The following is a 68,838-nucleotide window of genomic DNA, read 5'->3' as shown; positions in this document are numbered from 1 at the left end:
ATTTTTTAAAGTTTACAGTATGATTGAATGATGGTGTGAAAGTTTCGTAAGAAATATTATCGTTTAATTAGTTAATTTGATAAAAAGGACTAAATCGTGTAAAGTGTAAAAGTAAAGTTCTATTAGCTAAAAGTATTTAATAGCTAAAGAATCTTAAATTGGAGGTCTTTATGTTGTAATTAGACCATGATTAGTGCAAGTGGACAAGTATGGACAAGTATGAAGTTATTTTCGTGTTTTATAACTAAGGTTAATTTTGTAAATTAGTAAATTATGATAATTAAAAAAAAATAAAAGAAGCCATCATCTTTTCTTCTTTATTTTTGGAACCAAAAATTAGGGCTAAAAGAATCCATTTCTTTTCCCTTAATTCGGCTATGCTATCTTTGCCAATTAAGGTATGATTTTTGTCTCGTTTTTAATGATTTTTATGTTTTTGAGATCGTTGCAACTAGGTCTAGCTAGCCCAGGGACTATTTTGTAAAACTATTAAAGATTTTGAATGTTGCCATTGATGAATAAACATTATTTTTTAAGTTTCTTGATAGATTATGAATGCTTGTTGATAGATATACAAGTTTTGTTAAGTGATTTTTAGTGAAAATGCAAATTAGGATTAAATTGTGAAATGTGGAAACTTTATGGTTAAAATGTGAAATAAATAAAAAATATGGGCTTTTAGGGACCTAATTGTAATTTGGATAGCATGGGTTGGTATTGAATTTCATGAATTTATGATTGTATGAAATAAGGACTAAATTGTAAAAGTTGTGAAATTCTAGGGCAAATGTGTAAAAATGCCTTAAAGTGAATTTTTGGTCTACATTGATTAGTAAGATAATTAAATAAGCTGATTTTGATTACATATAGATCAAGAAAAGTGAAACTCGGATCTAGATCGGGAGGAAAAATAAAGTTCTTGACTAATCGATTAGTTTAGCCGTTTTTGCATCCGAAGGAAGTTCGTATGTAATAAGCATTGTTATAATTATGCTTTAAATGTTTTGATATTGCATAAATTGTGTATACGAGACTACAGTCGTGTTCGACGACAATTCGACTAATTATGTGCACTTAGTGTGCGAAATCAAGATAGCTTCAGCTATATATATTTGCACTTAGTGCGCGAGATCGAGATAGCTTCAGCTATATATATGTATATTGGCACTTAGTGTGCGAGATTGATACAGCTTTAGCTATTTATTTGGCACTAAGTGTGCGAGTTTCCCGAGTATCTAAAAATATTCCGATTGGTTTAAGAGATATGTGAAAGATGTGAATGAATATCAGTTAAATATAGGAAGGTACAGGTATGTACAGGAATCGAGTAATACACTGAAAAGATGAAAATTATGAAAATTACATCTAATTTGGTGGATGCAAATGTGGTATGTTGATGATTCATTATGAGATATGTTATGTTATGTTTTTTTGGCTTAATTTGAGTTTATATGATAAGTTGATATAAATGCTATATGAACTTACTAAGTTATAAAGCTTACTTTGTTTATTTTTCCATGTTTTATAGTGAATTCAAAGCTAGCTCAGATTCGGGGATCGTCGGAGACTCCATCATACTATCCAACTATCAATTTGGTACTTTTGAGCTTGTGTTTTGGTTATATGGCATGTAAAGGATTATGGTCATTTTGGTTATGAGTTGATAATGATTTTGGCCATTTGAAATGGCTTGTAATTGTATATGTTTTGGTTTGTTTATATAGTCAAGAATAATGGCTTATTTTGGGTTATTTTGGTATGCTACAATCATGTATATATATAAGTGTATGTGGCTTGTGTGATGTTTTGAATGGTTGAAATGTTTAAGAGTATAGAACAAATGATGCATATTAGTTAATAGTGATTTTGATGATTTGAGAAGATAAAGATTGATATGGACTTAGATGACATAATATGATATTTATGTTTTGTATTGATTGATATGGAAATGATATGGCCTATCTTGTGACTTGAGTGTATTGAAGATGATGGTATAAATGTACATGATTTAGGCTTGAAATGGATGGTTTAAGTGTCTATTTTTATGCCATAAATTGTGCAATTTGGTTTGGTATAGGTTTGTGCAAGTTGGGTGGCAACATGGCTTGGTAAATAGCCTATTTTTGTCCACACGGGCAGAGACACGAGCGTGTGTCTCAGCCGTGTGTGACACACGGTTATGTTACACGATCGTATGTCCCCTAGTGTTGAAATAAAAATCAAGTCAGCATGCTCCACACGGCCTCACACAGGGGCATGTGACTTAGTCGTGTGACATAAGCCAATATACCCTACAGGTTTGGCACGGCCTAGCACACAGGCGTGTATGGCCATTTTTAGGGCACACGAGATAGCCACACAAGTGTGTGTATTGGCCGTGTGACCCAAGTCAGAGAGTTATACGGGGTCAAACAAGGGTTGGGATATGACCATGTGCTCCTATTTCAAATATCCACACAGCTTGTGACACGAGGTGTCATACGGCTAGGCCACACGGGCGTGTGTCTCTTGTTTTGAGAAAAATTTTCTAAGTGTTTTAAGAATTTTCGAAGTTATCAGTTTATCCCGAACCACTCCTAATGTATGTTCTGGTAATGCCCTGTAACCCTATTCCGGTGTTGAATACGGGTGAGGGGTATTACAATAAAGTTTTGTAATCGATATTGAATGATATTGTATGTGAATTGAAAATAAGATAGTGATTTGAAACATAAAAAAATGAGATATGTTGTGATTAAATGAGATACATGAGTTATGTACTCATGAATTGAATATTGAATGGATAATGTCATTGTATAAACAAATGTGGTTTGATATGTGAAAAGCTATTTATATAGCAAGTGTGTGAATTGGGAAATTTGTTAAACAAATGAAATATGACAGCATGTGTAAATTGAATATAGTATGAAATAATATGCTATTATGTATGAATTCAAAAGGTTGGCATATGGTAGTTGTGATCTTAGACATTAATATGTGTTTAAAATTTAATTGTGCATTTTGTATTCTCTTGTCTTTAAATGTTCGGATTATAGAAATATCATTGAGTTTTATTCAGCGTACGGTTTTGTTTTTCCCGTGCACAGGTTAGATACTTCTCTTTTGATCGCTGATTCAGCATCCAACAACGATCCCGATATCAAATGTGGTGATGCTTATCTTTTTGTGTTAGCATGTACCTAGGATGTCTAGTCGATAGTTATTTTGCGGATGAATTGTAAATGAAGTTATAAGTGTAATGCTGGTTGGAGTATATAAATGTATGTTTGTGATTGAAGCCATAATTTGGCATGTTGTTTTGAACCAATGCTTGTTATGTGCATGTGAAAATAAGTTGATATTTTAGGTAGATATGAGCTAGGCCAAATTGATGGATTTTGGCATGTTTAAAATTTTGATTTGAATGATGCATTGATGATATGTTTTGATGATATAAATGTAGTACCAATGAGGGTACATTGGTTAGGCACCTAGGATGATTGTTTTGACATGTTGTGTGTGTATTTGATCATGTTTTAAATAAATTAAACGAATGGTTTTTAAGTTGCTTAATGCCCAAGCGAGTAGGAAATGATAAACTTGTGGTTTAAGGCACATTTTAGGTCCAAACGGCTAGACACACGGCTAGACACGGGCATGTGGCTTAGCCGTGTGACCCAAGTTAGTGAGTTACATGGCACAGACACAGGCTGGGACACAACCGTGTGTCCCTACTTCCAATGCCCACACGGCCAAGTGACCCCTACAGTTGAATTTTTCTAACTTTTTCCTAAATTTTTCAAATGTTTCTGGTTGAATCCCAAATCATTTCTAAAGTGATTTTAAGCCCCGAAGGCTTGAATAAGGGACGTTATGCACGTTAATGATGAATTATATTAAGATTTTTGGAAATGTTTTGAAATCAATGATTTAGATTATGTTTACTTGGTAATGCTCCGAATCCCTATTCCGGCGATGGATACAGGTTAGGGGTGTTACACGTGTGAAGCTTGAAAACAACTCTTTTTGTCTAATTTTGGTTCGTTTTTTACTCCTTTCGCTTTCAAATGCTCTCCTAAGTATAGAAACATAAATTTAAAAGACTAGAAGCATCAAATTCACTAATTTGCATAATTAATCGTCCAAAAATGCATTAAGAATGAGATTAAAATATGTTACTTTTATAGCTTATCAAATATATCCATACTTAAACGTTTTCTTGTCCTCAAGCAAAATCCTCAACTCATATTAAAATTAATCATTCTCAACTTATAATTCTTATCAATAATGTTTTGAAATAATTCGCAAATAATCAGACATTGACAATTCAACTAAAAGAGTACTAAAGATTCAAACAATCCAAGTCGAAGATTTTTAAAGCACGAAACCATAGGTATTTCCCCTTATTAAGTAATTACCTTTAATTCAAAATCGACAAGAATTGACATCCTCACTAAAGATTCACTCAAATCACTTAAAGTGTTTAAGGTTCAAGAATAAGCACTTAATAGTTAAACAAGAAAAGTCATTACCATAGGCTTGTGTGAAAATCAAATCTCCACAATTATAAAATGATATGATACACAAATCAAAAGGTCTTTAAGAGGTTATAATGCGGCTTAGGTTAAGGGTATGGAGAAAGGCAAGAAAATTTGGTTATAATCGAAATTGAATTGATAAATTACCAAATTAGAAAAAATAAACAAGTGCTGAATTAAAAACAATTACATCAATCAAAAACTATTCAAGAATAAAAATGAGCTTCTTCTCAAAATATAAATTTAACTATTCAAGCTCAATCAACATAGAACTAAATAATAATCAATATTTTTTTTGATTTTTTAATTTTCTTTCTCACTTTTTTTTTAGAATAGTCAGAAATAATTCAGCAAATCAAACAGAAGAGCATAGTTAAGCAACTAACCAAATTAAATCTCGACAAAAAAGGAGTCAATAAAACGGGAAATATTCTCAATGAACAAAAAATGAGTTATGGGTTAACGTTAATGGGTAAATTAAGAAATGGCGTGTTAGGCTCAACGGGGTTCACTAAGGGTTAATTACGAAGGTAGGCTTTTTATGGGATAAGTGGGTTAAAACCTAAGTGCCTTATCATCTAAGTATATCAAATCAAATGTGTGGTCTTGACATGTATAAACGAAGCAAGTTCTAGAATAACAAATCACATTGACACACTCATAACCAATAATAAAATGAGCAAGAAAAATGTATGCTCTAAATGCTCAAAATATCACAAAAAATCATGGTTTTTTATGTCAATCTTGCAAATCTTAAACTTCAAGGTAATACTTCAATTTAGGGAAACAACCTAAAATTTTTAATTTCTGGAAAAATAATTTATCATGCTTGATTCTCTCATATTTTAAAGTTTAAATCGATCAATGCACAAATAGCTACAAATTAATCCAAAACACATTAACAAAAATCCCAAATCGATGAAAATCCATTTAATGAAAATATGAGAAAATTACTTAAATACAAGACATAATTCAGGGATTTTCTAATAATTATATAAATAACCTCCCCACACTTAAGATGTACATTGTCCTCAATGTACAAACAGATATAATCACAGTATAAGCAAAATATCATGAGAGAGGGAGAAAACTGAAACTGCCCTGAATATTGGATGAAATCGCTAGAATGGTGAAAAGCGGAATTGTAGGCAATTGAAAGTGAAGTGCATGATTCTGTGCAAACTAAGAAGAAAATAAACGCAAATAATGAAGAAGATTAAAAGGTTACAACTCAATTAGAAATAACCATAAAAATAAAAATATAGTTCAAAAGATAATTAATAAAATAAGTCAAAGAAAATAAAAAAAGCAACTAAAAACAAAAATAAAGATAAAAAGAAAAAGAAAACAAAAAATAAAAAGAAAAGAAATAAACTTAATGATACTAATAAAATTAAAGGTAATTGTAAGAATAATAGTAAAAAATACTAAAAATAATAGAAATAACATAAATATTAATTTTAAAATCTAATTATAAGATTAATAAAAATAATAAAAAAATAGATTACTAAAATAAAAATAAATAATATAACAAATAATAAAGAAAGAAAATAAAGAAAATGGTAAAAGGGGAAGACTGGCGGAAGACGGTGGTCGAAGTTATGATGTGCGTGATAAGTTTTATATTTATGATTGATCGTACTTGAAAACTAACTATTATCACGATAAAGGCAAGCGCACCTATCGAACAGTAGTATAGCTTATAGCAAGATCGAAATGTCGAACCCAAAGGAACTAAAAGTACTAGTATTAACTTTCTTTTTATTATCTAGCCTAAGAATTTAAGGGTGTTTTTAAACTAAACTAATTCACTAAACTAAGAATGCACAGGAAGTAAATTGGGGAAATACTTTTGGGAAAACTGATTGATTTAGACAATACCCAAAGAAGAATCCACCTAGACTTCACTTGTTATTTGACTCTGAACTAGACGATTTATTCACTTGACTCGATCCGTAGAAATCCGTAATTTATATTATTATCTCTCTCTCGAGACTAACAACGTCTAACCCTAGGTTGATTAATTGAAATATCTTTCTAATTAAAACCCCAAGTGTTGCATTAACTCGATTTATGGATTCCCTTATTAGGTTTGACCCTAATCTAGCAGATTTATGTCGCTCTATGTCTAGGGGTGCAATCAACTCTGCTTAATTGTGCTAGATCTACTCTTAGACAGGGACTTTTTCTCCTCTGAATAAGCACGTCAATACTTGAATCAATATCCTGGAATATTAAAGCAAGAATTAAGAACACATAATTAAGAACAAATCAAGTATTTATAATATAATTCAGAAAATAGTAACAAGATCCGTCTTAGGTTTCATCCCCCTTAGGTATTTAGGGGATTTAGTTTATATGTGTAAACGAAAACATCTTAGAAGAATAATAATAACAAAACATAAAGAAACCCAAAAACCCCTGAAGGAAATTGAAGGAAGATCTTCAGTCTTGAAGGGAGATCTTCAGTCTTGAAGGAGAATCCAGCTTCTGAGATGGATCAATCGGCTTTCTTCGAGTAATTCTTTACCTCCCACTCTATTTATTTTCTCTAGGTGCCTCATCGGGTGTTTATATAGGCTTTAGAATGCTTCAAAACCCTTAAAAATGGCCTTTTTCGAGTAGAACTAGACTTGGGCTCGACAGGGACAAGGCCATGTGCCACGCCCGTGTGGGGTGGCTTAGGCCGTGTTAAAGTTTGCTAAGTAGACAAGGGCGTGTGGTCTCCCCATGTATGGAAGTCCAGGCCGTGTTGATTTCCCACATTGACCCATTTTCTCCGTTTTTGGCCCGTTTCTCGCTCTTTTTGCTCTCCTATGCTCACCTAAGTATAAAACATGAAATTAAAGGATTAGGAGCATCAAATTCCACAAATCTAATGATAATTCGTCAAAAAATATGCTAAGCATGGGATAAAAATATAGGCCCGAAATATGGGTTTGGGCAAAATAACGAGGCCCGTTTAAAAAATGGGCCGAGCTCGGGTAAAACTTTTTTAGCCCGGGCCTGGCCCGAATTATATACTAAATATATATATTTTTTATTTTTAATCATATTTACATTTTATTTTCAATTTTAATATAATCACTTTTTATTATATTTTCAATTTATGTATTGTTTTAAGAATTGTTTTAGTATCACTTTTTATTTGTTTCTTGTTTTAATATTTGTTTTAAATGTATTTGATTTATTATATTTTAAAATTTTTTTATTTAATGAAATAAGCTAAAAAAAATTTAATATGGGTCGGGCCAGGCTTGGGCTTAACAATTTTATTCCGAGCGGGGCTTGGACAAATTTTTAGGTCCATATTTCAGGTCGAGCCGGGCTCGAGCCTAGAAAACGGGTCTAAAATTTTGTCTGGGTCCAGCCCAAACCTGGCCCAACTCGGCCCATGCCCACCTCTAGTTACAACGAGGGATTGCGCATAGGAGGCGATGTCATGCGTGGGTGGGGGCGGGGTTCGTCGACTATAGGGAGAAATGAGAGGAGTTGGGTGATCGGAGGAAAGGGGTTGGCTTGTTTGGGAAAGAAGAAAAAGACAAATTGAAGAAGAAATTTTAAGGTTTGGGCCACACGGCCATGTGGGGTGTTTTCAGCCCATGTGTAATTAAAAATTAAGCTCAGTCTTCACATAGCCTCGGACATGCTAGTGTGTCTAGGCCGTGTGGTACACACGACCGTGTGCCAAGTCGTGTGTGTTTTTCTTTACTTCTCCCACGCCCATGTAAGATTCCATACACTCGTGTGGCTTGGTCGTGTGTAATCTCCTTCACTTCTCCCAAGCCCATGTGAGATCCCACACGCCCGTGTGGCTCATCCGTGTATGATCCCCTTTGCTTCTCCTATGCCCGTGTGGAATCGCACACGACCGTGTGGCTTGGCCGTGTAGGGTTTCTTTCGCTTCTCCCAGGCCCATGTGAGATCCCACTCACTCATGTGGCTTTTCCTTGTCTCTCACAGGATTGTGTCTCCAACCCGTGTAACACTTTGACTTGGAATAAAATTGAAAAAAATTAGCTTTAGGATTCACACAGCCTAAGACACGCTCGTGTGTCCAGGCTGTGTGGTCATTTTAAGCTATGTACTTGTCGAATTTTTGAAAATTTAAGTCCCAGTATCCACACGACTAAGGAAACGCCCATGTGTCCAAGTCGTATAGGTCACATAGCCATACCGTCAGGTCGTGTAACTTATTACCGAACCCCTTATTGTGCACACGTCCTGGGACACACCGTGTGCCCAGGCTGTATGGGTCAAAAACACATTTTTTTTTAAATTTTGAAAAATAATTATTTTTGAAAATAACATGAAATAAAATTAAGAGAATTAGCAGTGTTAACACTCGAGTTGCCTCTCGAGAAGCGTTTATTTAAAGTCTAAGCTCAACTTATCTTACGCATGCACGGTCACGGTGGTTCGCGGAGCTGAGGCTCCTTTTTTTTGCTATCAATTATTCTACCAAGATAAGGTTTAAGTTGAGTATTTTTTACCTTAAATGTGTCAAATTCAGAATGAGTTACCTTGACTGTACCGTATGGGAAGATGTTTAGTACCGTAAAAGGGTTTGAACCGTTTGTATCAAGCTCTGAAATGGCAATTCGTGGATCCGTTTTGTCTAACAGTACCTTGTCTCCAACCTTAAATTGGTTCAACACGTTCATATGCTCATTATGGCGTCGCTCTAGCTCTTTATCGTGTTCTTTCAGTTTCTCCTTGACATGTGTTCGCCATTCATCTAGTTTATCGATTTGTAACATTCGTTCATCATAAATTGTTATGTTTTTGTTGCATCGACTGAAACGTGACTCCATTACTTTTTTTCGAAGGGTTTCCTGCAAAGAAGGTTGAGCCACATGATTGCTCACATTAACAAAACTTGTAAAATGATCTCGATCACTAGAGTTCTAACAGAATCACGAGCTTAGAGAGTAATCATTTTGTCACCTACATGAAGTACTAATTCACCTGTACCAACATCAATAATAGTTCTAATAGTTACTAAAAAAGGCTGACCTAAACGTCACTATCCTCATCTATATCTAAAACAACAAAATCAACTAGGAATATGAATTTATCAATTTTTACAAGTACATCTTTAATAATACCCCTAGAAAATCTATCTATCTGCTAATTGAATACTTATCCTAGTTTGTTTGGGTTTCCCAAGACCTAATAGTTTAAACATTTTATAGGCATGACTTTAATACTAACCCCTAAATCAGACAAAGCATTATCAATATTTAAACTACCAATTAAATAAGGAATAGTAGAACTCCCTAGATCTTTCAGTTTGTTAGGTAGTTTATTTTGCAGTATGGCCGAGCAAACTGCATTTAGCTCCATAGCTGACGAATCATCTAACTTCCTTTTGTTTGTTAAAAGCTACTTTAAAAATTTGACGTAATTATGCATCTGCGAAAAATTTTTAACAAACAGTAAGTTAATATGTAATTTTTTCAGAAGTTTAAGAAATTTACCAAATTGTTCATTCATGTGGTCTCTCTTTGTCATGTTAGGATATGTAACTCGAGGTTTATATTCTTTGGTAATCGGCTTTTTCTCTTTCTGGCTTACCTCAACTTTATCATTATTTACCATAATTTCTTGCATCGGTTCTTGCTCAAATTTGACTAACCCTTCTTCATCTCGACCAATAATTGCATGAAACTGGTCCTGTGGGTTAGTTTCGGTATTTCTAGGCAAAATACCTTGTGGTTGTTCTGAAATTAACTTAGAAATCTGAGCTATTTGGTTCTCGAGTCCTTGAATCGATACTTGTTGATTTTTCAGTGCTGCCTCAGTGTTCTGAAAATGCATTTCTGACACGGAGATAAACTTCATCAACATCTCCTCAAAGTTCAGCTTTATCTCTTGTTGGTAGAGTTGTTGTTGGAAGCCTGGAGAGGGTTGTGCTCTTTGATTTCCTTGACCACCCCAAGAGAAATTGAGATGCTTCCTCCAACCTGCATTATTCTGGTTACTATAAGGGTTATTTTGAGCTAGAATTATTACCCATATAATTGATTTGTCCGTTCTCTGTGCTAGGAGCGAAGGGTAAACATTCTGGGTTAGGCATTCCTTTTCCATTCGTATCGCATTGCATCACCAAATATACCTACGAAGAAACATATAAACCATCAATTTTATTATTTAATTGTTCTACCTGATTTGATAATATGGTGACTGCATCTAAGTTTAAAACACTAGTTGTTTTCACCGGTTTCGTCCTCATGACTTGCCACTGATAATTATTCAATGCCATCTCCTCAATAAATTCATAAGCCGTTTTGGGTGTTTTATTATTCAGAGTACCACTGGATGCTATATCGATCAATTGTCTAGTTGAGAGATTCAAACCATTGTAGAAGGTTTGAATCTGTAGCCATAGAAGTAACCCATGGTGAGCGTACCTTCTCAATAAATCCTTGTACCTCTTTCATGCATCATATAAAGTCTTTAAATCGATCTGTACAAAGGAAGATATGTCGTTCCTCAACTTGGTTATCTTAGCCGGTGGGAAGTATTTTAGCAGAAACTTTTCGGTAATTTGAGCCCATGTGGTGGTGGAACCTCGTAGTAAAGAGTTTAACCACTACTTATCTTTGTTCCTTAACGAGAAGGGAAATAACCATAAGCGAATGGCGTCGTCGGTGATGCCATTAATCTTGAAAGTATCGCAGATTTCTAGGAAATTAGCCAAATGAGTATTTGAATCTTTGTCTTGCAAATTATCAAACTGAACAAACTATTGTATCATCTAAATAGTGTTTGGCTTCAGTTCAAAATTATTTGCAACAATGGTGGGTCTCATTATACTCGATTTAGCACCAATTAGAGTGGGCTTGGCATAACCGTACATAGTACAAGGAACAGGATCTGGATCTGCAACAACTGTAAGAGGTAGCTGATTATTTTGATTATCACCCATCTCTTCAGTAATAATAATGTCCTCTTGTTCGTCTACTATATTTTGTCGACTTTGCCTTCCTTCTCTACAGTTTCTATGAGCAGTACTTTCAATTTCACTGTCAAATAACAATGGTCCCGACGGGTGTCTTCTTGTCATAAACTAAAATAAAAAAATAAAATAAAATAAATTAGAATGTAAAAATTAAACTAAAAAAATAAGATGCAAAAAAAATAAATGGCTAAATTAATAAAAATCAAATGTTCCTAATATTTTAGTCCCCGGCAACGGTGCCAAAAACTTGATGGTTACAAAATTAACTATAAATACAACAAAGGCAAACGCACGTATCGAACAATAGTATAGCTATAGTGAGTAAGGAATATTGTATCCATGAGGACTAAAAGTACTAGTAATTACCGTCTTTTTATTATCTACGCGATAAATTAAGGTGATATGTTTTAATTTAAAATTACTAAACTAATTTATCTAAGAATGCAATAGAGAATGAATCGAAGAAATAATTGAATATTAACCAACGAGATAGACAATACTCAGGAAAGAATTGACCTAAACTTTACCTTTTATTATGAATATGAATTAAACGATTTATTCACTTGTCTCTTGATCCGTAGAAATCCTTAAATTATATTAATATCTCTTTTGAGAGTAAGAACAACTGACTCTAGGTTGATTAATTGAAATCTCTTTCTAATTAAAGCCCCTATCGTCACACTAACTCGATCTATGGATTCCCTTATCAGATTTGACTCTAATCCGGTAGATTTATGTCGTCCTATTTCTAGGATTGCATGCAACTACACTCAATTATGCTAGATCTATTCTTAAACATGAATTAATATCCCGGAAATATTAAAAACAAGGAATAATTAAACATACATAATTGAGAATAAGAATCAAGTATTTATCGCTTAAAAACAAAAATTAGATAAAAGGATTTTAGGTATCTAGGGAATTTAGTTCATAATCCTGAATAGAAACATCTCAAAGTCAGAATAACCACAAGACATAAAGAAACTCAATAAAACTTCAAAAGAAATTAAAAGGAGATCTTCAATCTTGATGGAAATCCGCTTCCGAGTTGATTCTGATGGTGTTCTTCAAGTGTTTTCTTCGATCTTCTCTGATTGCTCCATTATGGCTTCTTCTAATAGATATTTGTAGACTTTAGAATGCTTAGAAACCCTAAAAATGGGTTTTTCCATGTATTTGGGAAGTAAGGTGCGAAATCAACACGAGCTAGCACATAGGCGTGTGCCCAGCCCGTGTGCATCCTGAAAACAACTTTTTTTATCCGACTTTAGTTTGTTTTTTGCTCACAAATGTTCTCCTAAGTATAGAAACAATATATTTAAAGGTTCAGGAGCATCAAATTCACTAATTTGCATAATTAATCATCCAAAAATACATTAAGAATGAGATTAAAATATGTTACTTTTATAGCTTATCAATCACCTGCACATCATATTTGAGTAGGCATTTAATGTCTAAACTAACATGTATAGATATTAAAACTTTATGATTTAATATACTTTTTAAAAAAATGATAGTGTTTAGTTGTTGGTTAGTTGTATAGTAAGTTGCCGCTAATAATACAGCTAAAACTAGAAAAGAAAAACAACGGATACACAAGTTACACAATTTAGAACCATTTCCTACGCCTGTAGAGGTCTCACCGAGAGAATAATTTACTATAATTCAACAAGACAAGGCATAATTTAAGCTCAAGTTATTCACCATGTTGCAATCCACAATACTAATACTTTGTGATAATTTAAAATAAAATCTATCTACTAGAATATCTTTTCAATATAAAAGTGTTGAAAGTAATAGGCAGATAAGAGTTACTTATCACTTAATGAAGAATACATTAAGGTGTTGCTTGATAAACTGAAAAATTAAATGCTGAAAAATAAGTGTTGAAAAATTAAGTATTGAAAACTTAAATACTGAATTGAAGTTATAAAATTTGTTTGATATATTATTTAAAATTAATTACGGAAAATAATTAGATTGTTTGATAAATATATATTTTAAATTATAAAAAAAAAGTATACATTTGATAACATTAAAATTTAAATGTAAAGTTTTTATATAATGATAAGTAGCTCTTATCTACGTATTATTTTCCACATTTTTTGTAAAAAAATCTATCAAGTTGTTTTAATTTTAAATTACAAATATTAAATTTCAATAGATTTAATTTTTTCAAGCCTAAGTTAATTTATTTTATTTATTTTGAAGACTTTTAACTATTTTACACTACTGACATACTTTTTCATTCTCTTCTTTGTTAATTTTTTCTTAAACATGAAATTCAAATTAGAAAACCAAAATTTTATGATTAATTTAAGAGATGAGATAACAAATCAATTATATGATCATTTGAAGGTGTTACTTTATTTTAAGATATTGAACTCGAATTTTATATTCTTCTTAATTTAATATTTATCTTTTAGTTTTTTAATATTTATATTTATTAAGAATATAATTTATTCCAATTTTTTATTATGTACAAAATGTTATTTAAGAATAGAACTTTGTTTAAAATAACATTAAATGTTTAAAATATAAGGATACAAATGTAAAATAAAAGCTTTCATAATTTAAAATTTAAATATATAAAACAATCTAAGTATATTCAATGTACATACCAAACAAATTTCATAATTCAAATTCAACATTTAACTTTTCAACACTTAATTTATCGTTACTTAATTTTCAATTTATTAAACAACACCTAAATCTTTTCCTGAAAAACTTAATCACAAATTGATAAAAATAGTTTGTTTACAATACAATTTGCACCCAAGTAAGTTGTTCTTATGAACAGTTTTTTTTAAAACAATCTTATTATAAGTTTTAATTATATCAACTTTTTTTTTATAAAATGTCTAGAACTACTTATAGCCCCTCCCTAACCCATAAATAGGAGGATAATGCGTTTCAGCGCACTAAAATCAACATCCTCCTACATTAATAACAATACTTATGCCAATTAAGTTAAAATTCAATTGACTTCTTGTGAACAGTTTAATACTTTAAAATTCAATTGACTTCTTGCGAATAGTTTAATACTCTCTTCAACTCGTATATAAAATTATAAACAATCCTTGAGTATATAATTTTTGTAAATTTATTAAGACAACTAAATCAAATTAAAATTCTGTCCAATCAGACCCAATAACATAAAATAAAAAGAAATATCCTCCAAATAAATCCCTTTCAACAGCAAATCTCTTAAAAAAAATCTTTATTTGACTGAAAATCTCCACTAATTATTATGACATGAAAGCTGCCCTCCTTCATTTGCCTTCTTCAGTTCAAAGTCCACCAAACCCTGCTTCATCATCATTCAAAATCCACTTTGTTTGTAGTCTTCTTTTACAAGTTGAATAGTTAATTTTTCGCATTTCATAGGTCCATTAAAAGATAGATGCTAGTCTTAAAGCTATTTTTTTCACTCAATACCTAGAATTACTTATATAGTTTTTTCCCAACCCTTAAATAAGAGAATAATGCATTTCAACTCACTCAAACTAATATCCTCCTATACTAATAATAATACTGATACTAATCTAGCTAAAACTCAATCCTCAGCTTTAACCTTATTTTCATTTCATGTCATGAAATTTTGTGTAACTCTTTCCAGAGATAAAAGCATTGAAATTGGCGTGATTGCCGCTAGCTTGCATGCGTGCCTTGTTTAAATGCCGCCTTTGGTGTCATGTGTTTAACTTTCTTATGGTGTTTGCTAATTTAGGTGTTTGATTTGGATATTCAAAAGACACCAAGTGCATGAACTTGAAGAATAATCTCTTTGGCAACTGTTATAGTTTATAGAAACCAACATATTTGAATTCAACTTAATGGTCAATACCCTTTAAACCCTACTTGAAAGTTCACTTAGGTCGCATATGTAGAATGTTGTTAGACTTGTGAATTTTAAAGTCCGTTAAATTAGATTTGATCATAAAGAGTTAAAAATCCAAAACCAAATTATCTTAAACCAAATTAATTTGAACTTGAAACTAATCAAAATTCAAAATGATTTGAACAAGTAATCTTAAATGACACGAATATGAACTGATCAGAATCTGAAAGATCCGAACACATAGTGACCTGAACCAAAATGAATTGAAATGAAAATTAACCCAAATTGAGATGATCTAAAAATTGAAAAACCCATTTTGATCCATTACACCTAGTATGTTCTTATATTATTAGGGTCGTGTCAATGAAAATTGATCCAAATCAAGATGTTGGGTGTTGTACCTGAACCGGTGGCTCACTTTTCCTTGAAGTTAATATCTTCAAAGTTTTTATGGTTCTGCAAATGAAATTTTTTTTGATCTTATTTGAATTTTATTTAAACAATCTCATTATAGGTTATGATCATATTTATTTTTTTACACAATGCCTAGGCTACCACATAGCCCCGCCCCAACTCATAAATAGGAGGATAATGCGCTTCAATGCATTCGAACTTATGTCCTCCTACACTGACAACAATGCTCATGCCAATTGAGTTAAGACTCAATCAGCGACTTTATTTGATACTTTTTATTTGATACTTTTTAATGATATAAAGACTAATATAATTAATTTAATAGTAAAAAATCTAATTTAATCCGATCTCTATAATAGAAATACCTGCCATTTATCCAAATTAATCTTGTAATAGGTCCATTTTGCCCGGGATTACACAAAAACCAAAAAAACAAAAAAAAATCAAAATAAAAAAACCAAAATTAAATTCCAAAAACAGTCTTCATACAAATTGTAACATTTTTACAAATAAACCCAGCCCAATTACTAAATAAACCCTTAACCCAAATCACCAACCCAATACCCGAATAAATTAATACCCCAATATGCCCAATCCCAAAACTAGCCCGAATGGCCCAAAATTTCTGTTTCAGAAATAGAAACCCTAGCCAAACAGTGCCGCAGCTCCCACGAATGTCCCATCGCGCCGCAAGCAACCACCAGGGCCTTCACAACAGCCTCCAACCAGCCGATTTCAAAGCAGGCTCATAGGGCCCAAACAGTGAAGCTTCTGGAAGCCTTCGCGCCATTCCCCATGAGCAGTTTCTCCACGCACAGCTGTACCTGCAACAAATGTCACGGGGCTAGACCTTTCGTCTAGCAATCCGTGCAACCTTAGGCGATTTTCTCGTCCAAACTAGCCCAAGTCAACCTTTACTCGAATGAGGATTCCTTAAGAACTCCTCCAAGGCACCAATTCATACAGCGGAAGCAAACTTATGCCAAAAGAAGCTTATAACGAACAACAGAAAGGGACACTCGTAAAGTGTTTGAGTAAATGCTCTCTATTCTCTTATTCACAAAGAATTAATGAAACAATGAATGGAGTGAGTACAAATGAGGGGGAGGCTCTCTATTTATACTTAAGCTCCCCCAAAATCGACGGTCAAGATACAATTACATCGACGGACGAGATTAACCAATCCCACGATTTAAGGGATTTACAAGATATTGCCATATCAAATCCTATCTAATCTTTACAAGATATGATTCCCTCTATCTTTAAAGATTAGTTACCATAGTTGCCTAAGTTGCCATATCTTATTATCGGGCCAACCAGCTTCAATCGACAAAGCTCCAACAGTTCCTTGAATCGGGCCAGCTCACGTGGGCTAAATGATCCCCATCTAAGTAATAGATCTCCAACGGATGCATTTGGTTCAATGGTCACGGGCTTTGAACTCTAGCCCGTGACACAAACCCACAAGCCACAGCAACAGAGAAATAACAGAAAAGAAAAATCGTTCTGTAATTATTATTATTATTATTATTTTATTTCATTTGGCTATAAAAGGCAGCATGTAATCTGTAAAAGGGGATTGAATATGAAATCAAAAAAAGGATTCAAAAAGTTAGAAGGTGATTTTATTCTTCGATTTTTTATTTCTTTTATTTTTGGCTATTTCTTTTATTTTAGTTTGTTTTTGATGTGCCGAACCTATTTTCTTCATCAAAGTTGAAGTTTAAAGGGGATTTCGGGAATAAAAGGGTGAGGCCTTGAAATTTGGCACTAATCTGTGCAAATCGGACCTCCACTCACCGTTATTCACCGATTACAATGGCGCTTTAGTGGTTGGACAGAGAGTTCCTTTCCTTTCATCCAAAAAAAAAAGAAAAAAAGGATAAGAGGGAGACTCACCTAATTGATTGGTAGGACGTCGGGGTTCTCCTTCTTTAAAACCAAATCCAATCGGGATCGAGGCTCTCTTTTTGATTCATTGCGGTGGTAAGTGCACCTAGCTTGGCCAAACAGAGGATCAAAAGGGGGAAAATTAGGGATTTACTTCGGTTGTTTCAAGAAAATGGCAGATTGCCATTTAATTTCTTTCAGTTCTAAGGATTAAATAAAACAGTATCGTGTAGAGAAGGCTAGATCCGCGAGCAAGCCCAATCCATAGGCTGGATCAGCGCCTTGGCGCTTCAAATGGTAAATTTGCGCTTCTGGTCCTTCGTTTTTGCGCAAACTTTTAATTGATCCTTATTTACATTTTATTTTGTTTCGATTTTTCCCCTAGAATTTGCGTGTCTTTGCAATTAGGTACGTGCCTAAAAGCCATGCTTTGGGATCTGGATTATTTTCAGTTTTGATCCCTGAATATTCACGCGTATTGCACTTTAGTCATTATTTCAATTTCAATAGTTTTTTTATTTATTAATTATCCCTTTAGTTTGATTTTATTTCAAATAAGTTGTTTTTCATTTCAATTTGTATAATTCATTATTTTTATTCATTTAGCATTCATCTCTTAATTTTTTTATACATTTTAATTACTTTATAAAGTTATTATTTTAAGATCACCTTTTAAATATCATATTATTTTTAAATTTTGTATAATATTTAATTTAAATTATCCATATATTAATATATATATATAATTTATATTAAAATTAGTTTTATTCTATAAACATTATTAATTCTCTGTTATTTTATGTATATAGTTTCTTTTAAATCTATTTATATAGTTTATTAAATTTATTATGTACATAGTTTATTCTTTAAAAACGTATTTTATCATATTTTTGTTATTTAAATTTCTTTCGTGGGCTATTATCCGATTATATATTATTTATATTTTTATTATTATGTGTATATTATCAATTTTAAATAGGCATGTTTTGTTTTTAAGATATTTTGTACATTATTTACTTAAGGCTTCTTCTTTCATAATAGCTATTTGAATAATCTTTCATATATTATTAGTTTTTTTTACATGTAAATTATTTCAAATTCTAGCATGTGTTATTTATTCATCAACTCATCAATTCATATATTATGTATATTATGTGTTCATCAATTCGTCATTATTTTAAAATTGTTTTATATCACATTGGCTTCTAATTTCTATTTTGTTTTGTACATTTGGTATTGATTGTTTTATATTATGCCATATACATTATTGTTGCATATTATTTATTCTTTTTTTTGTATTGTTATATCAATTGTTCTCCATCCATACTTGAAAATTTGGTTACATTTTTCTTAGATTAGTTATATTTAATTATTTGTTTTGTTAGTTGGTTAAATAAGGTTATATTATCTTCATTCACCAAGTATTGTATTGTATTGTATTGTATTATCCCATGTTTATTATTCTTCTTTTGTACAAATGTTGCTTTGTAATTTCCAACTTTTTAAAATTAATTTTATTTCGAGTCAAATTAATGCGTTTTGAGATGGTTTTACAATTATTCATTTAAAAATACTTTAAAACGAAAGTAATGTTTGATGTTTGGAAATTCGGGGAATCGTGCCCTATCGTGCTGGGTTTCGATTTTCCATTTGCTCAAAATAATCAAATATTTCTTTAGAATTTCACTCATGTTTTCTAAAACTCTAAAATAAGGCAATGTTCAATGTTTGGAAATTCGAAGAATCGTGCCCTACTGTGCTGGGTTTCGATTTTTCGTTGGACTAAATAATTGGGCATTCTTTTGTAATTTTCAACATATGTGCTTTGGGAAGTCAAAAATTAATCGTGTTTTCGAAGGTATAAATGATCGTGTCGTATCGTGCTGGATGTGATGCTGTATTCCTTTGAAATGAGAGAATTTTGACGACCAACTTGAGCCACTCAAATGTTTTAAAAGGAACCATATTTCAAAATCTTTTTAAATCTTAGACATAAGGACAATACTTAATCAATTTGGTACCAATTTTGGGCGTAGTGAGTGTGCTAATTCTTCCTCATACGTAACCGGCTTCCGAACCCTTTTTTTTAAATTTGCGTAGGCCAAAATTGATTTAAATGGAATAATGTAACACCCTGAATTTGGGCCGAGAAGTTTTGGGCCTTGAGCATGGGAGCGGTTGAAGGCAGCTTTTAATATTTTGTTGTGCATGTAAATTTTGTTAATGAAGGCTTATTTTAGTGGTTAAGTGTCTTGAGAAGTGTTGGAGAAGTCTTGGGTTCAAACACGGACTCTAGTAAAAATTTAAGGTAGATCAAACCACAGGTGTAGTAGGTAGGCCTTAAGAATATTGTTGGAGAAATTGTGACACAAAAAAGGAGTGTGGTGTAGTGGCAAGGTGACGCCACTTAGGGGACAAGGAAGTGACGCCATAGAGGAAGCAAGGGGTCCAAGGTTCAAGTCTTGGCTCTTGCAATATATTTTGGTTTTTCTTTTCAATAAATCTAGAAGCAAGTAGGTGCGCTTTAAAGTTTAATGTGTTGGATTTATGACACAAATGAGTTGGTGGCCTAGTGGTGATGGCGTGAGTTGGCATATAAGAGGACTTTGGTTCGAATCCCTTGGCATGCGAAGGTTGATTATTTTGCTATGTTGGGATGGCAAGAGTTGGTGTTGAATTTAAACTCTGATGATGGAGGGATCCCACATCGGTAAGCTAACATAGGAGTGGATGCGAAGCTGGCTTTAAATAGAGAGAACTATGAGGAGAGCAAAGGTACCTTTCTTGGCTGATCCCTTTCGCGTTATGGCGAGCTCGTTTGGGTTGGGCATCGGCTAGAAGTGCTTGGAGCGCGGATTAACTCCAGTCTCCTATCAGGTGTGTATTTATCACTACTCTTGTTGTTGGATTGCTACTTGGTCTGCGATAATGAAAGGGGCCATATGGGCCCAATGGGCCTCTGGGCCCAATTGGATAAGTTGTTTGATTGTGTAGTAAATATTGGACTAGGCTAGGTGAATCGAATATCGTGGCTAGGTTTGGGCTAAAAGGGCCACACGAAAGTGTGGGTCTATTTCAATGAGAATAGGCTTTAGGCCCATTCGTATTGTTATCCATGTTTAGAATACTTTAGTTTACCAATTCTGAAATGCCTCGACTTGTAAAATTACCAAAGTACTCCGATTCTGTAATTCTTGTTTTACCCTCAATTTACGTAATTACCAAAATACCCTTGGTTTATAAAATCACCAAAATACCCCTAGTTTGTAAAATTACTAAAATACCCTTTGTTTATAAAATTACCAAAATACCCATGGTTTGAAAAATTACTAAAATACCCCTGTAGGGTAAAATTATCGAAATACCCTTGTAGGGTAAAATTACCATTTTGCCCCTAGGGTGTTAAATAACTATTTTGCCCTTGTGGGCAAGTGTGACTTGGTGTGTGATATAGACAACTTTGGAGGAGCAGCGAGGCTTGGAGTATCGACTTGGATAAGCTTGAATCGTATTATTGGACCCCGTGAAGGTAAGCAACTTATGGTCAATAAGGGTTCTTTGGTAGAATAAGGTAGGGTGGATTTTGAGTTTGTTAAGCATAACTTGTATGCTAAAAATGGTGATGAATAATTGTAGGACATCGTAAGGGATCTCAGAGCGATCGTCATGAAACAGTGTGTCACAACACCCTTCTTTAGTTCAATTCAAAAAGTTTAAATGCCAAATTCAAGCATTTCATAGGCTTGTGAGTATGCGAATGCTCTCAAGACATAGAGTAATTATTAGATCTAGCACCGCAAAGTGGTAAGTAAGTTTGTGTGACGATCAACGTACTCAGGAAAAGGGCCTCGATGGGCCAAAAGCGGGCCCAATGGGCTTACTACCAATATGGGCAAGAGGTGGGCAAAGTAGCCTGTCGGTTAGATGGGAGAATCAAATTGCATAAAACCGATAAAATTACTGAATTAGCTTGTGTAGTAGCTTAGATCACGAAATTACCCCTAAAGAGCAAAATTACTGAAATTACCCTAAAGAGCAAAATTACCGAATTACCCTAAATAGTAAAATTACCAATATACCCCTAGGGTTTAAATTGGTGAACGCATGATTGATTACTACATGTATTTTGCATGATATGCATTTATTAATATCATTGCATGGGATTGGGGTATTAATGGAGGAAGTCTGAAAGTGGTTCAACCACGTCTTGGAGGTTTTGCCTCAATCGATGAAATTTGAGTGCGTTGTTGCAACAATGGTGTGTAGAAATTTGGGTGGGTTGAGATATTCCCACATGGTGTGTAGGGTTGGTACAGGCGGTGTAGCGGTTGGTGGGTTGAGTAGTCTCCCGGATGGGCTTGCATTCATTATTCTTGTTGTTACTCATGTTATTGAACGGGCCTATGGGCCACACTGTTATGTTAAAAGGGCTAAGGCCTTGCTATCAGATTCGAAAAGGGCTTGACCTCATCGTGTAATTGTTATCTGAATAGGGCTTAGGCCCAATAGGCTCGAGCTGATTTGGGCTTTGGATGGGTTTCAGATACACCGAGTTTTCCCAAACTCACCCCTTCCTCTTCCATCCTTGCGGTGAGCCCTAGAATTGGTGGACTTGGAGTCAAGGGATTCAGAGTGGCCATGAAGATTGATTGACGATTTTAAATAAGTTTAGCCTTTAATTTGGATTATTTTATTTTTATTATGCTTAAAGTTGTAATAAGGCCGCTATTTTTAATTAATTTTATTTTGGGGATTATTAAACGGCTAGCACTAGGGTTCGTTTTATAAAATCTACTTGTTTTTAAAAGATCACGATGACGCGCAAAGTTTTCATAAAGTAAATGTTTTCCCAAGAAAATAAATAATTTAAGCAAACGTTTTGCAACCTTAATCATTTTCTTAAGATGGTCATAATCAAACGGTTTTCTCAAAATTATACAAGATGTTAGAGTGTGGCAATGGCGGTGTGCATGTCTAGGATTGGATCCGAAGAGAGCTTGGTACTTAAGCAGTCCGACGGACTCACCTCCTCTTTTTCCTAGTTTCCTACCTGGTGCACAGCTTCCATTCACTTTAACCTTCTTTTAAAAGTATCTTTTACAACACCAACTCAGCTTTTCCAAACTAAGTGTTTTGAACGCACCAATGTGGCGCATCAGATCCGGTCATAACATCCAGGCCGGGTTTGGAGTGTTACAAATAAAATGTTTTATTAGGTGATTCAATCACACTTAAACAAAAGGATTGGTACCTACTCCACACTTTGTTTTAAAAGTCGATCCCCGGTTTTTTCAAAATCAAAAAATGGTTTTGACAAATCTCACCTATAATCAACTCAAACCGCGCAATTGAAATGTGAAGGTCCTGCATTTCACATGAAGCATTAATAATTTGTCGCAATTTGGTTGATAAACTTGGTGCAAAATCAAGGAATTATCAAATGTGTTGTCTTAATTGTTTTTGGCCACCACCAACATTGCACGATGAAGTAAACAAAAAGTCCAACACATTCACTTACATTTGTCTCTCCTTGTGTAAATTACAACCATTTGTGTCCAAGGAATCCAACACCTTTTATCACTAACTTTAACTGCCAATACCTAACGAAAGCCACATTTTGACAAACCCCAAAACCCATAATTTTTCACTGGGATTTCCCCCGGAAAAAAGCTATAGTAGTTTCTTCATTTTGGCTTTGGATAAAGCAATATGTAGTTTTTAATTTTGATAACATTTTTCAATTTAATCTTTCTTCTTCTTTTTTTCACGTTAGTCATGTAGCTTAGCAGCTTTTCCTAGTTTTTTTTTTCAACTTAGTCCCTCTTTTTCAACTTGTCATATCATTATATGGATTAAAATTGAAAAAAATTGTCAAATTCAAGGGTTAATATAAACCAAAAAAAAAATTAAGAACTAAGTTGAGAAATTTTGTCAAGTTGAAAAAGTAAGCATTGTCTTATCCCTTTGTATTCTAATGGCAAGCACATAATTAAAGTAATTGTTAGAATACAGGGTAATTCAAAAGAACTTATCCAACATTATTTAGATAAATCTCTTGGATAAGTTATTCTTTATAAGTACAGATAGAAAGGAAGAGTTTGCATGCACGAAAATTGGGGCTTTGTACAAATCAATAGATTTCCCTTGCCGCCATTGTTAATCACTAGAAGAGCTTTGTACTTACAGACAGAGATAATCGGGTAGACAGTTACCTCCCCACGACATGATAAAATTATCTTTTTAATCCCTTTAAAATTTATACAATTACAGATTGATATAATTCTAAATTTATATGTTAACCCCAAAAATATACATTCATTTTTTACTCATATTTTATTTAATAATTTAAAGCTCAATAAATCTTAACTAAATTAAATCACTTTTAATTTAGACTAATCTATCATAATAGTAAATAATCACATGTAATTACCTTATTATATATGTGATGTACAACATAACTTTCAAAACACACCAAAATAATCTTACAACCTTCACCTTTAACTGAGTATTGCTTTTGCTTTTGTTCTTCGTATTTAATGCCTTGGCTTGTGATGTAACCATAGAATAGCTTCTCATTCAAATGTGAACCCAATAAGGACATCTTATCATCCAACTCCCCCCCCCCTTTTTTGTGGGATTTAATCTTTCCACAGATTGATATTTGTAATTCAGAAATTATGTGTATATACATATACATGTTAGCGTTACTTGCAATATATATTTTATTGGTTACTAAACATAAGAATTGTTCCTTTTTGGACAAATTATCTTTGGTTCACGCTACAAACACCATCATTTCTTTGCCCCTTCCCATAAGTCATATACACTCAAAGGTAGTACTTGTGTCTCACATGTGATTTTTTTTAATAAACCCATTAGAAAAGATGCTGAATTTGACTGAAATTTGCCCTTCTTTTTTTTTGCCTTTTGAATTCACTTATATATTCCCCATATGGTCCCATGAAATCCATTAACCCTAGATCAAGCAAAGGCACATGTTGGGTGGGTCGATCAACACGAGAAATGGGAAACCTGTGAGCAGTACATAGTAACTTATATCTTGCTGTCGTGTCTAACCTAGCTAGAGAGTCTCATAGCCCTTGGGATTTGCTTTCTTGGCGGCTGGTTTCAAGTGGAATTTGATTAGGGTTAATATAACTTTTAGCCCCTAAACTTCTTTTATTTTTTTTTTAGTATTCTCCATGTCAGTTTTATAGTTCATGTTCTACTCTTCTTAACAATATTGTCTCTAAGGTTCAAACCTACACTTTCCCTTAGAAATTTAACTTTATAACTGAGTCTATTTTAGTCTCCAAACTTGAATTGCATCAAATTTTAATAACGTGACACTCTAAGATTGTGCCATATCATCACCTACTTCAAGGATCAAATTGGACCAAATTTTGACAATGGTAGCACTTAAGAGTTTCATGTCATCAAACTTTTATATCTGTCAAGTTCAAAGATCAAAATAGACCTAATTGCCAAGTTAGTCACCAAAGTGGACCTAATGGCCAAGTTTACAGACTATAAAGTTATATTACCCTTTTGATTACTATGTAAAAATTCTGCTTGTTTCCCGGGAATATATTTAAGATACCAAAGAAAACTGATAATCCCATAGGGTCAAGCATGTATTTTCAATTAACCTCCTATTACCCTTTTGATTACTATGTAAAAATTCTGCTTGTTTCCCGGGAATATATTTAAGATACCAAAGAAAACTGATAATCCCATATGGTCAAGCATGTATTTTCAATTAACCTTCCCCAAAAAAAAAAAAAAAGAAGGGTTTTTGGACTACAAATGAAAATTTTAGATGATTTGAAGTCAAATGTACAAATTAAAGACGGATTAATTTACTTGTTACCCTACTAATGCTTCCTCATAAAATCATGGAAATGAAGGCAAAAAGCATATACGTATCGTTTCCTGCATGTTAGGTTAAATTACAAAGCAAACCCTTAGCTCATCCTTTTTTATGTTTCAACCCCCCCTTAATGATTGGTTTTACATATATAACACCACCCTTGAAATTGATTGGAAATTTGACTTTTGGACATGATTTGAGTAAAAAATTCCTTTGACACCTGACTTTTCTAAACCATGTAACCATATCTGAAAATAAGTAAACTATTATTGTTAAAAACAAAAATGAGGCAACTATAGCCATTTGATCAAGTCAATTTAGAAATTAGAAAATTATGCTGACGAGATGAAATCTGTTAAATTGGTTATCGAATACGTTACTTTTCTTTGGAAATCTATTTTCCTCCTTTAATGTTGAAAACCGATTGAATTGGCTAAAAGGTAAACTCACATTTCTAAATATAAATTCTATGTGACATGATCAACGGTTAATTAATGCTTTTTTCTCCCTTTTTATTTCAACCATTGAGTTAAAAAGATTTCACTGCACTCTAAAAATTACAAATTGATTAATCTTACTTTGCTTGAGTTTCACCAAAGGGGCTAATTAACAACAAGTGTCTTAGAAATTGTCAATTGATAAGACCCCATGTAATTTCTAGGTGAAGAAGATCAAATCTTTTTAATCTTTTTTTCAAACTCTTGGTGCTGTAAACCAAAAATCATGTATTTTTCTTCATAATGAGAAATTTCCTGGTTTAAAATGGGTCGAAATGCACTAAGTAGTGGGTCTAAATGGTGGGTTCTAGTGGGGGACTTTTGTGAAACTTTGAAAAGGTCGGCACAACAATTAGTTCCCATATTTTTTTCTTAGGGATAAAGTATCATTTAGTCCTTGAACCTGATAGTTTATATCATCTTAGTCTCTAAACTTTTTTTTAGTCCACAATAATCCCGAAACTTTGTAGTTCTTTTTCTAACTTGATCCTTGAATTTGGATTTTCTTAAGGTAGCACTTGAAAACTAGGATTTCAGAATTTGGATTTTAAAAATAATATAAATTGAGTAGTAAACCATTTAAAAATATAACATTTATGATAATTTCTCAAATCCATTATTTGTTAGATGCCAATTTAGTAATAAATTTAAAATTCTTAAAATATTTTTGGATTTAAAAATTTGTGTTTTATATTTTTAATATATATTATATTGAATCTCATCTAATTTGTCTATGATATATGCATTTCATTATTACCATTTATGTAATAAATGAAATCTAAATCAAATTGTCAAATCCATGTCATCTAGATGCCAAACAAGAACTTTAATCACTTCTCCAAGTAAATATTAATATAATATAATATAATTTTTTGTATTATATACAGGGTGAAGCCGAACAATTTTTAGGGTTAGATGAAATTTTAATTTTTATAGGGTATATCTTTTTAATTTTTAAAAATTAAATCAAATTTTTATAATTTTAAGGGATAAAAGTGTAATTTTACTTTTATTAATTTAAAATTTTAAAAATTAAGGGCCTAAATAGCAAATTTATATTTTAGAGGGGTCGGGCACTTGCCAGCCCACCTAGATTTGCCTCTAATTATATATATATTTTAAAATTTTCAAGTAGTAATATGACACAATCTCAAAATATCATATCATCACACATTAACGGAGTCTAAGTTTATGTATCAAATTACAAAATTTATCAAATTTCGAGACTAGTGTGAACAAAAAGAATTGGAGACCAAATTAAAGAAAACACCAAATTCTAGGACTAAATCTTGTTTCTTAATATTCTTAGGCATTGCTAATTTGCTAGATCACGCCTACTCATTACGCAATGGACTTGACAAGTTAAGCTTTCCAATTTGGTGATCCAATTAAACCAAGGGCCTTAATTTAGGGTGCATTTTTTCTTGGATCTCTCAATTAGCTAAGAACTTGATTAAGATAAAGAATATAATGGACCAACTTTCATTAAGATAAGTTGCTTATTATCTACCATTTAGGTAGTTTTTTTGGTGAAATGAAATTTTATGTGATTCATTCATACAAGTTAGTGCTGAGGAGCATACTATGAATATTATATTCCAAAGTATGATTGATTTTAAAGATATTCATATATGGTTGATGGAGTATTAGCTCGATTGACATGTATATTGTTGTTAATATAGGAAGACATGAGTTCAAGTGTGTTGAAGCGCATTATCCTCCTATTCATGGGTTGGGGAGGGACTATGGGTAGTTCTAGGCATTCTATTAAAAATAGCAGATATAATCAGAATATGTAATAATATTATTCAAATAAAGAAGAAGCCATATGTGCCTTGTCAAAATAAGATTATTTTTTTTGTGTGTGTGCGTGCGTTGTCAATTGAAATTTCTCATACATAAGAAAACTTTAAGTTTGATACAAATGAACAAAAACTAGAGCTTTAAAATAAGACAAAACTTCTAACAAAAATATTCACTTAGTAGTCATGTGATTAAAAAATGAAGTTGTAAAAATCTAAATTTAGCAAAATAATTTTAATTGTGTTAATAGTTGGATTTGAATATCGAAAGTAGATAGACTAAATTCCTAAAAAAAAAGTACAAAGACTAAATTCTAAATTTGTGAAGAGTACAAAACTTATAGCATATTTTAACCTTATATCTCGATCAAAAGGAGAATTTATAAAATTTCGATCTAAACATATTTTAATAGATCATGTTTTTAACACATATAAAACCTTTTAATTTTACAAGTAGAATTCTAGTAATTAATAGTACTTAGTTGCTTACTTTCGAAATTCACAGTTTAAATTACTTCAATTTTTTTTGAAAGGGATCAACTTGCTTAATATCAAAATTGAGAGGGACTTGAAAGGTGTTTTTATCATTCTTCCCTCTACAAGGCTTAGTAGGAGGGCAACGTCCACGCCAAAAGCCCAAGTGGTATTTCAAAATAACCCGGTTAAAGAGACGGCCAACTCGACGTCAATGGAGCCCATTGGTTCTAATGTGGAAAGCAAGGAAGCCCACCTTAACTAGGTGAATTTGCATGAATTTAACATAATTTTGGGTGAACATACCTGAGAGGTCCCTATATTATAGGTATCTAATCAAATTAATCCTTCTGCTATTAAATGGATCAATTTAGTCCCTCTACTATTAAAAGGAATCAAACAAGGCTAAATTGGAATATAGTTAACGTTTATTGCATAAAAAACGTCATTTAATATTTCACAAAGTTAATATTTTTAAAGTTTTTATGGTTCTATAAATGAAATTTTGTGTTTGGAATTGAACTGCAATTGAAAAAAATAATTTTCAAGGTATTTTTATGTAGTAAATTTAAACTCATTTACAATTTGGACTTATTTAATCCTTTTTATAGTACATAAACTAAATTGATCCATTTAATAATAAAAGAATTAATTTGATTCAGTCCCCTAATACAAAAACCTCTCATATCCTTTAACTCATAATTTTGTCATATATTTTAAAAATGACACAAAAATTTTTAGTTTTTCATTTGTATTTCAAATTTAAACAAAATGTTTCATTTTAAGACCATAAAAAATTTAAAAATTTAAACAATAAATGATTTTTTAAATTATAAATGTTAATTATGTTAAAATTCGATCATAGTTTATTATTTTTAATAATATATGGACTAAATTAATCTATTTAATAATATATGAGTTAATTTGATTTTATTCTTATAATAAAAGACCTACCCGGTACTTTTATCTTTAATTTTACTATAACATTAGTTAGTTCAAGTAGTTAGCATTTCTACTAACTAATGATATTATGTATAGGAACCAAATTATGTCAAATTATTGGGTAAAAATGCCAGAGAGGCCCCTATATTGTGTGTCAAATTGCATTTTGCCTCCTTTACTAAAAAATGGGCAAATTAATCCTTGTACATTAGATCAAAGAGCAATTTGGTCATTTCTAGTTAAAAATTGATTCAATACTACTATTAAAAAGTAAAAATTGGCATGATTAAAAAAATAACAAAATAATAACACGTGACGTGTCACATGTACCTCATGTTGATGTACATGAATAAATTTTTAACAATCGGAATTGATGAAATTTTTAAAAGAATAACCAATTTACTCTTTGATCTAACTTAGAGGGACTACTTTATTCAATTTTTAGCAGAAGGGACAAAATGTAATTCGACTCTAGTGCAACAACTAAAGTATAAATAGTAAATCTTAAATTTACTCGTTATAGAGGGATCATGTTTTAAAATCCCCCAACAATTTTCTGCTTGGATAGGGAAGCTAGGGGGCTTTAGTGTATGACACTCAATCTCCAATGTCTTCACCGCGATTGCAATCACATCCATTTTTCAATCCATCTAAAACCAACCCTAACCTAATCTTCTCAAAATCCCCATTTTTTCTTCCTTATTTCTCAACCCTAATCCGTAATTATAATCCGAAACCCAATGCCTTGTCGTCGTCTCTCCAAGAATTCCCCCCAAATGCCCTTCGCCGTAAAACCAATCCACAATGTACAGTAGGGTTCAGCCTAGGCGTGGATTTGGGTTCATCACGTACCGGTCTTGCCCTTAGCAAAGGTTTCTCCGTTCGTCCACTCACGGTACTAATAACATCATTCAATTTGGTTTTCAGTTTACTACCTGTTCGATGTTTTCCCTGTTTCTGTATCTTTATAGGTTTTGAAATTGAGAGGACAAAAACTTGAGCTACAACTGCTTGACATGGCTGAAAGAGAGGTTAAAAAATTTACTTTCTCTCTTTTAATTCGAAGCTTTTTAAATGCAAATTTTCGTTGTAATGGTAGAGTTATATATATTGTAGGAGGTTGATGAATTTATAATTGGAATCCCTAAATCTTGGGATGGAAAGGAGACCCCTCAATCGAACAAAGTTCGTAGTATTGCCGGACGGCTAGCGGTTCGAGCTGCCGAGAGGTAATTTTTTTTATGTTTCTCGCTTGAAGTCCAAACTGTTTGTGTATTTGCTTCAACCATTTGGGTTGGTCTTAATTTGCATAAAAAATCACTTTTTTTTTTTTTTTTGTGTGTGTGTCTCAATTGCTTTACTCAAACTCAGGGGTTGGAGAGTGTATCTACAAGATGAACATGGGACATCATCAGAAGCTGCTTACAGGATGATTAACTTGTACAAATAAGTTTCCCCAATTTGATATTTCCTGTCCAAATCACGACTCTGACGGCTGTGTCTCCAAAATTGTCCCTTTTGGATACACATAGATCCTTTGCATGCCAAAGAATGCACTCCACTATACTAATTGAGTGTTGGTCATATTGCAGAGTGCACTCATTTGTGTGTAAGGCCACGCGCATCTGTTTGTGCCTCACAAGGTGGACTAGTGTGCTAGGTCGGGTCCTTATATTGAAGATTTGTGATTATGAGAAGAGGACAATTGCAGATTGTGCCTCATGACCCGGCCTAGCATGTCGAAATTGTCCTTTTTGGATATACATAGATCCTTTGCATGCAAAAGAATGCTCTCCACTATACTAATTGATTGACTGTTGTATTGCTCATTTGTGTGTAAGGCCACGAGTTCAAATCTGTGAAGACGCACCTGTTGGTGCCTTGCAACATGGCCTAGCATGTTAGGTTTGTTGATGCCTACGACTTGTTATGAAAAGAGGACAATTGCAAAGGCATAACGTTCTGGGTCATGATATTTCTGTATCTTTGAAATTTTTTCTTCTTGATGTCTGAACTGGAGCATAATTCTTTCACTTGTCTTTCAGGGGTCTCAACAAGTCTGCACGCCAAAAAACCTCCGATGCATATGCTGCTGTGGTCTGTAGCATTTTTCTCTTTTTTATGATTGAAAAACGATAATAGTATACTTCTTCAATGGTGATTCATGGTTGTAGTGAACTTTTGGTTTAATTTGTAAAGAAGACCATGGATTTCAATTTTGATGTCGTTCATTTTCTTCTTATACCTCTTATTATTATTATTATTATTATTATTATTATTTTTTTTTTTTTTTGTTCTTACTGCAGATATTACTAGAGAGATACTTTGCCATTTCCGGTGAGGACATTGAGATTGTTTTGCCGAAACAGATTGATTTGCAAGAAAAACTTAGAAAGGGTACACCACTGGACATCGATTTTTCACCTGAAGAATTTGTTGATTGATAATACCTTGTAAGGATAACCAAATCCTTGTGTTTTATGTAGAGTTTAGGGAATATGAATTTGAGAGTGCATATGAAGTAGTGCTTAACAATTGCAACTCCTAGTCTACCTAAGTGATTTTGCTGCAAAATTTTCCATTAAACCAAACTGGAAAGAACCAAGAACAGAAAATGTTAAAATCTTGCACTTGGGGTGACATATGAACAATTAGGATCCCAGATTTCCTTTTAGTTCTCTTATATTTATGAAAAATAATACCATTTAACTCAAAGAGTTGAATATGTAGGTGTTGACTACAAATTTAAGAGGCTTATGATAGGATAAAGAGGAAAGGGTATATTATTAATGCTAAATGCTCAAATTAGTGCTTTGCTGAACCATTTAGAGGTTTGCTCCAAATAAGGGTCAAATTTGTAATAAAAATTAGGGGAATATGATGCGATTAGAATAGAACGCACATGTAATAGTTGAATAAAATCTTATTTGAAAAAAAAATAATTTAAAACTCAAAATATGACATTTGAAAAGTCTCTATTTGAGCATTTTTGAAAAATTTTAGTCCTTAATTGATCATTTTGAAAGATTTAGCTTTCATTTGAACACTATTGTGAAGGATTGACCTTTATATAATCATTTTGAAAGATTTGCCTTTTATATATGATCAATCCCTAGAAGATTAAGTCTAAGTCCCAATTTAAGCATTTAGTCTTAATGTAACCTTCAAGCAAGTTGCAAAGTATCATGGAAGCTAAGTTACATTTTGTCCCTATTACTCAAGCAATAGGCAAATTAGTTTTAATAGGTTATATCAAAAAGTAATCTAATCATTTTATTAAAAATTTCATTCATTTTTAATATTAAAAATTGATCATTGTACATCAGTATGAGGTATATATAGCATGCTATGTGTCATTGTTCGATTATTTTATTGACCAAACCAGTTTTTATCAATACAAATAATGAAATTTTAATAGAAAAATAAATTACTTTTCGATCAAACATACAAAAACTAATTAAAATCTATTTTAAAATTGAGAGAATAAAATACTTGAATTGTTGTTTTGTTAAAAGTAGTATAAACTTTTCTTGGCCAATTGTTACAAGTAGAATAAAAGTACTTCCATTCGGAGGAGATTCCCCTCAAAATCATAATCTTCCCCTCTTCAAATCTCTCTTTATTTTGCTTACACTAGACTAACAACCGTTCATTTTTATCTGTGTCACAGCCCCAACCAGAGCAAAACACCTGGCACCACCGGTTATAACTCGGTCAAGTTCTGAGTTTGGTCCCTCTACTATATTCAAATTTTGTATTTAACCTCTATGTTTTAATTTAGTTTTTCTGGGTAAGGCAAATTTTATTGAATAAGCAATTTAGAACCAACTTAGACTTTAATTTGGTATAATTTTCTCAATCTATTTTTGTAATTTCTTTAGTTAATCTAAATAGTTAATATTGTTAATTAATGTGTAACTAGCATTTTTTTTGGGGGAATATACAATTGTAAAATTTTGAGGTGGCCAAAGCTAAAAACGTTGTGTTAGAAAGGTTTGAACTGAATTATTAATTTCTTTAAGGGACCAAAAATGTAATTTTCTATTAAACAAAGAACTAAAAAGGCTCAATTTAAATGGTTTGATTTTTGGGTGGAGCTAAAAAATAATTTTTTAATTTAACCAAGGGACCAATGTCATTGCCCCTCCGTTCGGCCTCTATTGTTACTTACTCCGATTAAAATGCTGGCGTGAATTTTATTCTTCAAAAAAACCATTCTAACTCATCACACTACATTATTTGGACTAACTAATGATATTATAAAAATAAATGATGAAATTATGCGAAATTCAAATATAAGCCAAAGGGACCAAAATCATGATTTTATCATATAATTCCCTCCACTTTAATAATTTCAAAACCAATAAAGTACCATGGAGGCCTTTTATACTAAGAATCAAATTGCATTTTGTTCTTTCTATTAAAAAAATTGGGCAAATTAGTCAATGTACGTTAGATTAAAGAGCAAACTGATCATTCTATTAAAATTTTCATCCATTTTTAATGTTAGCATGTGGTACTCGTGGAACGCCACATGTAACTGTTTAGTTATTCTATCAATCACATTAGTTTTTAATAGTAGAAATGGACGAAACTTTCAACAAAAAGGACCAATCTATTATTTGATCTAACGTACACAAATTAATCTATCTATTTTTTTTTAATAAAGGGGATAAAATGCAAACCCACCAATATGTAAATTTAGTCAATTCCTTGAGTTATTTGTCTACATTTACACTATAAGCATTAAAAGTTAATTTAATTGAGCATTACTATTGGTTCTAATGTTCCTCTCTATGACTACAATAACCGAATATGCTTAGAATTTCTCATACACAAAGCATATGCTATTTCATATTCTAATTACATTTTTTTCTAATAAAACCCATTTTTCATTTAACTTACCACTCAAAAAAAAAAAAAAATTGAAGTTTGGGAAGAGATTAAAGCAACAAATTGAGGAAACGTTCCCTACATGGCGAGATCAGTTTTTGTGTTACAAAGAGTTGAAGAAGCTCATTAAATTGATTTCTTCGGCTCTGCCCATGGCGGCAGAGCCGACCAAGTACGGGAAAGCAAAGGCGGAATTCGTGTATATGTTGAACAACGAGATCAACAAGTTTAATGTGTTTTTCATGGAACAAGAAGAGGATTTCATCATCGGCCACAAGGTAAAGCGTCTGTGATTCCGTATCTTGGTTAAATAGTATAAATTGTATTTTGGTCCCTTTTAAAAATGAAGAGTTCAATTTTAATCTTTTTAGTTTTAAAGTTAAGAATTATTCATTCAATTTAGACCATTTTAGAATGGATTTTTTTTAACGTTGCCTCTTCCTAAATTTTTTTAATTTCATTTTGGCCTCAATACAATTTTTTTTTTTTTACTTTGCCCCTTATATATATAATATGTATGTACATATATCATTGATGTAATTACAAGGCACGAATTGCGTGTATATTATCAACAAAGTAGATTACTTATGCAAATTGTATTAAATAATTTTAATTGAAAAGCTGTCCTTAACTTATTTTCTAAACATAATTAATTTTGAAATTTCGTATTGAATTATGTATGCATTTTGTGTCAAATTTCCACAATATTGATACTAAATTAAATGACCCAAAATTTAATAATAAGTAGTCAAAAGCTTGAATTTTAAAACGTGCTTTAATAATAAGTTTTAAAAAAAAATTATATTTTCATCACTCAACTTAAAAAGTTACAAAATAGTCCCTAAATTATTCGAAAATTTTTATTTAAATCATTGGGCTGTTAAGTATTTTTTAAAAAAACTTTGGCTAGCAAGCTTCAAGTGACGATTTGATGATCGGTACGGTGGATCAGTATCCATCAATGAATAGAAAAATATACCTTAAATCGAAGCCGACCTGACTGAGATCGAAGAAGAAAGTTGTTTGGATTTTGATTTGCAGATTCGTGACATTCAATGTTGTTTCATGAAAAAAATTGAATTGTAGAAGAGAAGGGGCAGGAGAACTTTTGATTGGTGCATATGATACAAACAGAGAAGACCATGTAGTAACGATTTTAACAGCCTAGTGACTTAAATAAAAATTTTTGAATAACTCAGTAATCATTTTATAACTTTTTGAAGTTGAGTGACCAAAATATAAATATACTAAATTTCAAAATGGCACATCAAACACAAGTACTTATGTAGAGAGTTTTCTTTTGAATACAAAGTAAGAATATCTATTAATATTTACTACCATTTTAATGCAAAATATGGATTCAGGAACTGCAACAGAGGATTAAGACAGTGATGGATAAATGGAGCTCCAATGGAAGTAGGACTGAGTACAATGATGAAATGGCCGAAATTAGAAATGACATTGTCGATTTTCATGGCGAAATGGTCCTCTTAGAGAATTACAGCAACATCAATTTCACAGGTACTTTTACTTTCAATACTAAAACAATTAGATGTGTCTATTTAGGCATGAAATACAAAACTCAATATGAATTTAAATCTGATTGTAATCCGAAATCAAATGAACTTAAATTCAAATTGATCTAAGCTTAAAAAAGTATGATTTAGAAATGATGCAAAATAACTCAAATAAATAAATTTGGAATGATCAAAATATGAGATGATCATAAAACTTGTTACGACTCAGCCCAAAAAACTCCAAAAAACTCAGTCCTCAAACTTTTGGGTGAATGTAAAGGAGTGGGAAGGCCTTCTACACCCAAAATGAATCTAGCTTTTTCTTTTACCTTCATCATGCTCAAACCTAAAAGACAAAACTATTGGAATTATCCAAATTTCAAATTAACCCAAATTCAAAATGTTTCTCACCCTAAAATGAATTGAATATAAATTTGACTCAAATCGAAATTATTAATATTTTTATAACTAGACTAGTGATCGAATCACTCATACCATTGGTTTTCAGTCTAATCGATTGGTCCAATTTGATTAAATAAATTTTAAAAAAAATTTAAAAATAAAAAAATATCGATTCAAATGATTTTTCAGCTCGATTCAACTGGTTCATACTAGTTTGCAAGTTAACTAGTGTAACCTCTTTCTCTGGAACAATGTATTTGCTGGTTCCCAATCCCATCGGTCCGATATCCAATTCAAACCACCTTGGACAGGGGTGAAGGGAGGAGGGAGGCAAGGGCATTGCCTTCCCTAAAATGAGAAATTATTGTTTTAGATCCTCAAAATTTATAAAATCTTAAGTTAATATGATAAAATTATAGCATGTCCCCCAAAATACTAGCATTTCGATTTAATCCTTTTGTAAACCAAAAAATATAATCAATATATGTGTAAAAATTACATTTTAACTCCTACAAAAACATATACTTTAATCTAGGCATCTCCTAAAAGAAATTTTGACTTCGCTCCTACTTTAGAACTCGAATTGACTCAACCCTAAACCAGTTAAACCAAAGCCCAATTTGCAGGTGTAATCACAATTAATATTTCTTAAATAATTAAGCATTTCCATTTGATTAACAATGGTTGGGAATTTGTAGGGTTGGCAAAGATATTGAAGAAATATGACAAGCGAACAGGTGGGTTATTACGGTTGCCCTTCATCCAAAAAGTGCTGAAGCAACCATTTTTCACGACCGATCTCGTTTCAAAGCTGGTTAAAGAATGCGAAAACATCATTGATGAAGTATTATTCCCCATTGAAGAAGATAAAGAAGAAACAAAGGAACAAAAAGGAGCAATAATGGTAGCAACAGAGCCAGTGAAAGGGATATTTAGAAACACAGTTGTAGCCCTATTAACCATGGAAGAAATAAGAAGAGTGAGCTCTACTAAAGACCATTTCTCTTTGCCTCCTCTTAACTTGCCCCACAGTCATCTCATTCACTCCTTCCAACTCAACTCACCAATCCCCATTCTTTGAGAAATTATGGATTTTGGGTTTTATTCGTAAATTGGTCCCTATATTATACCCTAATTTTTAGATTAGTCCTCATAGTTTTCTTGTTAGAAAGTGGTCATAAACTATTAATTGCATTTTACCCTCTCTACTAAAAAAATGGACAAATTAATCCATGTATGTTAGCTCAAAGAGTAAATTGGTCATTTTATTAAAATTTTTATTAATTTCTACTGTTAAAAGTTGGTCCTTGTACATCAGCATAAGGTACACGTGGCACGCCACGTCTATCTGTTTGGTTATTTTGTCAACTGCGCCAATTTTTAATTATACAAATAGATAAATTTTTTAACAAAAAAATCAATTTACTTTTTGATCTAATGATAGGGACCAAATTGCACTTTTTAAATAAAGGGAGCAAATGCAATATGGTCTATATGATATTATTACCCAATTTTGTCTCATTTTATCTAAAAAGTTTATGAAATCTTTTAAGAATGTGACGTGTAATGATTGACTGATATTTTGTTTTAGATAAATTAAGACAAAATTGATAGTTTATAGTCCACTTTTGACAAAAGAAAAAAACTAATAGAAAATTGAGATATAATTTAAGGGCCAATTTTTAGATAATACATTTTATTTTTACAAAAGAGATTGTAATATGAAAAAAAAAAAGAGTTAAAATTGATTTACATTAGGTTCAAAGATTGATGTTTGTGTTTGTAATTCATTTCGCTTGCCCATTTAATGTTTTGTAATATAATTACTTATACTAAAAGTATATTAAATTTTAATGTGATATTTTTTTATTATATGTGGCTCTTTTTGATACAATGTTTTACACATAGTCCTCCCTTACCTATAAATAGGAAGATAATGTGCTTTAGTACACTTAAACCCACGCCATTTTGTATTGATAACAATGCCCATACTAATCGAATTAATACTAAATCGTCAATTTTAATGTGATTTCTTTAATGTAATAGAATGCAAAAAAAAAAAAACATAAATATATCGATATGCTTATGATAATTAATCAAGGTTTTCTTCCATCAATTTTCTCTCTTTTAGGTTAATTGCCATAAACGTCCTCAACTATAGTTCGAATTTTAAATTAGTGTTTAAACTTTAAAACCTTCAAGTTTTCAACTTATTGGTATTATATTGATTAGGTTATTTTAACAGCGTAACTTTAGTTTAAATGTTAAATGATAGTTTAGATATAAAGTAGAGTATATTTAAAATGCATTATTTAAATTTTAAACACTATCTATATATTGCATGAACAATTTAGATTTAACGTATTTAATTTAAATTATTCATGCAATGTGTACCACACGTTTAAATTTTGATTCATATATATTAAAAAATCTTTTAAATTTAACCTCGTTTTTGTTTCAAGCTAGTGCTTAATTTATTCTACTATTAGTTTTATACATTTAGCTCATGTTTTCGGATTTGATCATTCTTGGTCCTTATACTTTTCAAATTTTAAAATTTTCGTCTTAACTTGAATGACAATCATTAAATTGATTAATTGATTTTTTTGTGAGTAATAAACTGAATAATAGTAAATAATTAAAATATATTATATTATTTTACACTCACTTCGTGAATGAAAAACTTTATATAAAAATATATTTATTTTATGTAGTGATTTTAATTGTTTTATTTAAAATGTTAAAATAAAAATACCATTATTGTTATAAAATAAAGAAAGATGGAGAGAATAAAGAATAAAGAAAATATAAAACAACAGAGAATGAAATTTATTGATCAAAAGGAATGATTACAATGTTTCATCAGAGTCTCTATTTATAGGGATAAGAAGTATAAAAGAAATAGAGATCTACTTCTAATAACTATTAGAATTTAAAGTATATCAAAACTTTATCTTTATCATGATGGACATCCACTTAATAAGATATTCATAACACTCTCCCTTGGATGTCCATTGGTTGCTAATGTGCCTCTTTAAAACCTTATTAGGAAAAACTCTATGGGATAAAAAACCTAATGAAGGAAAAAGAGTACACAATCTTCTATTATAAGCTGCCTCGTTAAAAACCTTTTCCAGGAAAACCGAATGGGACAAAACCTTGATTAAAGGAAAATAGTACAACTTGTTTTTAGACTCCCCCTGAGTGCAACGTTACATTACATCTTTGAGTCGACGCATTCCAATATTGTGTAGTAGTCTTTCAAATGTTGAAGTTGGCAATGTATTAGTAAAAGGATCTGCTAAATTCTCACTAGAACGAATTTGTTGAACATTTATATCACCTATTTTCTCAAGATCATGGGTAAAGAATAATTTTGGTGAAATATGTTTCATTTTGTCACATTTGATATAGCCACCCTTCAATTAAGCTATACATGCTGCATTATCTTCGTATAAGATAGTTGATATCTTTTCCTGTAAAGGCAAACTACATATCTTCTAGATATGTTGGGTTAATAACATTAGCCAAAAACACTCTTGACTTGCCTCATGCATTGCAATTATTTCTGCATGATTTGAAGAAGCAGCAGCTAATGTTTGCTTTGTTGAATGCCATGACATGGCAGTATCCCCACATGTAAATAAATATCCTGTTTGAGATCGACCTTTATGTGGATCTGTAAGTATCCAGCATAAGCATAGCCAATTAATAGGGATTTTGAATCATTTGAATAAAATAACCCCATATTAATAGTCCCTCTAAGATATCTAAATACATGTTTAATTCCATTCAAATGTCTACGTTTTGGAGAAGAACTGAATCTTGCTAACAATTTTACAGCGAAAGCTATATCAGGTATTGTGTTGTTTGCAAGACATATCAATGCCCCTATGGCACTTAAATATGGTACTTCAAGACCAAGAAACTCTTCACCATCCTTGTAAAGACAAAATTGATCTTTATTCACATTTAACAATCATCCAATCATCGGAGTACTTAATGGGTGTGCTTTATCCATGTAAAATTTCTTTAATATCTTTTCTGTATAAGCTAATTGATGAACATGAATTTCATCTTTTAAATGCTAGATTTGTAAGCCAAGACAAAACTTTGTTTTTCCAAGATCGTTTATCTCAAATTCTTTCTTTAAACAATTTACTGTATTTTAGAGCTCTTCAGGAGTTCCAATAATATTTAGATCATCAACATAAACACCAATTATCACAAAATTTGATCCCAACCTTTTTATAAAGACACATGGACAAATTGGATCGTTTTTGTAACCTTCTTTTAACAAGTATTCACTAAGACGATTGTACCACATACGTCCATATTGTTTTAATCCATATAAACTTTTCTTTAATCTTATCGAACAATTTTCCTGAGAAACTTTGTATCCTTCAGGGATCTTAAATCCTTCAGGGATTTTCATATAAATTTCACTATCAAGTGTGCCATACAAATAGGCTGTAACAACATCCATTAGATGCATGTCAAGTTTTTCACGTACTACCAGACTAATAAGATATCTAAACGTGATTGCATCCACCATAGGAGAATATGTCTCTTCATAATCAATGCGAACCTTTGTGAAAATCCTTGTGCTACAAGCCGTGCTTTATATCTTACGGCTTCATTTTTTTCATTTCATTTTTTCACAAATACCCATTTATATCCTATCGGCTTTACACCTTTAGGTGTTTGGACTATAGGTTCAAAAACCTTATGTTTAGAAAGTGAATTTAATTCTGCTTGAATTGCATCTTTCCATTTTGGCCAATCTTTTCTATTTCTACATTCATCAATAGATTTAAGCTCAAGATCATCATTTCTTTTTCTACTTCAATAGCAATATTATATGCAAAATTATTGTCAACAACTATATTTTTCCGGTTCCATCTTTTCCCCGAAGTAATATAACTTATTGAGATCTTTATGTTATCATCATTTTCAGGTACTTGAATCCCTTCTGGGGTTTTATGATTATAATTAATTATATTTTTGGCCTCTTCTTGGGAATTTGTCTCCATAATATAATCACCTTGAGTATTTGCTCATTTCTTTTTATGAGGAACTTTACCTTTGGAACTAACCGGTTTTCCATGCTTCAAGCATGGATTACTTTCTTTTGTACTAACAGTTTGCCCTATTGGAATATCAATTCGTATTGGAGCATTTTCAGCTGGTCTGTAAGATTTTGTAATTCTTTTTAGGTTAGTAAATGAATCTGGCAGTTGATTAGCGATGTTTTGCAAATTTATGATCCTTTGAACTTCTTTTTCACATTGATTTGTACGAGGATCTAATTGAGATAATAATGATCCATTCCATGTAATTTCTTTTATCAGTTGTATTTTCTCTCTCCCTAATGTTGGGAATATTGTTTCATTAAAGTGACAATCAACAAATCATGTAATAAATAAATCTCTAATTAATGGTTCAACATACTTAATTATAGAAGGAGATTCATAACCAACATATATTCCCAACCTCCTCTGAGAACCCATATTTGTTCATTGTGGTGGAGCAATTGGAACATATACTGCACATCCAAAAATTCTAAGATAGGAAATATTTGGCTCCTGACCAAAAGCCAATTGCAATAGGGAGTATTTATTATAACTTGTTGGCCTGATGCGCATAAGTGCTACTACATTCAAAATAGCATATCCCCAAGCTGTAATAGGGAGTTTTGTTCTCATAAGTAATGGCCTAGCTATTAGTTGGAGGCATTTGATAAACAATTCAGCTAAACTATTTTGTGTGTGAACATGAGCTACAGGATGTTTAACTTTTATCCCAATTGACATGCAATAATCATTGAAAGCTTGAGATGTAAACTCACCAACATTAACAAGACGGATAGTTTTTATTGCATAATCTGGAAATTGTGCTCTTAATCGAATTATTTGCGCAAGTAGTCTTGCAAACGCTAGGTTGCGAGTCGATAATAAACATACATGTGATCATCTACTAAATGCATTTATTAATACGATAAAATATCTAAATGGTCCACATGGTGGATGAATAGGCCCACATATATCACCTTCAATACGTTCTAGAAATGCAGGAGATTCAATCTCAACTTTAGCTGGTGATGGTCTAATAATCAGGTTACCTTGAGAACAAGCATCACAAGAGAAATCTTTGAACTTAAGAATCTTCTGGTTCTTTAATAGGAGCCCAATTGAATTCTCAATTATTTTTGCGCTTCATAATAGATCCGGGATGGCCTAACCTGTCATGCCAAATAGTAAAAGTATGTGGTTCTACAAACTTCTGGTTTGTAGTAACGTGTGCCTCAATTGCACTAATATGTGTATAATATAAACCTGATGAAAAAGAAGGTAGTCTTTCCAAAACACATTTCTTTCCATATTCAACATTTGTAATATATAAATATTCAATATTTTTCTCATTCATAGTCTCAATATGATATCCATTCATATGGATATCTTTAAAACTCAATAAATTTCTTTGAGACTTAGTGGAAAATAAAGCATCATCAATGACAAATTTTGTACCTTTAGGTAATAATAAAATTGCTCTTCCGGAGCCTTCAATAAGTTTCGAACTACCCGAGATTGTATTAATATGAGCATCACTTATTGTTAAATGAGAAAAATATTTTTTCTCTTTGAGTATCGTATGTGTTGTAGCACTATCAGCAAGACATATGTCTCCATTGATTTTGGATCCAACAAATTTTGTTGATCATTCATATTCTTCAAAAAAATAAATAAATATAACATTAGAAACGTTGTAAATATTTATTGAATATGTATAACTTGCAAAATAAATAAATAAACATACTTTTTTTAATCAAGAAAATGAACATATTTAAAATAAAATAATAACACCAACTTATTCCTTATGCAAGAAAACGAAACATACTTAAAAAAATAAAAAATACTAAAATAACACCAACTCTTCTAATGATTCTCAAAGAAATCTGTCACATCAATGTGAGTGATATCATTAAGCCCATGAATTACACCACCCTCCTTTTTTGTCTCCATTTCATCATTTTTAGATATAAAATTTGTCTCAATATTATTTTTCTTCCTTTTAATAGATGCTTGATAAAGTTTCACTAAATGTTCAGGTGTACAACAGGTATGTGCCCAATGTCACCTCATACCACATCAGTAACATAAATTCTCAATAACCTTTGAAGGATTATTTTGACCACTTCTTTCTTGTCCTTCATTGCTATTCTTTTTCTGGTGGTTAGAAATGCCACTATTATGAACACCATGATAGCGATTACTAGTACGTCCTCGACCACGTCCCCTACTACGTCCACGACCACGACCACGATCATGACCTTTATATTTTTCATCTCCATATTTACTGTGTACTGCAGCATTCACTTCAAGGAGTGGTGCAATACCAGTGGGATGAATTCCATGATTTTTCATCAACAACTCATTATTTTGTTCAGCCACTAAAAGGCATGAAATCAATTTAGAATATTTTTTAAAACCTTTTTCACGGTATTGCTGTTGCAGGAGCACATTAGTAGCATGAAAGGTTGAAAAGGTTTTCTCTAACAAATCCTTATCAGTTATGTTCTCCACACATAATTTTAGTTGAGAACTAATTTTGAAAAGTTCTAAATTGCATTCACTTACAGTCTTAAAATCTTGCAGCCGTAAGTGCATCCAATCATAACGAGCTTTAGGGAGGATCACCTTTTTATGATGGTCAAATCTTTCTTTCAAATTTTTCCACAACTCATGAGGGTCTTTCACAGTGAGATATTCCACTTTTAATCCTTCATGTAGATGATGACGAATGAAAATCATTGCTTTTGCCTTGTCTTGATTAGATGCTTCTTTATTTTCTACTATAGTATTCCCTAAACCTTTAGCATCTAGGTGAATTTTAGCATCTAAAACCCATGACAAATAATTTTTGCCTGAGATGTCTAGGGCGGCAAATTAAAGTTTGGCAAGATTTGACATTATAATCACTAAAAAAAACACTAAAAGATATTAGTAAAATAATAGTAATCATATTATTTGTCAAATGTAATTATAATAAAGTATTTAAGAAAAAAAAGGAAATAACATAAAATAATTTGCGATATAAAATTTAGGATTACCTTAAGTCGATAGAGAAATTAAATTCGATTCATCCCAAGAACTTTAAGCAAATCACTGCACAAGTTTGAACCCCTCTTTTTTTCGTCAATTTTTTTTTAGGTAGCCAATCAACCAATTTGAATGCTAAGTGAGAAAAATAATGAAAGTAATTCAACGGGGGATTAGGAAAGAATATAAAGCAATTGAGGTATGGGTTTTCAAATAAAAAATAAGAACGAGGTGGGTTTAGAAAAATAAATTGAGAATCGTGTTGATAAGATGTTATAAAATAAAGAAAGATGGAGAGAATAAAGAAAAAAGAAAATATGAAAGCAACAGAGAATGAAATTTATTGATCAAAAGGAATGATTACAATGCTTCATCAGAGTCTCTATTTATAGGGATAAGAAGTATAAAAGAAATTGAGATCTAATTCTAATAACTATTAAAATTTAAAGTATATCAAAACTTTATCTTTATCCCGATGGACATCTACTTAATAAGATATTTATAATAGTTATAATAATAATTATTACTTTTGTTTAATACTTGACATAACTCAATTAAATGTTTTATAGTAGTATTGATAGACAATATATGTAAAACGGTTAATATAATTTTGTTTCATAAACTTGATAAATAAGTTCACTTTGGTACATATACTCTCTTTTTTTTTTGTTTATTTTGGCATCTAATTTGGATTTTTTGTAAAAATGCGAAGTATCACTTTAAGATTATGCCACGACATCATTTGAAAATTAAAATATATATGTTTAAGTTTTGGATGATGATGTGGCACAAACTCAAAGTGCTATAATGAAATTTTATGAAACTAAATTGAGAGACCAAAATGGAAAAACCTACCAAATTCAAGTATCAAAGTGGAAAAAAAATATAGGACAAACTATATCCAAGGTCACTAAACTATTTATAAGTTTACTTTTTGGTCATTTAACTTCAAAAAATTACAAATTATCACTTAACTATTCGAAAGTTTTCAATTAAGTCACTAAACTATTAGAAAGTTTCTATTCAAATTATTGGATTGTTAAGATTTTTTTTTCTTTTTTTCTTTTTAAATTTGGTTGGCTAGTTCCAAGCGACGATTTTGGGTACAATGAATCAATACCCATCAACAAGTAAAAGAACATACCTTAGATCCAAATCTATCTAACGGTCAATATCAGAGACCGAAGATGAAAACTATTTGGATTTTGGTTTGCATATTTGTGATGTTCAAAGTTGTTTAATGAAAAAAATGCATAATTGCAAAAAACAAATCCCTCAACTTATGGAGGCTTTTAGATATATGCCCCTAACCTTTTTTTCTTTTCTAATTTTGGCCCTCAATGTAACGGATTTTTCAGACATCAACCTAGTTAAAACGGTAACAATCAGTTGACTGTTAGTCAACAGCTAGTAAAAAAAATTGGTCTATGTGGTGTTCTAGTTGACTGATGACATGGAAAACATTTAAATGATAACACTAATGTGGAAAAAAAAGTAAAAAAAATTAATAAACATAAAACAAAAAAAAACCTAAATCCCTCAAATCATCTCAAACCCCTAAATTTAAAAACTTTTTTTCAGAAATTCTAAAATCTCCAACTCGTCAAATTCCCCAAATCATGAAATCCCTAAATCCATAACATCTAAAATCTTCATTGAATCCCCAAAATCTCGAGCAATCTCCTTTTTGAATCATTGATTAAGGGATTTTTCTACATCCTTAATCTTTTAGAACCAAATCTTGAAATCCCTTAGACCCAAATCGTGAAATCCTTAATCTTTTTAGAAATTTTTATTTTTCTTCCTTGTCTGAAATCATGGATTCCCATAGTTCGAATAGTCAATCTAGAGGTTGGGTAACGTATGGTTTGAAGAAAAAAATCATCATATGCAAATATTGTTACTTCATCGAAGAGGCAGTATGTCTACAATAGACTAGCAGTAAAATGTCACTGCAATAAATTAGCTCCAAAAGAGACTTCATAGAGTGATTTAAATCCGGGGAGGACATTTTTATGGTTGTTCAGGTTTTTGAGTAAGTGAAGATTTTTTATTTGAAATTGAGCTTGAGCTCAACTTTGATGATTTCATAAATCTCATAAATTTTTTTTGTTTTCAATTTGGCTGAATTGAGGTTTGTTTGTAGGACGGTGGCTATGATTTCTTCGAGTGGTATGATAGGAAAATGTGTGACCGTGCGACTGAGTTACTGTGTCAATTACGTAACAGTGAACAAAATCTTTTGAAGGATAATTTTGTACTTAGAAAGAATGTTATGGATTTGGTTTCATTTGATGGTAACCACCATGGTGATAGTAGTGCTATTAACATTAAGGTTAAAGGAGGTAGATGATAAACCATAAAAGTAACATATTTTAATCCCATGCTTGGCATGTTTTTGGATGATTTATTATATAATTTAGTGAATTTGATGCTCCTAATCCTTTAATTTTATGTTTCTATACTTAGGAGAGCCTAAGAAAGCAAAAAGAGCAGAAAACGAGCCAAAATTGGACAAAACGAGCTATTTTCAAGAACCACACAGCCTGGGCATTCCCACACAGGCTGAGCACATGCCCATGTGAGCCACACAGGCTGGCAACACACCCATGTGCCAGCCTGTGTCGATTTCGAACCCTGCTTCCCTAACACGCGAAAAAAGTTAATTTTTAAGGTTTCTAAGCATTCTAAAGTTTATAAATACACACTAGAAGAGGACCTAGGGGAGCACACAGAGAAGAACAAAGAAATTACTCGAAGAACGCTATCGGAATCAACTCAGAAGCAAGATCTCCTTCAAGATTAAAGATCTGCAGTCAACTTCTCTAGAAGTTTTTGGGTTTCTTTATGTTTTGTTGTTTTCCTAATTTTGAGATGTTTTCCTCCCAAAGTATGAACTAAATTCCCTAGATACTTAGGAAAGATGAAACCTATGATGGATCTTGTTATTTAATTTCTGAATTACATAATAAATACTTGATTTCTTGATATCAATTATGTGTACTTATTCTGTGTTTTAATGTTTTCAGGATATTAATTCATGATTGATGTGCTTATTTTAGTGGAGCAAAAGTCTCTGTTTAAGAGTAGATCTGGCATAATTGAGTGAAGTTGCATGCAATCCTAGAAAGAGAATGACATAATCTACTGGATTAGAGTCAAATCTAATAGGGGAATCCATTGATCGAGTTAATATGATAATAGGGGTTTTAATTAGAAAGAGATTTCCATTAATCAATCTAGAGTTGGTTATTTTTACTCTCGAAAGAGATATTAATATAATTTAGGGTTTTTTACGGATCAAGGCAATTGAATAAATCGTTTAATTCAGATTCAGAATAATAAGTGAAGTCTAGGTAGATTCTTTACTGGGTATTGTCTCTCTCATTGGTTCATTCGAATATTTTCTTACTTAATTCTCTATTGTGTCTTAATAATTAGTTTAGATAAATTAAAAACAACCTTTTCAATTTATAGGCTAGATAATAAAAAGATAGTAATTACTAGTACTTTTAGTCCTCGTGGATACAATATTCCTGAATCACCATAACTATACTACTATTTATAGGTGCGCTTGCCTTTGTCGTGATTTTAGTTAGTTTAGTGAATCATCATCAAGTTTTTTACGCCGTTGCCGGGGTCTAAGATATTAGGAACACTAGATTTTTATTTTTTATTTTTATTTTGATTGCATTTTGTTTTTGTTTTTAGTTTAATTTTGTTTTCTAATTTTTCTTTTGTTTGTTTTTTGCAGGTTCTTTTAGTTTATGACTAGAAGAAACCCATCAAGACCTCTCGTATTTAACAGTGAGATCGAAAGTACAGCTTGTAAAAACTGTAGAGAAGCGAGGCAGAGTTGACAAAGTACAGTGGAAGAGCAAGAGGAAATCATTAATATTACTGAGGAGATGGCTGAAAATCAGAATAATCAGCTACGTCCTGTGGTTACAACAAATCCTGCTCCTCGTACTATGTACGATTATGCCAAGCCCACTCTGACTGGGGCTGAATCAAGTATTGTTAGACCTGCTATTGCTGCAAATAATTTTAAACTGAAACCTAACACTATTCAAATGATTCAACAATTCGTTTTGTAATATCCTGATTTTGGGCCTAGTCGGAATAGTGGTTTCGTGACCACAAAATCCGAGATATAAATAATTATTTTATGATTATTTTAAGGTCTATGATATGATTGCATGATTGTGTGAAAATTTCGTGAAGAAATTTTATGCATAAAGTGCTTAATTTGAAATTTGGGACTAAATTGAATAAATTGCAAAACTTGTGTTCTAGAAGTATTTTGCATAAAATTGAATTAGATTATTAATTAGAGGTCCTTAAAGAGTAATTTTACCAATTTCTAAGTCTATGGACAAAAAAATTGGACATGGATGGAATTTTTGGAAAGTTTAGTAGTAAGGGCATTTTGGTCATTTAGGGTAAAATGAATTAAAATACAAAATTAAAAGCCAATTTTGCTCATCTTCAACCCCATGGCCGAATATAGCAAGGAGAAACCATGGCTAGGGTTTTCAAGCTTCCAAGCTCGATTGTAAGTCCGTTCTAGCCTCGTTTTAATGATTTTTACGTTTTGGAGTCCCGTAGCTCGATTTAGCTTATGCTAGCAATAATTTAACCTAGGGTTTATATTTGGAAAAATACGCATAGGTGAAATTTGTGTATTTTGGTGTTTTATGATAGAATATGAGGTTTTAAATTATGTTAGACAACTTGTGCTACTCGGTTTTAAGTGAAAACGAGCAAAAGGGCTTAATCGGTAAAAATACCTAATAGTCATAAGTACATGTTAGAGTGAGAATTTGATGTTTCCATAGAAGGAAAAATGATCAGCATGTCATAAAACATAAGAAAATAGGCTGAATTTTAATTTACGAGCTTTGGGGCAAAAGTGTAAATATGCAAAAGTTTAGGGAAAAATTGTAATTTTTTCAAAATATGATTTTGGGTCAATTTGAATAATGTGAGTCCTAATTAGACTATATTTTAAATGATAGAGCAAGGAAACTTGAAATTGGGCTAAAATGGGGAAAATACCAAGTTGTGGACGAAATGGTAAAATAGCCATTTTAGCATACGAGGTAAGTTCATATGTAAATGTTGGTAACATAGTTATTATTTTAAATGTTTTAATGTTTTTAAATGATATGATAATTATTATGAAATATTATACTTGTGATAATTGTTTGATAATATGTCAAATTATGTGATATACTTGGAAAATGTGAAATACTACCGAGTATCAGTATCGGCATTCCGTAGAAGATGGTTGAGACACATGATTGGGAGAAAGGTCCGTTGAACCTCGTGAATGGATTAGGATACAAGTGACATGTCACTGGGATATTTGGGCATCCGAACTCATTGAGTTGAGTCCGAGTTCACTTATGGATGCGAATGTCCGAACTCGTTGAGTTGAGTCCGAGTTCGTGAGATGTAACTAGGCATCCGAACTCGTTGAGTTGAGTCCGAGTTCACTTATGGATGCGAACGCCCGAGCTCGTTGAGTTGAGTCCGAGTTCGCTTATGGGCGGGTTACATGATTGCTTGATTGAATATGTGGCACTTATGTGCAAGTTATCCATGTATCCGAATTATATTCCAATGTGTTCAACGGGTAAAGTTCTACTCAAATGGAGGAATACTCAAGATGAAAGGGACGTATTGGTAAGTGTTGTGAAATGGATACTTTGAACAGGTATGTACTTAACCCTCGGGTTGAAAACTCAATATAACAACAATATGGTAAGATGATAAATGAAAAGGTGATATGAATGTCTTGGTGATGATTATGCAAATGATGTTTTATGTTTGCTTATATGGTTATGTTACTTGCTATTTGCATGTGAGCTTACTAAGCATTTATGCTTACTCCTCCTTTTCATTCCTTGTAGTGTTGACAAGCCAGCTCGGAAATCGGAAACGGTCGGAGGCACGCCACACTATCCGTATACCATCTTGGCATAATGGCTTGTATATTTTGAGTATGGCATGTATAGCATTATAATCATTTTGTATATATGGTCTTATGATATGGTTATTGAGTAGTATGGAAATAGAAATTCTTGGTAATGATTAGCCATTGGAATGGCTAATCATGATCATATTGGTATTATGTATGTCAAATTGCTAGCTAATCCATGGAAACCATGAAATAGGTAAAATTTACCATAAAATAGATTCAGACAGCAGCAGTGACGTGAGTTTGAAAAATCACTAAAAATAGTAGAAATGGAATTAAATAATGAATAAGTTATGGAATCGAAGCTTGATGAGTCTATTTTCATATGGAATAAGCGAAACAGGTATATGAGCTATATTTTATGAGATGTTTAAATTTTTGTGAAACAGGGCCAGAGCGATTTCTGGATCCCTGTTATGACTTTGGAAATTCACCATAAATTTTACAAAGATAATTAGAAGTCACTATTTATATGTACAGATTCCTTATTGAGTCTAGTTTTATTAGAGATAAACGGCATAGTCATTGAAGGTCTGTATAGGGAGATATCTGATTCGTAATACACAGAGGTCAGAGTAGTTGAACCCTGAAACAGGGAGACTTTAACTAATAAACTGTACTAATTGGCCCAACCAAAATTCTAGAAAAAATTAGTAGATATATATATGAGTCTAGTTTCAGGAAAAATTTATGGAATTGGATTTCGAGTTTCGTAACTCGAGATATGATTTTAAAGCGACTGTGATGCAGTTAGCCAGCTTGTCTGGAAATTTTAAAATGAATTGTATGAGCTGTTTAATTAATGAATTAAGTCCGTTAACACCTCGTGTTCGACTCCGGAAACGGTCTCGGGTACGGGATGTTACATTTAGTGGTATCAGAGCAGGTTTAGTCGGTTCTCGGACTAACCTAGCATGTGTAAAAGTTTAGCTATACATGCCAACGATGCGTGATAGTGTGATATCTTCCGACGCGTATGAGTACCGTCTTATTTAGACAGGGTACTCTCCAACCGAGCTGTGCCGACCATTTTCACAGTTATGTGAAGGTATTTGAGTAAAGTTATGATTATGATAAGTCTCGGTTCAGAAAAGTATGAATAAAGGTTTATGATACATATGTGATAATATGTGAGATGAAAGTTCATGTTGTAATAAATATTCATATTTGCTTAATGCTCATATGATGTAGTGTATGTGGCTTACTTGATAAGATGAACGGAATAAATAAAAAGTAGTAGAGGTATGAATAAAGGTCATAATATTATGATACGAATGAAAATGTCCTTGTCTTGATTGGATGTCGAATGTTGATGAATGTTAATGGTATATAATTTTTATGAGGTAAAGGATTATAATGAAATGAACTTATCTATGTTAAATTGTTGGACTGAATTATATGATTGTAATGATATGTACATGATGATGCACGAAATGAAAGTTGTGATTGTGATGCAAATATTTATGTTTGTTTGGCCTTATATAATGTCATGAGCATGAATTAATTTAATTAAATGAATGGATAAGTAAAGTGTCTAGAAAACATAGAATGTATGCATAAGTATATTGTCTAAATGGGACAATAGGAAAATTGGTGTAAGCCAACATGAATGAATGACATGATTTTGATGATGTTACTATGATGATGGAAGTTGTGTCATATGTGTATGTATAAGAAAGTCGAGTCAGAGGTCCTACAACCCCTCCCCCTTACCAAAGTGGTACTTATAATGGAATTTCATGAGATTTGTATTGAATAAGTTTCCTGTTGAAAACCCAAAGAGTTCAGTGATAGAATAATTATAAGTATGATCCGAGATTGAAAATGAGCTGATAAGTAAAGTCGAGCAGAAAGTATCGATTGATATAAAGATTATTGGAATTATGCCTTTGTCCCAGTTAGAGAAGGAATTCTCTTTGGTAAATCGAATTACTCAAGTGCAAGGTCGAGAAAAGTGTAAATCGAAATTTATTCGAATCGACATTCTTTAGTGAATGATTTAATATGAAATTTGTGACGGCAGAACTAGTTGGGGAAATGATATTTCAAATGTGAATTATCCGAGTGTAATAGATTATGACCGGACAGATTTAGCGATCTCTTTTGAGATGTTCTATGTGTTCACCCGTTCTCGTAAATATTTCTATGGCTATTGATCTTCGAAGAAATTCTTGTTATCTGGGAATGTCTTCTAATTTGGTGTTGGATGAAAGCATTGGTAGTCTGATTGGTTTATAATTTATATTGCTCTATTTCATCGGGTATTCTATTTCATTTCGTCGATAAGAATTGATGAGAGAATTCATATGATATTATGATTCTGTTTCTTCTACTTGATGCTTCATCTGATATATATGTATGGGAAGATATATTGATCTTGTTATATTTGATTTGAGTGGGATTAAATGATGTTTTCTTTTGGACTTTCTTTCTTTGAAGAATTATCGAGGTATTCTGTATTTTCTCTATGAATTTGGTTTTCGATTCTCCGGCATAGTATCGTATCTTGGGTTTCTTTATCCTGGATCTCTTTATTCTGGATTTCTTTATTCTGGGTTTCTCTGTCTTGGATTTCTTTATTCGGTTTTCTTGTTATCTTTGTTCCATAATTTGTCAATTACGACTCATGTTCGAAGTGGGTCCTGCAGCCCATGATAATCATGTCAAATATGACTATACTTCTAATTTGATCTTGGTAATGTGGTGATTTTAGTATTGGGATTTTTCTAATTTACGTGTAAGGATTTGACATCGATAAAGGCATAGGTGATAAAAGCGAGTTTTAGTCGGTATGGTAAATTATTTATTTGAAAGATTTCATGTGACAATTATGTCGGGATTATTTTCCCAAGTTTGATAATAGAATTTCATTTTGTACAGATCAAAGAGTAAATAGTTTGAACGAGAAGTCTATATTTATTAGAAAGAGTTGAATATTAGTTTAAGTCACTACGAATGATAAGGTTTCCATCTTGTGAAAGCTGAAAAGTTTATTACATGTTGACAGAGTTCGGATAGATGAGAATATTGGTAACCAAGCGTCCGAACTAGACTAGTCTACATTGAGCAAAGACTTCGACTTTCAAGAATGTATTGTTGTATGAATTGTGATGTGTTTCAAGACGGTGAGGTAATGTGATAGTTTAGAGCATCCGATGTTACATAAAATCGGAGTTGTTAAAGGGTTAAAGCCGAGCATTGGGATCTATCAAAATTATCCTTGTCAATGTTGATATTGGGATGGAAATGAGAAGGATTATTCTTGAGGCCATATCAGAATTATTTCTATGGCGGAAAAAGGAAAATTAGATGTATCCTATTGTTAAATGTTTGGCGAGATCTATAAATCACATCTGTATTGAATGAATTCCTACTCATCAGATTCATGGAATTTCAGGTCTCTTTGATTGTTGGATTTCTTGGAATTCCGGTCTCCATTAAATCAAGTTGAGATCCGGGTTTTATGTCATGATATCATGGGAAATTGAGAAGGGTTGAAAATTTAAGAACAGTTGAGAGTTGAGACTGTAAGCTTTTAGATCATATGAGAAATTGAAGAGATGTATTGAGGTACAGTCTAAGTGCAAGTTATTCAGCACCAAATATGAGATTAAAAGTGAAGACCACTTTTACGGTAAGATTTTGGGACGAAAATCCACGAAGGGGGAGAGTTGTAATATCCTGATTTTGGGCCTAGTCGGAATAGTGGTTTCGTGACCACAAAATCCGAGATATAAATAATTATTTTATGATTATTTTAAGGTCTATGATATGATTGCATGATTGTGTGAAAATTTCGTGAAGAAATTTTATGCATAAAGTGCTTAATTTGAAATTTGGGACTAAATTGAATAAATTGCAAAACTTGTGTTCTAGAAGTATTTTGCATAAAATTGAATTAGATTATTAATTAGAGGTCCTTAAAGAGTAATTTTACCAATTTCTAAGTCTATGGACAAAAAATTGGACATGGATGGAATTTTTGGAAAGTTTAGTAGTAAGGGCATTTTGGTCATTTAGGGGTAAAATGAATTAAAATACAAAATTAAAAGCCAATTTTGCTCATCTTCAACCCCATGGCCGAATATAGCAAGGAGAAACCATGGCTAGGGTTTTTCAAGCTTCCAAGCTCGATTGTAAGTCCGTTCTAGCCTCGTTTTTAATGATTTTTACGTTTTTGGAGTCCCGGTAGCTCGATTTAGCTTATGCTAGCAATAATTTAACCTAGGGTTTATATTTGGAAAAATACCCATAGGTGAAATTTGTGTATTTTGGTGTTTTATGATAGAATATGAGGTTTTAAATTATGTTAGACAACTTGTGCTACTCGGTTTTAAGTGAAAACGAGCAAAAGGGCTTAATCGGTAAAAATACCTAATAGTCATAAGTACATGTTAGAGTGAGAATTTGATGTTTCCATAGAAGGGAAAATGATCAGCATGTCATAAAACATAAGAAAATAGGCTGAATTTTAATTTACGAGCTTTGGGGCAAAAGTGTAAATATGCAAAAGTTTAGGGAAAAATTGTAATTTTTCAAAATATGATTTTGGGTCAATTTGAATAATGTGAGTCCTAATTAGACTATATTTTAAATGATAGAGCAAGGAAACTTGAAATTGGGCTAAAATGGGGAAAATACCAAGTTGTGGACGAAATGGTAAAATAGCCATTTTCGCATACGAGGTAAGTTCATATGTAAATGTTGGTAACATAGTTATTATTTTAAATGTTTTAATGTTTTTTAAATGATATGATAATTATTATGAAATATTATACTTGTGATAATTGTTTGATAATATGTCAAATTATGTGATATACTTGGAAAATGTGAAATACTACCGAGTATCGGTATCGGCATTCCGTAGAAGATGGTTGAGACACATGATTGGGAGAAAGGTCCCGTTGAACCTCAGGAATGGATTAGGATACAAGTGACATGTCACTGGGATATTTGGGCATCCGAACTCATTGAGTTGAGTCCGAGTTCACTTATGGATGCGAATGTCCGAACTCGTTGAGTTGAGTCCGAGTTCGTGAGATGTAACTAGGCATCCGAACTCGTTGAGTTGAGTTCGAGTTCACTTATGGATGCGAACGCCCGAGCTCGTTGAGTTGAGTCCGAGTTCGCTTATGGGCGGGTTACATGATTGCTTGATTGAATATGTGGCACTTATGTGCAAGTTATCCATGTATCCGAATTATATTCGATGTGTTCAACGGTAAAGTTCTACTCAAATGGAGGAATACTCAAGATGAAAGGGACGTATTGGTAAGTGTTGTGAAATGGATACTTTGAACAGGTATGTACTTAACCCTCGGGTTGAAAACTCAATATAACAACAATATGGTAAGATGATAAATGAAAAGGTGATATGAATGTCTTGGTGATGATTATGCAAATGATGTTTTATGTTTGCTTATATGGTTATGTTACTTGCTATTTGCATGTGAGCTTACTAAGCATTTATGCTTACTCCCTCCTTTTCATTCCTTGTAGTGTTGACAAGCCAGCTCGGAAATCGGAAACGGTCGGAGGCACGCTCACACTATCCGTATACCATCTTGGCATAATGGCTTGTATATTTTGAGTATGGCATGTATAGCATTATAATCATTTTGTATATATGGTCTTATGATATGGTTATTGAGTAGTATGGAAATAGAAATTCTTGGTAATGATTAGCCATTGGAATGGCTAATCATGATCATATTTGGTATTATGTATGTCAAATTGCTAGCTAATCCATGGAAACCATGAAATAGGTAAAATTTACCATAAAATAGATTCAGACAGCAGCAGTGACGTGAGTTTGAAAAATCACTAAAATAGTAGAAATGGAATTAAATAATGAATAAGTTATGGAATCGAAGCTTGATGAGTCTATTTTCATATGGAATAAGCGAAACAGGTATATGAGCTATATTTTATGAGATGTTTAAATTTTTGTGAAACAGGGCCAGAGCGATTTCTGGATCCCCTGTTATGACTTTGGAAATTCACCATAAATTTTACAAAGATAATTAGAAGTCACTATTTATATGTACAGATTCCTTATTGAGTCTAGTTTTATTAGAGATAAACGGCATAGTCATTGAAGGTCTGTATAGGGAGATATCTGATTCGTAATACACAGAGGTCAGAGTAGTTGAACCCTGAAACAGGGGAGACTTTAACTAATAAACTGTACTAATTGGCCCAACCAAAAATTCTAGAAAAAAATTAGTAGATATATATATGAGTCTAGTTTCAGGAAAAATTTACGAAATTGGATTTCGAGTTTCGTAACTCGAGATATGATTTTTAAAGCGACTGTGATGCAGTTAGCCAGCTTGTCTGGAAATTTTAAAATGAATTGTATGAGCTGTTTAATTAATGAATTAAGTCCGTTAACACCTCGTGTTCGACTCCGGAAACGGTCTCGGGTACGGGGTGTTACACGTTTAGTTCGATGGTTTGTAAGATGAAGATCCAAATACTCATTTGGCCAACTTTTTGGAATTCTGCGATACTTTTAAGATAAATGGCGTTTCTGACGATGCCATTCGCCTACAGTTGTTTCCCTTCTCATTAAGAAATAAGGCTAAACAGTGGTTGAATCCCTACCACGAGGTTCTATCACTACATGGGATCAAATGACCGAGAAATTACTATTAAAGTACTTTCCACAGGCTAAGATAGCCAAGCTGATGAGTGATATCTCTTCCTTCGTGCAAATGGATTTAGAGATTCTATATGGTGCATAGGAGAGGTATAAGGATTTATTGAGAAGATGCCCTCACCATGGGTTACCTTTGTGGCTACAAGTTCAAACTTTCTACAACGGTTTGAACCCCTCAACTAGGCAATTGATCGATGAAGCCACCGATGGGACTCTGAATAACAAAACACCTGAAGTGACTTATGAGTTTATAGAGGAGATGTCACTTAATAATTATTAGTGGCAAGTCATGAGAACAAAGCCGATGAAAGTAGCCGGTGTTTTTAACGTTGATACGGTCACCATGTTATCGAATCAGGTAGAAATTTTGAGTATGCAGGTACATTCAGTGATGCAGTGTGATACAAATGGATGAGGGATGAATAATCTAGAATGCCTATCTACAATCCTAGCACAGAGAACAAACAAGCCAACTATATGGGTAATAATTCTAGACGTCGAAATAATCCCTATAGTAACACTTATAATGCATGTTGGAGGAACCATCCCAATTTCTCTTGGGTGGTCAAGGAAATCAGATACCACAACCCTCTCTTGGATTCCAACAACAACCTTACCTGTAAGAGAAAAAGCCGAACCGTGAGGAGGTTGACGAAATTAATTTTGGTGTCAGAAACCCATTTTCAAAACACTGAAACAGCACTTAAAAATCAACAAGCTTCGATTCAAGGGCTTGAGAACCAAATAGGTCAACTTGCTAAGATGATTTTAGAAAGACCACAAGGTAGCTTGCCTAGCAACACTGAAACTAACCCAAGAGAGCAACTTCATGCAATTACAGTTCGAGATGAAGAAGGGTTAGTTGAACTAGAACTAGAACTAAGGCAAGAAAGTGTAGTAAGTCAAGGTAAGGTTGAAGTGAGCCACAGTGTACAAAAACCTGTAAGTAAGGAGTATAAAGTCATATCCAAATGCGACAAAGAAAGACCACACAAACGAACAATTTGGTCAATTTCTTAAACTTTTGAAAAAGTTGCATATTAACTTATCATTTATTAAAGCTCTTTCGCAGATGCCCAATTCAGTTAAATTCTTAAAGGAGCTTTTGGAAAACAAGCGGAAGTTAGATGATTCCGTAGAGCTGAATGCAGTTTGCTCAGCTATCTTACAAAATAAACTACCCAATAAGTTAAAAGATTCAGGGAGTTCTACTATTCCTTATTTAATTGGTAGTTTAAATGTTGATAATGCTTTAGCTGATTTAGGGGCGAGTATTAATGCCATGCCCTATAAAATGTTTAAGCAACTAGGCTTGGGAAACCCAAACAAAGTAGGGTGAGCATTCAATTGGCAGATAGAACCATTAGGTTTCCTAGGGGTATTGTTGAAGACGTTCTTGTTAAAATTGATAAATTCATATTCTCAATTGATTTTGTTGTTTTAGACATGGATGAGGATAGTAATGTACCTTTAATTTTAGGATGAACCTTTTTAGCAACTGCCAGAATGATTATTGATGTTTGTACAAGTGAACTCATACTTCGTGTAAGAGATGACACGATTAAAATCCAAGCTCGTGATTCTGCTAAGATATCTAGTGATCGAGTTGATTATACGAATTTTGTTAATACGAGTAACCTTGTGGCTCAACATTCTTTGCAAGAAACTCCGCAAAAAAGTGAGATAAAGCCATGGTCCAGCTTATATGAAAAAAACAGATCAACTTATAAAGAACGAATGTTGAAAATCGATGAACTAGATGAATGGCGGTCACATGTCAAGGTGAAACTGAAAATACACGATGCAGAACCGAAGCAATGCCATGACGAGCATAAGGATGAAACAAAGCAATTTAAGGTTGGGGACAAGGTATTGATTGATAAAATAGATCCTTGAATCACCACTTAAGAGCTTAAAGCAAACGGAGTGACTCCTTTTATGGTACTCAATGTCTTCCCATACGGTACAGTCGAGGGAACTCATTTTAATTTTAGCACTTTTAAGGTAAATATTACTCGACCTAAACTTTATTTGAATAAAAGAACTGACAGCGAGAAAGAGGAGTTTAGACTCCGCGAACCACCATGACCGTGCAAATACGAGGTAAATCGAGCTTAGATTTTAAATAAGCGCTTCTCGGAAGGTAACTCGAGCGTTAACATTCCTAATTTTCTAATTTTATCTCATGATATTTTTAAAATTAATTAATTTAAAAAAATATTTTTTTAATAACCCACACGGCCTGGACACATGGGCGTGTCCTAGGCCTTGTGGATCTTTTGACTTAGTTTTAAAATTTGAAGAAAATCGACAATGAGTTAACGGCCTGGCGAAATAGCTGTGTAACGGACATAGCCTAGACACACGGGTGTGTCCTAGGCCGTGTGAAACCTAGAGCTAAATTTTTCAATTTTAAAATAAGTTAGAGAGTTACACGGGAAAGGCACACGGCCGTGTGTGAGACACGGCCAGCAACACGGCTATGTGAAAGGTCTCACAGGCATGGGAGAAGCGAAAGATACTGCACACGGCCTAGAGACACGGGCGTGTTTGAGGCTGTTTGAAGACAGGGCAAGGATTTTTAACGCACACAAGCTAAATAGAGGCCGTACAGGTGTGTGACACGGCCATTTGGCCCAACACGGGCCTCACACGATCATGTCCCTTTTTTAATCCCGAACCATAATTTTCTTTTTATTTTTACTTTTGTCTTCTTCTAATCCTTCCCTCAGCCGCCGCTCCAACTTCCGGCCATCCCTCCGAACACCACCCTTTTCCAACACTCTTTCCAGTTTTCTCCTCTCCCTTCCCATTCCTTATTCGTCGATCTCCTTGCCTGATTCCTCGCTTTCCCCCTCCTTTTTCTCCATCTTTCAATCACCCCCCACAAATCGCCTGCAGCAGCCACCATCTTTCTTCCCTGTCGGACTGCCCGTCTTTCACCACGCACACAACCTCCCCAAGTTGCAACCTTCCTCAGCCGAACCACGCGCACGACCTCCTTTCTCCCTTTCCCTTCTTTTTCTCCTTGCTGCTCTTTTTCCCTTCTTGCGTGCACAACCCTCCAATCCTACCCAAGCCCCGGCCAGCCACCCTAACGCACTCCCCCATCCCTGCTCCTCCCTTCAACCCCACACGTAAACCACCACTGCCGTCCGTGAACCTCCCCTTATCGACCAAAAACTACCATCGTCGGTTTCCCCTTTTACCCTTATCTTTTATATTATTTATTTATTTATTTTATTTCTTTATTTCTTTATTATTTATTATTTGCTATTTTATTTTATTTTTATTATTTTTTTATTCTGTTTTTGTTTATGCTTTCGTGTCAGTGCTTTTGTCATTTTAATATGCTGATAATATTTGGTACAATATTTTAGGTTAGCTATTATTCATATCCCGATTATTTATATTGCTTTAGTAATATTATTTTATTCTACTTGCTATTTTGATTTTTATGCTTTGTCTTTCTCATCAAATTAGTATTATTCATATCGCTGTTTTAATTTATTATTGACATTAATATTAAGCTCCATATTCAGTTTATTATGTTGAAGCAGCTGTTTTCTGTCTCTATTAGTATTGTCCTAAAATTTAATATATGACTACTTCTTAGTTTAATTGCATGTTTATTTGATGGTGTGCAATTTTTTATAGTGAATTATTTTTTTCATGCACCCCTTGACAAACACTCGTGGCAAAACTAGGGCCGCCGTTCCCGGTTCGAAAAAGCGAAAGAACCAAGGAGCAACCTCCTCCTCGAGTGCTTCTGTCGGGCCCCGCCATCCCTATCTCTAATTTTTGGTGGGCCCTCAGGAGGATTTATATCAGCTCCTTCGAGCACGACCACTCGGTCTAGGCCGCTTTATCGATTGGGTCATGTTGGAGTAGGTCCACCTCGCTGATGACGTGCGCGCCATTATCACCAAAGCTCCGTGGGATAGATTCTTTGCCATTATCAAGTCTGCCTACTTGGAGCTGACATTGGAGTTTTGCTCGACATTTCTGGTACAACAGGTCAAGACTGTCCATAAGGAGCCTGGCACCATCAGTTTTCGACTGGGTGGTTTGGTGCGCCACATGAGCATCCTCGAGTTCAGTGTTGTTTTGAGACTTTACACAAAAGAATTTATGAGCCCCGAGGACTTCCTTCTACTTTATCGGCATATCCATCACTCGTTATCACGTTGTTGGGTAATGAGCCAACTTATCCTATAAAAAGCCTACCTTCATAATTAACCCTTAGTGAACCCCTTTGAGCCTAACAAATCGTTTCTTGATTTACCCATTAATGTTTAATTTAGAATTTTTCCTATTTTATTGACTCCCTTTTTTTCGAGATTTGAGTTGGTTAGTTGCCTAACAATGTTCTTTTGTTCAGTTGGTAAATTATTTCTTATTATCCATTGTTGTAAAAAAAAATTACATTTATATTAATTATTACTAGTTCTATGTTATTTGAGCTTAAATGGTTAATCTCATATTTTGAGAAGAAGCTTGCATTATTGTAACAACCCTTACCGAAGTCTGAGGCCAGGACTGAGTACGAGGCATTACTAAACTTAAACACATGCATTCCAACATTTACAAATCATAAAAACTTGATCAAACTTAAAACTTTTCAAACCTTTTCTAGTATTCTTTATTATGGGCCTATGAGGCCCAAAAAAAGCTTTAAAGACGATTCGAAACCAAATAGGGTCCTTTATAGAACTTTGGAAAATGACTATTGAAATAGGGGTACACGCCCGTGTGGCCTTCTTGACATGGCTGTGTTGAAGGCCTGTGCAGTTCACACGGCCTAAACACATCGGGACATGCTCCTGTCCCTAACCCGAGTGGAATTAATTCCTAATTCGAACCTACAGGGGTTTTCACACGGCCTGGTACATGCTCGTTTCCATGGCTCGTCTCTCTCACACGACCATGACACGCCTGTGTCTCAGCCCGTGTCCAACAACCTTGACATTCTGTTTCTAACGTCAGCAACCATTTAGGGGTACACGGCCAAGCCACACGCCCTTGTGCTAGGTCGTGTGGTGAATTTAATTCCACATTTAAGGTGCAGACTTCAAGCGGCCTGGGCATACGCCGTTGCTCAGAGGCCGTGTCCTTCACATGGCTGAGATACACGATCGTGTCTCTACTCGTGTGTTTCCTACCATGCATACTGACTTGAAATTTTCAGGTGTAGAGGACATACGGCTGGACAACACGCCCATGGGGTTGACTGTGTGTCACACACGACTTAGACACATGCCCGTCTGTCTACCCATGTAAACAAATATAAGGCTATCTACCAAGCCTTTTTGCCACCCTTACTTTCACCAACCTACACAACAACAAATATCTCCAATCCACACGGCAATATAAGACTAAATCAATCGCAACATGACATTCTAACAAACCAAACATCCATTTGATCATCCATATATTTTGTTCATCCATGGAAGCATCACCATTTACAATTATCAATAATGAATATTAGCCATCAACCATAGCTTAAAAAAAAGAGAAGGTTTTCATCCCAAGCTAACACAATTGGCTAACTTAACAATATGACACATAACAAAATGACTCAATCTCTATACATGCCATACTCAAGATAATAAAACTAACTATACAAAAAGCTCCGAGTGATAGTATGAGCGATGCCTCCGACGTTCTTTGATCCACGGGCTAATTTGGCTGCGCTACAAGAAAATGGAAAGGAAAAGGGTAAGCACAAAGCTTAGTAAATTGCATGTAAAATATCGAATAACAACCATGTTACCACATGTGATCATACCTTCAATATATCATAACTCGTAGAAAGAGTAAATGTTCATAACACAACTTACTCATGTTCATTCCTCGCTATTCATACGACAAGAATAGAGTTCACATATCATCAGTTCCATATAAGTACCTGTACCACTCACAATACGGTCATAAGTGCTATTATTTTGACATAAACCATAAATTTCCCGTTGAACCATTTGGAATACTACAGGATAAACACTAACAGTGTGGTTGGTTGAAGGTAATGGCTAAGCCATTACATGCCTATTACCAGCCTATTCTTCAGGCCCACTTAAACTGGCGTTTGGTTCAATGGAATACCCTATTATGGGTGTATTCTATTTCGGGCTTAAGCAGAGATTTTTGGGGATTTCTATTATGTTCCCTCTTCACCGTTTAGCTAATTGTTGCTTGAAGAACCCTATTCTACCATTACCAAAATTTCATCTCAAAAACATTCTCAATCGGCAGCCATTTCACATACCCTTCGACTCCGGCATTTCTCCCCTTCATCTAAGGTCAGGTAAACATTTTTGCTTCTTCTTCCTTCACATCATCTTCCTTCATCATCTTCCTTCTTCTTCATTCCGCCATTCCTGCCTTTTCATTTTTTTTGGTGTTAAAAAAATTCTTAAGCTTTTTGTATATAAATTCCTGGTTTTAGGGTAGCATGAATCTGATGTCTATGTTTTCCATGTTTATCTTTTCTACAGCTTGTTGAAAGAATTTTAGAAATTCCAGCCACATGGCTTAAAGGAGGAGCCACTAGTGAGGTGTTTTTCTGAATTCACTTTGTTTTTTTTCCCGCAATTGTGTTTTTTCCTTTAAATTTCATTGCTGACTTCAATGAAAGTTGCTGAGTGAATTTCATGCTTTACTTCCTATTGTTGAGTGAAATTCAAAGGTTTAGGGCATTGCCAAGTTTTTTTTGTTGCAGGCTTCCCAGAGCAGGTGCCATTGTTATCCAACCTACCTCTTAATTAATTAATAAAACCAATATTCCAACTTTCAGTTGTATATAAGTATAGGTAGTTTTGGATTGGATTGATAAGCAAAAAACTTGTTGCAGTAACTAATTAAGAAAAAAAAAGAGTTGTAGATGAACAAGGCGGAAGGTGCTGCCACCCTAAGGTAGAAAGTGAAGTAGGCTTAATAATAGTTAGACTCTTAATAATAGTGCTGCCAGCCGTAGCATGCAACCAAAGCTATCTCAATCTTTTGCAAATAATTTGGATGGAGCTTTTGAATTGAGTTCATCCAACCCAGGGTCTGAAACTTGACTTTTCAATGTTCTTACATAGTCAAATCCAAAGGAGTTCCAATTTTTTTTATTATTGCAGATGATTAGTTCTTCTTCTTCTTCTTCTTTTTATTTTTTTCCCTTTCTTTGCCTCGCTTTATCTCTTTTTTGATGTCTTCTGTTAGAAACAAAGCTGATGAGTTAGGTATTTTAGTGGGTAGGTTTTGGTTTGACAGTTCATTTTGCAAATGTTGCAATAAGTCCTTTCTTATGTTTCACGAGTTCTTCATCTTTCTTGAAGTACCCATATCCGGATATTATGCTTGATATACTTCCGAACCTTGTACAAGGATATGACTCTTCAAGGACACTTCACATACATGACAAGAAAGAAAAAACTTATAAATCCATGCAGACATATCCAAGACTCACTCTCAAACCAAGTTTGAGTAACATAGGTCCTAGTTTCGTATAAGAGAGAATTGATTAGTTTTCCATGGTGGGTCTAGGATAAGAATTGATTTGGAAAAGATGCAGTGAAAGTTGTTGCATCTTTAGGGAGATATTTCCTCCTTTTTCTTCCTTTTACTTTGAAGAGAGTTCATAGAAATATAGCTTATTTGTGTTTTTTGTTAATTTTATGGAAAAATATGTGGAAATAAAAGAAGTTTAATTTAGTTTAGTTCATTTTATTTATTTATTATATTACTATTATCATTATTATTATTCCATGCTTATCTTTTCAATTCATTCAATAGTTGAGTGTGATTCAACAGATAAGATATTTGTAAATTGTCGGTATCCGAATTTGATCAAATTACATGATATTACAATGAAAATATTTGAATTTATTAAATATTTGAAATTTTAGTAAATTTTATAGTTTTTTGTAATTTTATATTTTTAATATATTTTTGTAATTTTTTCATTTTAAATATTTTTATTAGAATTTAATCTTTATACTTTTATTTTTAAATTTTAATTTATTTGTTAATATTGTTAAATTTGAAATGAAAAAGGTAATCACTTGATATCTATGTAAAAAAAAAAAAAAGAAAAGAAGAAGACATTGTAATGAAATTAAATTTTATGGCTCTGCATGAAAATTAATAGAATTCATATAATTGATTTTTTTATATTAAGGTTTCTTTTGCAAGTTGTATATATTGATGTTGTCTGTGAATATCACACTAATCTTGGGTTAGTTTTGGTAATATTCTCTCACTTTCTTGACATTTGAGACTGGAAAAAGTAGTCTAAGGTTTACTCCTCTGCCTTTTCATTTGATTATTTTATGTTCATGAATGATTTGCACTTGCATTGATACATTTAACTCAGTTAAACTTGAGCATTAGGTTAAGGACCTAATCTTGTATGCGCTCTGAAGTTATTGATTTATCCATTTTTTTCTTTGCAGGATATTTTAGCAAGTTTATGTTTCTGGGGTCAGAGAATATTCCTTCATAATGCACGTGGCTGGTTTTGTGATGTTCCTTTAGAAGCTTTTGCAGATTTTGGCATCCACCTTGAGGAAGGAGAATTCCATCTAATGTGTCAGGTATTTACTTGAGCATATTCTGGCCAGGCTTTACTTGATGGCATGGTTTCTGAATCAAATTGTGTTATTATACCAGAAGAACTCTTTTTTCAAAATTAAGAATAAAAGTGATGCTGCTATAGGTGCTAAAGTAAATTTGGATTTTAAAGTTATTCAATAGGACTATTGGAGGTTTTTCAAGCAATTGAAAGATGGATAATCCCTATTGATAGTTCGATAGTTGATTAAGTTCTTTTCTTTGTAGCTTGAGCAGTTGAATACATGATTTCTTAGGTAGTATTTTTCGCATTAATCTAGTTTGAGGTTTGTTAAGGCCTTTTATTTAGGTTAGGCTTCCCACTTCCTCAATTTGCTTCATTTTGGATGCCTAAATTAGTATGAGAGCCCGAGATGTTTATTGTCAATTTATTATTTGTGACTTACAGCATTTTTACTCCTCCTTGTGAAGAAGTAGGCTTGTTCTATTTGTTTTAGTTGTTAATATTGTGCCTACATGCTGTTGGGAGTTTTGAGCAGTGCCATCACATATCAGTTACGTTTTGGGATTGATGTAGTGTTATATTCAGGTTGGGCTATTTTGTCTATTGCCAATCGATTTTGTGTTTCATGTTTAACATGATCTTCATGTTTCCAAAAAGAAAAAGAAAGTTTCAGTTAAAGTTTTAGAAAAAAGAAAATTTAATTTAGTTAAAGTTTATTAAGTTTTAGTTATTAAATAAAATATAAGTTAAATATGTATAAATATTTTAGTAACTAAATTTTAATTGATGATGGACCAATTAGAAATTTTTGTAATATCTTATCTTAAAAAAAAGAGCAACATTCTCAGTATTTTCTTTAATTTTTACGCAGCAAACTATTTTATTTGGCTTGGAGTTTAGTTTTTAATTATATCCTATTGTTCATTTTTTCTTTGACAGTTTGGTGAAGTACTTATTTGGCTTGTTTGATTGGTTTCTCACCCAGAATTGAGCATCTTGTATTCACCAGCTCACTGTAAGTTCTGTGGCAATTAAATTCTTTGATTTTGTTTTACTATTATTGAAATTAGTATTGGAGAAATGTGACCCTTTTACTACCATTTGAAGATATGTAACACTTTAATATCTTGCAGTAATGGCTTGTCTGCCTTTAATAGTACAAAATGAGAGGCGTAAAAGAATTGGTCTTGCTATTACAATATGGTTGCAAATGTGTACAATTTCGAGTTGGTTCTTAGTTGCAATGGGTGCCATTCATAGCCTACATACTTATAGACCAAGGGTTAGATCCTATATTTTAGATTTTTATGCAAAACGAGATTATGTGAAAAAACTTGTATATGCTAGTGACGAGACGTGTATTGAACAAGTTAGGATGAATAGAACTGCCTTTTTTAAACTATGTGAGATGTTACAAAGTTTAGGGGAATTGAAGTCGTCAAGGAACATGCTTGTTGATGAGCAAGTGGCAATTAACCATGACAAATAGTTTCTTTTTATAGGTTGTTATTATCTTGTTGATACTGGATACACAAATTGTGAGGGATTTCTTGCGCCTTTTAGAGGACAAAGATATCATTTGAATGAGTGGCGTCAGGGTTACCAACCAAGTACTCCGGAAGAATTTTTCAATATGAAACATGCTTCAGCGCGTAATGTTCTTGAAAGATGTTTGGGGTTATTAAAACTTAGATGGGGAATACTTAGGAGTCCATCATTTTATCCTGTAAGGGTGCACAATAGAATTATTATTGCATGTTGTTTGCTCTATAATTTTATTTGAACCTATATGAGTCTAGATCCTATTTAAGAGGAGTTGGGAGCAGGATTACTTAGTAATGTGATAGATGACGATGAACCGAATATCATAAATATTCATCTGTCAGATGCATGGGCTACTTGGAGGATGAACTAGCCAACCAAATGTTCGATGAATGGAAAACATCTAGAAATTAGTTAGGTTTAGGGTAAAAATAGTAAATGTTTAAGTTGTTTATGTTATTTCATATATCTAGTTTATGAAACTTTGGTGGTGTTTGAATTTTTTTTTTGTATTGTACTAGACTTGTTGAATGATAATTTATTTTCTTTTGATTCATCATGTGCTATAATTTTATAAAATGTTGACCTTTTGATGCATAATATTGAACTTAATTTTCATTTGCATTTTTTCTTAAGATAGTTATGTCAGGTTTTTCCCAATCAAGTGTTTCTTCCCAAAGTTCTCAAGGAACCAAAATGAAATGGGTTCCAGAAGAAGATGCTGCGTTGGTTGCTTGTATGGTCGGCTTGCACAATGCCGGAACCTTTAATGCGGATACGGGATTCAAAGCCGGCTATTTAAATGAGTTAGAAAAAATGTTAGAAAATTTTTTACCCAATTCCATGTTGAAGGCTAAACCTAATCTTGATCGAGGATTAGGATGTTGAAAAGGGAATGGTCAATCGTTTATGACATGCTTAGTGGAAAAAACAGTAGCAGCTTTGGTTGGGATGAGCATAGGCAGCTCGTTGTTGTTGAAGATGTGGTGTGGAACTCATATATAAATGTAAGAATTATTCCAATTCTTTATTATCTTATTTTGAAAAAACTTATATCTAATATGAATTTCTCATTTTTATAGTCATAAAGAAGCAGCTCAATTCAGACATCGGAGTTTCTCTTATTATGACCAACTTACTGTCATCGACGCAAAAGATCGAGCCACTGGAAAAGATGCTCAAACAGCTACTGATATTATTGAAGAAATAAATGCTGAGGATGTAGCTGCTACAAATACTCATGAAGACAGAAACGATTTCCATGGATCCGAAGCTGATGTTTCTTTGGATGACATGGATCTTTCAGCTACACAACCCCAACCAGAACCGTAACCAGCTAAAAACCAAGATGATTCTGCATTTTCAAAGAAGAAAAAAAAGATTTCTAATGCAAGTGATTTTTCTACTTCATTTAATGATACTGCCGCTTTATTGGCAGAAAATATACGGACCGTTGGCCTTGAAATCAGTAAGAGTATTGCATCCGAAGTGGTAATTCAACAAAGATCAGTAATGACCATTGAAGAAAGTGCTCTGAAATTATATTCAACATTATGTGAACTGGAAGGTTTAACTGAGGATGAACGCTATCTAGCATTGAGCAAAATTCCAGATCATCCAACGCAAATGCTCATTTTCTTTAGTTTACCTTCTGCCGTGCGATTGGAATGGGTCAGAAGATTTCTTGCTGACCATTAAAAATCATGGTTGTGTTGATATTTTGGTAACTTTTTGTGTTTGTAATATTTGGATGGTATAATGACATGATAGAATGTCATTACAATGATGTAACTTTTTGATGTTGTAAAATTTTAAAACATATGGATTATGACATATAAACTAATGAAATCATGTAACTTTTTGTTAATATATGAATATTATGCTTGGATGTGAAATATAATTCTCAAGTTATTTATTACTTTTTAGCAATGAGTTATTTCTTACTTCTAATATTTAATTATTTTTATTGT

At 32.8% G+C, this 68,838-nt stretch overlaps 3 protein-coding genes and 2 non-coding genes across 7 annotated transcripts; 3 read left to right on the top strand and 2 right to left on the bottom strand.

The window, feature by feature from the left end:
- Positions 1-10,912: 10,912 nt before the first annotated feature.
- Positions 10,913-11,019, top strand: LOC128285810 (small nucleolar RNA R71). Its single transcript, XR_008276358.1, has one exon. It is a non-coding gene; the product is annotated as a small nucleolar RNA R71 (small nucleolar RNA).
- An 18,723-nt stretch (positions 11,020-29,742) lies between these two features.
- Positions 29,743-33,203, top strand: LOC108476775 (uncharacterized). Of its 3 annotated transcripts, none has more exons than XM_053023628.1 (7): positions 29,743-30,106; positions 30,183-30,242; positions 30,328-30,440; positions 30,583-30,651; positions 31,257-31,308; positions 31,518-31,608; positions 32,882-33,203. In XM_053023628.1, exons 1-7 carry the CDS (start codon positions 29,819-29,821, stop codon positions 32,971-32,973), a joined length of 765 nt encoding a protein of 254 aa, XP_052879588.1. In that variant the 5' UTR covers positions 29,743-29,818; the 3' UTR covers positions 32,974-33,203. The 3 variants fall into 3 exon arrangements, with proteins under 3 accessions (XP_052879588.1, XP_052879589.1, XP_052879590.1); XM_053023629.1 differs by having other exon boundaries at positions 29,745-30,106; positions 31,518-31,664; XM_053023630.1 differs by having other exon boundaries at positions 29,958-30,083.
- An 845-nt stretch (positions 33,204-34,048) lies between these two features.
- On the top strand, positions 34,049-37,322 carry LOC108477542 (SPX domain-containing protein 3-like). Its single transcript, XM_017780083.2, has 3 exons — positions 34,049-34,382; positions 35,469-35,625; positions 36,722-37,322. Exons 1-3 carry the CDS (start codon positions 34,056-34,058, stop codon positions 37,102-37,104), a joined length of 867 nt encoding a protein of 288 aa, XP_017635572.2. The 5' UTR covers positions 34,049-34,055; the 3' UTR covers positions 37,105-37,322.
- A 5,849-nt stretch (positions 37,323-43,171) lies between these two features.
- LOC108477543 (uncharacterized) lies at positions 43,172-43,834 on the bottom strand. Its single transcript, XM_017780084.1, has one exon. It carries the CDS (start codon positions 43,832-43,834, stop codon positions 43,172-43,174), a length of 663 nt encoding a protein of 220 aa, XP_017635573.1.
- Positions 43,835-56,788: 12,954 nt separating this feature from the next.
- Positions 56,789-56,895, bottom strand: LOC128286024 (small nucleolar RNA R71). The gene has a single exon (XR_008276571.1). It is a non-coding gene; the product is annotated as a small nucleolar RNA R71 (small nucleolar RNA).
- Between the last annotated feature and the right edge of the window lie 11,943 nt (positions 56,896-68,838).

This window comes from Gossypium arboreum, chromosome 12 (genome assembly GCF_025698485.1).
Source record: "Gossypium arboreum isolate Shixiya-1 chromosome 12, ASM2569848v2, whole genome shotgun sequence".
NCBI classification, from domain to species: Eukaryota; Viridiplantae; Streptophyta; class Magnoliopsida; order Malvales; family Malvaceae; genus Gossypium; species Gossypium arboreum.
The sequence above is the reverse complement of the archived record's forward strand: the minus strand, read 5'-3'. Positions and strand labels throughout refer to the sequence as shown.

Bases quoted from the DNA above. Each gene is read 5' to 3' on its own strand.
- LOC108476775 (XM_053023628.1), top strand. From the start codon at position 29,819: ATGTCTTCACCGCGATTGCAATCACATCCATTTTTCAATCCATCTAAA. The intron at 30,107-30,182 runs GTACTAATAACA...GTATCTTTATAG, and splicing joins TCTCCGTTCGTCCACTCACG to GTTTTGAAATTGAGAGGACA. The intron at 30,652-31,256 runs GTACAAATAAGT...CTTGTCTTTCAG, and splicing joins GCTTACAGGATGATTAACTT to GGGTCTCAACAAGTCTGCAC.
- LOC108477543 (XM_017780084.1), bottom strand. From the start codon at position 43,834: ATGATTTTCATTCGTCATCATCTACATGAAGGATTAAAAGTGGAATAT.
- LOC108477542 (XM_017780083.2), top strand. From the start codon at position 34,056: ATGCTATTTCATATTCTAATTACATTTTTTTCTAATAAAACCCATTTT. The intron at 34,383-35,468 runs GTAAAGCGTCTG...ATATGGATTCAG, and splicing joins ATTTCATCATCGGCCACAAG to GAACTGCAACAGAGGATTAA. The intron at 35,626-36,721 runs GTACTTTTACTT...GGGAATTTGTAG, and splicing joins CAGCAACATCAATTTCACAG to GGTTGGCAAAGATATTGAAG.